Source organism: Brachyhypopomus gauderio, chromosome 6 (assembly GCF_052324685.1).
Source record: "Brachyhypopomus gauderio isolate BG-103 chromosome 6, BGAUD_0.2, whole genome shotgun sequence".
NCBI classification, from domain to species: Eukaryota; Metazoa; Chordata; class Actinopteri; order Gymnotiformes; family Hypopomidae; genus Brachyhypopomus; species Brachyhypopomus gauderio.
The window spans coordinates 31,526,964-31,599,052 of record NC_135216.1 but is presented as its reverse complement, the minus strand read 5'-3'; the positions used below and the strand labels follow the sequence as shown (position 1 = coordinate 31,599,052).

Sequence of the window (72,089 nt, the reverse complement as noted above, 5' to 3'; positions counted from 1 at the left end):
CGCGTTGCTAAAAGAGAGGCAGCATGGAGCAACAGAAGCGGCAGAAAGTGGGTGTGGAGAAGTTACACGCGAAGAAATTGAGGAGTCTCAATGTAGATGCTACAAAATGTGTAAAAATCACAGACATGTTCGCTGCTGTAGCCTCCACGTCCTCTGTAGGTGAAGACAGCATCAGCAGCCAGAGATGCAGGCTTGTTAAAGAAAAACCGAGCGACAGACTGAGAGGGAAAGTGTAGTACATAAGCAGGTAGTAATGTTAGGATAACACCGGGACTTGATTACACGAGAATGATGAGCAATGGCGATTGATTAGTATCAATACTAAATGGTATTTGCATACTTCCCAAATTCTGGCAGCCACGCGTCCTTATTCTGATAAAATAGCAAATGGTCAAGACTGAGAAGTGTTGGATGAGCAGCAAGTGTCCATTTTAAGCTATCATAGCATTTTTAATATTTAGGTTAAAGGTGTGTTGAAATGCTGCATAGAAGTTTGAATTTGTAGCCTCTATGCTGTGGTTCAACATGTTTTAAAAACTCAAACTTAAAATTTTAAAACATATTGAATAGAATTGAGCTGTGTATATATATATATATATATATATATATATATATATATATATAATTGAGCTGAGAAATTCTGAAAATACATATTAGAGATGATTTCAATAAAATCATAAAAGTGATTATGATATAATAATGCTAAGATTGAATCCAATGAATTTAACCTGTAATTTGTTTATTTTTTATTTTTCCAGTTCATACCCCACATACATAAATTACAAGTTGGTTGTGCTCCGCTAATTATGAGGAGCCGGTCTAAACCAAAAATGCCAGGGCCAATTTTTTGTCCCAGTCCAGCCCTGGTTTTGTTACAACTGGTAATACCTCTTTTAATAACTTTGAGGGAACTGAGTCTAGTGTGCAAGTAGTACAATTTAATGATGAAATTATTTTCTCTAATTCTGATTGTGGAAGTGGATGAAAAGCATCAAGCTTTTCTCCCAGTGTAAAATTTTAATCAATATCGACCAAACCAATTGTACTGCTAATACTCTATGGTGCTCTTAATAATATCACTTGCTTGAATCTCCATAATTTCAGTCCACCATGCATTAATGCGTTAAGGCCCGAGACCTTCTTCAACTCGCGTGGAGTACTACTAGAAAGAGCAGAGAGTGAGAGAGATAGACAGAGAGAGAGAGAGAGAGAGAGAGAGAGAGAGAGAGAGAGCCTACACTGAGCAATGTGTCATAGGCCTGACATATGTTTAATATACCTTAATAAAGTGATTTCCCTTCCACTTATTACTAATAGTGGTCAATACATGTATGAATACTGATGGATAGACTTGGCATAATGTATATTGGCCCCTCCCCTCGCATGCCCCTTCCACACTTGGCGTCCCCGTGCTGGGTCTGTGAGCTAACGTGGCAACTTCCAAGTCAGAGACTAAGAGACCAGCTGGCGTCTCCAGTATGGATAAGAGTGAGGTCTTTCTAGGAACATCAGGCACCCAGTGTGGGCTGAAGACGTGGCAGAGGAAAGACAATACAATTCTAAGGCCTCAATGGCCTACTGACATGATTAACACACATAAAGAGCACTAGCGTATACATTTATTATGTGACTATTGTATTTACATATACTAAAGAAAGCATAGTATCAAAGAACATCTGCATCTCTGCTTGGTTTGGAGGCTGCAGTGCGTCCTGCCGGAAAATTCTACAAAGCATTGTAAATGCTGCCAGTAAGATCATCGGTAGCCCTCAGCCCTCCCTCAGAGACATCTACCACTCCTGCCTCAACCTGTAGAGCCATCAGCATCGCTGGAGACCCCTCCCACCCTTGCACTCATCTTTAAGTCTTTTGCCCTCCTGGAAAAGGTACCGGAGCCTTCGGGCCCGCACCACAAGACTGCTGAACAGCTTCGTCCATCAGGCTGTCAGGAAGCTGAACTCTATCCATTATCCATTTCATACTTCTGAACTTTAATGCAATCAAACAGACTGGTTCTTCATATATCTACATGCACATCAGAACTCTACCTCAATCATGCTGCTATTGACTGAATTGCACTGCTATAAAGCTACTCTACCACTATTCTCATCCCTTATAATAATAATACTTATAATTAATAATACTTGCACTACTGCTATTTTGCACAGTGGACATTGTAGTACCTCATTACTATTATTATTATCATTATTTTATGACTATTACTTACTTTTACTTTTTATTCTTTTAATTTAAATGTTATGTGTTAAGTGTAAAGTGAGAAACAGTATCTCGATTATATTATATGTCATGGACATACAGTGTAATTGACAAATAAACCTCCTTAAATTTTTGAATCCTTCAAAATGTTAGATTATCCACTACAAGAGACAACCAACGCAACATGGAACTTAGAGACATGCTGAATATCTGCAGCAGCAACTACAAACAACTCAGCGGTGAGACTCTGCCTCTGTCTTCCTTAAGAAGCAAGGAAGACAGGTGCAGGTCATATCCGCTGACTGTTTGAAGTTCTGGCTTGTGGGCTCCGCCGGAAGTGGCAGATGAAACAGCCCTGGGGCCAGCCCTGACATAATCAACCATTTTCAAATCTAAGTTACCACTACTTTCTCCACAACTCATACTTTAATTCAGGTTGACCAGCACAAATACCTTGATGACACATGTAGACATGACAGACAAAGTTGAACAAGTTTAACGAGATGAGATTGATGGTATGAAAGAGAACTGGTTGAAAAGGTGTACAACAAAGCACAATCCTCTTCATTGGCAGGAAGTCATGAGGTTTCTGAGAATACAAGGGGAGACCAGTGTGACACAGTGAAACAAGCATGAATGTGGGTGATGCCCCAGTAGAGGGGAGAAAGAAAGGCCCCAAGAGGGCCTATTATTAATTCGTATTTATCACCTTTGTAGTGTGGCAACATGGAGAAGAAATGTTGTGTAATACAGACTGAGCAATTAACATGTTGCATGCATCATTCAAAATGTGTATTTGATATATTTTTATATTACATAAAACATTACACAATAATATTACATATTGTATATATTACATATATTTATACATTACACACACAATATAAACACATATATTTAAAAAATCAAACCAATATTCTTGTTACTACCCTTTGCCTTCAAATCAGCATCAATTCTTATAGGTACATTTGCACAAAATCAGGGATTTTGTAAGATTATTGTGAGATGTATGATCAACGAATTATGCCAAACCAGTGCTAATGATCATCAATTTCACAAGTAGGTTGGAACATAGTCATTAAGTGAAACAGATACAGCTGTGTAGGAGGCTTAACACTGGGTCATGAACAGTCAAACTCTTCTACCAGCCTGAGGTTGTGGAAGACTCAGGTTTCATGTTTCATGTCTCAGGTCATACACCATGGCAAGACTGAGCACACCAACAAGACACAAGGTAGTTACACTGCATCAGCAAGGTTTCTCCCAGACAAAGATTTCCAAGCAGACTGGGGTTTCAAGATGTGCTGTTCAAGCTCTTTTGAAGAAGCACAAAGAAATAAGTAACATTGAGGATCGTAAACGCAGTGGTCGGCCAAGGAAACTTAGTGCAGCGGATGTCCAGCTGTACCATCAACTCAGAACTGGCAGAAACCAGTGAGACCCTGGCACACCCATCTACTGTCCAGAAAAGTCTGGTCATAAAGATTATTATTATTATTATTATTATTATTATTATTAGAAGTGGTCTTCATGAAAGAGTTGCAGTCAAAAAGCCATTCCTCTGACAAGGCCAAGCAACTCTGTGTAATGGTGTTAAGAAATTGTTAAATCCTGCATAAATGGGTTGAGTCTTTTATTTTGTAATCGGTCTATACCGTTTTGCATTGTGGGATTTCTTCAGCAGGAAGAGAATTCCATTGGTGCAGGTAGGTGGGATAATCGTGGGTCTGAGATAAGTTATTAAAATCCACATTTGCACTATTTTACATGTCTTAGATTCAATATCAATTTAACACTACAAGCGCTGCGCCTCATTTACATACTTATACCTAGAAGCGCGGAGGGCCATCTGAATGCTTGCACCACCTCCTACTAGCGCTGTGTTGTTTTCACCTACTTAAAGCGCGCCTCGGGCGGTCAAAAGTTTCAGTTTTGCTTCTTGGTTAGTGTAATAATTTGCTTGGTTAGTGTAATAGTTTGCTTGGTTAGTGTAATAGTTTGCTTATTTGTCTGTGTGTTATTCTGTTGGCATATATGTCACTATATTATCATGTTCGTACAACACACCACTAACCCACTGGCCCGCACCCCCACTGTGAAGTGTTCACGTCTTTTGTCTTGCTAATGCAAAAGACTGCGCTGAAGCTTCAACCCCCACATCCACAGAAAGCTTGTTCAATACTCAAAGTACCAAATGTGAAGACCGTAGACTGAGTCAAAGCAAGTTTATTTGTATACTCAATGTTACGCCATTTCAAGTTTTAATGTCTAAAAGTTGTGTATGTTAGTGAATTGCAGGCTATGGTGAACATAACAAATCTACAAATAAATGTCTATAATGTTTTGTGTTAGACAAAGAACAAAAAGCATAAATAGGCAAAATTAATTACAAAAATATCATTATAAAAGGTAGGCTATGTACCTTTGCGTAACGAAACGCAAAATTATTCAAATGATACTTTTGATGGCTTCACGAATATAGTTCCCTCTCTCCTCACGTTCTAACGACCGTGTCACCAGTTGTTTGAGGTTCACAAGCAGCGTTATCACCATTCGGCGATTTACATTTAGCTTATATTGCATAAGTTTCGTTCCCCACCTCAAATTAAGTTCCATTTATGTAATGAATTGTGAACTTGAGAATAAACATCAGTCGCTGTGGTTAATGCGCATGCACTGTTTGAACCGGCCTGCTTTCATCTTTCCTTTGATAGGGAATGGTGTTCAACATATATTTTGTTTCAACATTAGCGGCCACCCAGAACTTAATCCCAAATTTATCGGGTTTATTGGCCATGTACTGAGTGAAACGACAGCGATCAGTTGGGGACAGTTGCTAATCAACAGTTATGTTCTATGACTTTGGAAAGTGAAACACTTTCACTTTCGTTCAACGGACGAATTCCGTTTTATCTTCATACATAATCAGTTTGAACTTTGTGATTAATTTAGTTTTGAAAACTATTGATCTTTATTTAGTTATACCAAATATTAAATGACATACAAATCTTTGCGACACCCGCTGGCAGAAAAGAGAATCACAGTCTTGAAGTGTAGGCGATGACAGCAATTTTACAGAGATGCGAGCAAAATCGATTTAAACTAGCCTATGCAGGGTTTTTTTTGTTTATTAAAAGGACAATTCTGGGAAAAATCATGAAAGTAGGGTTCTTAAATTGGATCCAGTGCAAAGATTTTTTTTTGTGCTGCTGCGGTTAAGTAAACGGTGCTCGGTGCTTCTAGGTATAAGTAGGTCGAACAGAGGCAGACCCATTTCCAACAACCATCACTCCAGTGTTCTAATGGTACATTGTGTTTGCTAACTGTGTAAGGAGGCTATTGGATATTTAGAAAACCCTTGAAAACCCTTGTGCTAGTAGGTTAGCACAGCTGAAAACAGTTTTGCTGATTAGAGAAGCTATAAAACTGACCTTCATTTAAGCTAGTTGAAAATCTGGAGCATTACAATTGTTGGTTCGATTAAACTCACAAAATGGCCAGAAAAAGACAACTTTCAATTGAAACTCGACAGTCTATTCTTGTTCTGAGAAATGAAGGCTATTCCATGTGAGACATTGCCAAGAAACTGAAGATTTCCTACAATGGTGTGTACTACTCCCTTCAGAGGAGAGCACAGACAGGCTCTTACCAGAGTAGAAGGAGAAGTGGAAGGCCCCGCTGCACAACTGAGCAAGAAGACAAGTACATTAGAGTCTCCAGTTTGAGAAATCGACACCTCACAGGTCCTCAACTGGCAGCTTCATTAAATAGTACCCGCAAAACACCAGTGTCAACGTCTACAGTGAAGAGGCGTCTCCAGGATGCTGGCCTTCAGGGCAGAGTGGCAAAGAAAAAGCCATATCTGGCTAATAAAAGAAAAAGATTAATATGGGCAAAAGAACACAGACATTGGACAGAGGAAGATTGGAAAAAAGTGTTATGGACAGATGAATCAAAGTTTGAAGTGTTTGGATCACACAGACGAACATTTGTGAGACACAGAACAACTGAAAAGATGCTGGAAGAGTGCCTGACACCATCTGTCAAACATGGTGGAGGTAATGTGATGGTCTGGGGTTGCTTTGGTGCTGGTAAAGTGGGAGATTTGAACAAGGTAAAAGGGATTTTGAATAAGGAAGGCTATCACTCCATTTTGCAACACCATGCCATACCCTGTGGACAGCGCTTGATTGGAGCCAATTTCATCCTGCAACAAGGCAATGACCCAAAGCACACCTCCAAATTATGCACAAACTATTTAGAGAAGAAGCAGGCAGCTGGTGTTTTATCGGTAATGGAGTGGCCAGTGCAGTCACCAGATCTCAACCCCACTGAGCTGTTGTGGGAGCTGCTTGACCGTATGGTACGAAAAAAGTGCCCATTAACCCAATCAAATTTGTGGGAGCGGCTTCTGGAAGCATGGGGTGAAATTTCTCCAGATTACCTCAGCAAATTAACAGCTAGAATGCCAAAGGTCTGCAATGCTGTAATTGCTGCTAAGGGAGCATTCTTTGACGAAAGCAAAGTTTAAAGTAGAAAATTATTTCAAATAAAAAAAAACATTATTTCTACCTTGTCAATGTCTGGACTATATTTCTATTCATTTTGCGATTAATTTGATAAATAAAAGTATGAGATTTCAGGGCAAAACACAAAATTGTCTAGGTGACCGCAAACTTTTGAACGGTAGTGTATATATATAGTCCACGCAGGGGTTGGACAATGAAACTGAAACACCTGGTTTTAGACCACAATAATTTATCAGTATGGTGTAGGGCCTCCTTTTGTGGCTAATTCAGCATCATTTCGTCTTGGGACATATTCAAGTATATATACAAGTCCATATACAAGTCCTGCACAGTGGTCAGAGAGATGTTAAGCCATTCTTCTTGCAGGATAGTGGCCAGGTCACTGGGTTATAAGCTTCTTTGGGGCTTCTCCATACCGTAACCCTCACGGATGTGGGGAAAACAGTAAAGGTGGACTCATCAGACAACAATACATGTTTCACATTGTACACAGCCCAAGATTTGTGCTCCTTGAACCATTGAAACCAACGTTTGGTACTGGCAAAGTTTGGATTTGGCTATAACAGCCCAGCCATGAATATTGACCCTGTGGAGCTCCCGACGGACAGTTTTGGTGGAAACAGGAGAGTTGAGGTGCACATTTAATTCTGGCATGATTTGGGCAGCTGTGGTTTTATGTTTTTTGGATACAATCTGGGTTAGCAACCGAACATGTACATTTATGGCATTTGGCAGACGCCCTTATCCAGAGCGACTTACATTTTTATCTCATTTTTATACAAATGAGCAATTGAGGGTTAGGGGCACCTCAGTCATGGCCTCAGGTCTGGGAATCGAACCTGCGACCCTCCGGTCACAAGACCAGTTCCCTAACCGCTAGGCCATGACATCCCTTTTAGACTTAGGCTTCCTATTTGTGTCCACAATTAATCCTGTTGAATGTGGTTCGTCCTTCTTGGTGGTGTGCTGACGTTACCTTGGATACCGTAGTACATCATAAAACATACTATCTTGGTCACAGATGCTCCAGCAAGACGTGCACCAACAATTTGTCCTCTTTTGAACTCTGGTATGTCACCAATATTGTTCTGTGCCTTGCAATATTTTGATCAAAACTGTGCTCTTACCCTGCTAATTTAACCTTCGCACTCAGTCTGCTCTTGCTGGGGCAATGTGAAGATTGGCCACCAGGCTTGTCCAATTTAGCCATGAAACCTCCCACACTAAAATGACAGGTGTTTCAGTTTCATTGTACAACCCCTGTATATCATACTTTATATTATCATATATATGATATATAATAGTTATTTAATAAATCACAACAGACCATTCTCTCTCTCTCTCTCTCTCTCTCTCTCTGGCCTGTTATTCTTTTGTTGGTTTGGTGCAAATCGGTTGGACAAATACACTGAATGAATCTATGCGGGGTCTCTGTGGTTTTTCTTTTATTAGCCAAACACCCACCTCCACCTCATCGCCTAGACTGACTTGTAACACACATGAATACATGCAGTCAATACATTCAATAACCAGCCCTGAATAAGACAAAGAGCAGGGTTTAAATACACTGGACTAACAAGAGAAACAACTAGAAACAGGTGGGAATGATAATCATGAGGTGAGGTTACAAATGACATGGGCGTGGCAGGAGAAACACATGGGGAACCAAAACATAGACACGTGGCAAAAAAAACAAAACAGTACACGTGACAGGTGGGGGCATGGTTAGACGTGACACAGAGAATGAAATCCTGCCTGTTTGTTCACCTGTCTGAAGTATTGCGCAATCTACAGACTTTTGTTTTTCACATAACGAAACTCTGCTTCTGCTAAGGCGTTCATTCTGGTGGAGTTCATGAAGATGATTTGGATTTTTCACATAGTCACATTTGACCATTCATGCAATCCTGTATTCCTGCCCTCTAAACGTGATCATTACTCACTACTGTTAGCATGTTGTCCACTATGTAACTATAAGAAGTGACAAATTACACAGATTCCCCAAATAACACATTTTACAGATAGTTACGCTTAATAGTTATAATAGTGGACATATCCCATCCCATGTAGACAGTTTAATAAAATTGATGGAATTATTTATTAAATTAAGAGAATGATTGTTTATTCAATCAAAAGGATGATTTACTATATTTAAGTAAACATTAATTACAGGGTGCAGTGGGTAGGATTGTCACCTCACAACAGATTGTCACCTCACTCGTTGCATGTTCTCCCTGTGTTCGCGTGTGTTTCCTCCAGGTGCTCCGGTTTCCTCCCACAGTCCAAAGACTGCACGTTCAAGTGAATTGGAGATGCTGAAATTGCCCATATATGATGTACTTATTAAGATGTATTAAGTATTTCTATGAATGTATTTTTAAATAACGAGAATTAAATAAATGCTTATTTATTTCACAAGTAGCCACAAAATATTTTAAGCTAGTGCATTATTGTTGTTACGGATCATAAACGCACAGCAACTTGTCATTTCTATTTAATTAAAGTGTAGTCAAGTATGTATATGTATATGTACATATATATAGTATATGTCGAGTATAAAAGAAGGATACATTTTTTTATTCAATTTTTAACAAGTTGTTAGTTGAAGGATTTTGTCTCATGTCTGTATTGTTACTTGCATTTATTTATACATGATTAAAATAAAACAAAGGCTTATTTAGTTAAAATAATAGCATCAGCATAGTAAGCCATGATTGTGAAATATTTACTAATTTGCTATGTGAAGTTGCAAATTAAGAGAGGTTAAACTGAAACAAAAAACTATTTTAATTGTTTAGGCTCACCTGCAGGAGGCAACGTCTACACTGAAGCTTCTCTACGTCCCTTTTCAGGACAGCAGCCTGCATAAAGATTGTTACATTACATTTACATTTGCGGCATTTAGCAGAAACTCTTATCCAGAGCGACTTACAAAGTGCTTTGCTTCTGATCACAGAATAGTCTACATCCTAGGAAATAGTACATATAGGCCAGAATTCAAGACACCATTGAGTCAGACTACTACTAAACTTACAGGACTCAATGTCATTACCTAGTGTTTTGCAAGTTAGACGTTTGCCAAGAAGCACAAATAACCATTGACAGACATACAATTTAAGAACAACGGCAAGTGGTATCAGCTGAGTTAGTGCTCTGGTAAGAACTCAACAAACAGCTGAGTCTTCAGTCTACACTTGAAGATAGCAATAGACTCTGCAGTCCAAGCAGCTAATGGAAGATCGTTCCACCATCTTGGAGCCAGGACGGAGAATAGTGTGGAGCTTTGTCTTCCATGAGACTTTAAGCATGGAGTTTCAAGTCGAGCCAAGCTTGAGGTTCTAAGTGTCCAAGCTTGAGGTTCTAAGTGTTCGCTGTACAGATTGGCTTTTGACCATGGACATCATGTAGGGAGGGGCCAGTCCATTTTTGGCTTTGTAAGCAAGCATCAATGTGCCGCTACTGGAAGCCAGTGAAGAGAGCGTTGCAGAGGAGTCACTTGTGAGAACTTGGGGAGATTGAAGACGAGTCGTGCTGCAGCATTCTGAATTAGTTGTAGAGGTCTGATGATCCGTAGAGGAAGACCTGCAAGTAGGGAATTGCAGTAGTCCAGCTTAGAGATTACTAGAGACTGCACAAGTACTTGAGTAGCTTCCTGTGAAAGAAAGGGTCGTATTCTCCGTATGTTGCAGAGGAGAAATCTGCAGGATCTGGTCAGTTTTGAAACGTGTTGAGGAGGACAACTTGTTGTCCAACCTTACACTATTGTTCTCAAGTTGATCTAGGATTTGCAGCAGAAGGCACCCTGAAACAACTCAGGGCTTCCAAAAAGATCAAAGAGAGGGAGAGCCTAGAGATTAAGGTGGGCTGCAAGACCATCTTGATCACTCTTCTTGGGAAGTTGCTGAAAAAGGCTCCAGTGCAGTACACATTAGTGAGAAGCAGTGGCGTGCACACATAGACATCAGGTGGTGCTAAAGCACCACCAACTCTGCCCTTTATCATCGAAAGTGCCCTTTTGAAACTTCGGGGTTTTTTTAATCATTTTAATGAGGTCGGTTTTAAATGATCTTTTGAAAACCTGCGCTATTAAAAACAATGCCCTGAAATGACCCACCACCTCACACACACCGACCTCTCTCTTCCTTTAACACCAGATGCGCTGCAGCAGCAGTTCAGTTCAGCGAGTGGAAGGAAGCGTCTTCAGCACAGCACACACGCTCACAGATAGACTTCTTCTCCCGTCCCCACCAGCCAGGTCACATACACATCAAGTCAAATCGTACCGTTTGCCCTCTAAGCCCAACGTGAAATCATTTTGTTGTGCAGTAAAATGTCTCATACAGCACCAAACTACTAAGCATTTTTAGCCGACTGGTCACCTGATAAACTAGTCGCTCTAGCCCAAATCAATGAAAGATAACGTGAGGACGACCACATACAAATAATTAAGGTAGAGTTTGCAAATCTATGTGTTAAGCTGAACGTCTTCTGTTGTATAGGTTTTGTTAGGCAACATAAAATAACACATTCATTTGTGAAAGAAGAAACGGGAAGTTCCCCATTACCAGTGAAAAATGCCCATCTGCATTCAGTAGCCTATAACTCCTTCTCGTACTTTTTGGTCTTTTTACTGTCTTAATTGTAGGCCTATATTGATGTACTAATTGCAAAATATATGCAACAATGCCTGCAGTCAGTGGAGGGTAAACAGAAGTTAACTGAATGACATGACGGTGTATAGTTAATATTGGATATGAATTTTAAATTTTATCAGTTCGCTGCGTGACTTTTCTCCATTGAAATCTCACGTTTAGAGAATGTTACAAATAAAATGTCAAATTTCATTCAACATGTGCTTGTAATTTTTTTTATAAATAAGTGTTCCACGTGCGCTAAAAAGTGCCCTTCACCACCCCCCCCCCCCCCACCCCCCCGAGCACTTGCCCCCCAAAATGTCTGTGCATGCCACTGGTGAGAAGCATGCAGTGCCTTGACCCGAGACACATGGCTGTATCTAAGGAGTTGTGCTCAAGGCAGATGAGAAGAGTGTTACATGTAGGCTACTGGTTGAAGCTAAACACATAGATGAGGCAGTGTGTGATGATGTCTTCAGGGAGTTTAGAGAGTTTTGTGATTCAGCTGCTCTTCAGGCTAAATTCAGGGAAATTTGACCCCAAAACAGATCGAGTTGACAACCTGTTGTATGAGACAATGGGGACAAAACCCTTGTTTTCCAAAGTGTGGGATGTTGAAAAGGTCATACTTGTTTTGTCTCATGGACAAGCTAGTGTGGAAAGAGGGTTTTCTATTAACAAAGAATTAATTGTGGAGAACCAGAAGGAGAGGTATTTGGTGGCTCAGACGCTCATTGTTGACCATGTTAGGTCTGTTGGAGGCATAACCAAAGTACAGGTCACAAAGGAGATGCTCCTTTCAGCTGCTGGAGCCAGACAGAAGTACTATAACTACCTGGAAGAAGAGAAGAGAAAGAAAGAACAGCAAGCTGTTGACTTGAAGTGAAAAGCCCTCAAAGACGAGCATGATGATTTGAAAAAGAAGAGGATGGAGGCTGATATTTGTGCCCTTGAGAAATCAGCTGATGAATTTGCTGAGAATGCAGAAAATACAGGAATCACAAAATCCAACAATTTCCGTCACACTGCAAAAGAAAAGAAAGCATCTCTGCTGAAGATTCAAAAGGATATTGATGAGAAGCTTGCAGAAATGAAAAAAAAAACAAATGGTGCGGATTCAAATGGGAGGGTAATCTTCTGTGAAAGCTCACTTTGATTCTTAGAAAATACAAAAAATATTTGACACTGAAATCTGTGTAACGGGACAATTTTATTTACCTTTTTTAAAGATGGTTGCCGGCCAGTTATTTATGTTTATACAAGCTGCAAAATTTACTTTTCCACGCTGGGATTATTTGTTTCGTTTAAAGTCCTGCCGGTGTGTGAGATCTAGTTTCATCAGAGTATTTGACACTGCTGCCATCTGAAATCTGTGTTGCTGGACAATTTTATTTACTTATTTTACTTATTTATTTATACACAGTTGCAGGCCAGTTATTTATGTTCAATTTAGCTACAAAATGAGTTTTCAGGGTTTGAGACATTTTATTCTGTAAAATAAACTGCCAGCATGAATTAAATACATTTTTTCAATTAAACCACGTGGCTTGTCATTCATTTATGATATACTGTGGAATTTCAGCCTGGATTTTTTCTTATTTTTCATGTCTACTGTCACGTTGAGGACCCCGGCCCCTCCCTTTTGGACGTGTGTTAACGTTGTCCATGTGCTTTGTCTGCGTCTGTGGATCTACGTGGTTATGGTTATGTCGTGTGATAATCTGTCTCACCTGTGAATCGTCTCGTAATCACTTGGGGCTAATGTGGTTTGTCTATTTAATGTGCGTTCGCACAGTGTCCTGTGCTCGTCGTTGTATAGAGTCTACACGTTACCAGTGTCTGTGTGGTGTTCTCCGTGCACTATTGCGCAATATTTGTTATTAAAAGTGACATCTGCTTCGCAAAGCAAGGATTCCCGTGTCTCGTCCTTCGCCCTGCCCGCAAGTCACACTACACATATGTTTAGAGAATGTATAGTCATTAATATTTGCCAAATGGGTTTCAATCCTTGTGTTTATAGGTGTTCTATGAACCTCTATATAGATACATGAACTAATGTGCAATTTGAGTCTAACTTCCATGTGTTTAAATATTATATTAAATTGGATGCTGAATCAATATATATTTATATTGAATATATCACCTTATCTTGCAGTTTTTAATGATATACAGTAGGGGTGACCTGCAATAGTCGCTGATTCGACTATAGTCGACTATGAACGTCATAGTCGAATGTACCATTATAACTGCAAAGATGCTGCTAAGAATTAGTTGTTATTTTTAAATGATGTGTGTGCATCAACAATAGGCATCTTCCTTACTACACATAAAAAAATCACACCCTGCATTTGCACAATCCAAATGACTGGAGCTGAACACGCTACAGAATCAGCATCTGCCGAGATTATAATGGCTACTAAAAAACTTCAAAAGTATTTTGAAAAAGATAAAGATGAATCAAATAAAGTAAAGTGCAAGTTATGCCATCAACGTCTTTCATTTCGCACGACAACAACCAACATGGCATACCATTTAAAATGGGTAAGGCGAAAAGTCATGTCGTATCGTCTCGTTGCGTAGGCCTATAAACATTTTTTGTTGTTGTTTGCTTTTTAAACCCCATTACTTGAACCTTTACTTATAATTTTGCTGTTGAGTGGCATTTATAAAAATATTTTCAGGCAGGCATATTTTATTTAAAATATTTTTTACATTTTGCACAGTGCCTGTCTGACAATTCGATATGCGCACTGCGCACTGACGGTTAATGTTCTCTAACGTTTCATTAAAAAATAAACAAGTAAATAAATAAAAGCTGAATAAAGCCAACCTACCATGTTTATTCGTTTATCTGAGTGTTTTAGGTTTTTACTTTGAAGTGGAAAAAAGTCCTGAATGAGAACGGGGTGCTGTAGATAAAAGAAACCCAGATTCGACTATTAGTCGACTAAAGGGAAAATCTGACGAATCAGATTCGACTATGAAAATCCTTAGTTGAATACACCTCTATTATACAGTAACAGCTGGATTGTTTAATGTGTGCAGTAAGAAACCAAGCTGAAAAACAATAACACATTATAAAACCCAACAATGTTATTAATGCTCATAACAGAATTTATTCAAAATAATTAAATTACCTAAAACATAAATGTGATAGACATTTGAAAACATGTGCATCCAAACATTTGAAAACAGAAAACAAACATTTGATGATTTTTTAACAATCAGTGTGCAGTGCATATTTTGCAACCCCAACATTAATTTACTAAATTTATGGAAACTAATTCATTGTCAAATAAAGATTTTTAAGGGAATTATCAAAGATTTGAAAGAATAAACTGAGGTTCGTTCATTGTGACCCTAGTGCCACATAAGGAAATTATAGTTATAGAAACAAAGATCATCCTTAAGATCTCCAGTGATGGACCCATGCAGTCAGGAGACATTTCTGATCCTGAAATCTAAATCCCTGTAAAATAAAACGGTGTTAATGCAGAATATTCAACCAGAATACTTTGAATCAAGATTAATATCAGTGATCCTATTATGATGCTATAAAAGATGATCTCAGAGTCAGTCCTGGAGTCCATGTGTTAAAACTTATGCTGCTTAAACTAGCAAGACTGAAATTTCAGGATCTCCAGGACATCACCCCTCCTTCTTGCCAGCAATTAGCCATCCTTTTATTATGCAAATGCGGAGCACTGAGGCAGCAGGTCAAACACTAATATGGCTAAAAGTACGAGGAGTTTCGCAGGCAAACCGCGCAGACCCCCGCTCTCCTTTCCTTTCCTCCTTTTTATAGCGCGAAGGTAATTATTCCTATGATGAATAGGAATTAATCTTTTGGTTTGAATCTCGCTAAACATTCTAACTGAAATAAATCTTCGCGATAAAGAATAAACGTTGTATTTGTAGTAGGCGTACGTGCTGTGCCCATTTTATGTGTTTCATACGCATTGTATGCTTACTTCATCGCACTAAAGAGGCAGTCATGGCCTAGTGGTTAGGGAACTGGTCTTGTGACCGGAGGGTCATGGGTTCGATTCCCAGACTTGAGGCCATGACTGAGGTGCCCCTGAGCAAGGCCCTTAACCCTCAATTGCTCACTTGTATAAAAATGAGATAAAAATGTAAGTCGCTCTGGATAAAGGCGTCTGCCAAATGCCATAAATGTAAATGTAAAGAATAAACTACAATAATGTGCACGGACACACAAACACAGGTGAGTCTGCACTATGCACTCTGTGTTACACTGCACTCTGTGTTACATGCCAGGACAACACATCACCGTTGATGAGCAGCTCTTTCCAACGAAGGTCCGCTGTCCTTTCCTGCAATACATCGCTACAAAACCTGACAAGTTTGGCATAAAGTTTTGGATTGCTGCTGATTTGAAGACCAAGTATATGTGCAATGCTCTTCCATATTTGGGAAAGGACCCCAGTCGTCCCAAGGGAGAAAGACTGTCAGAGAATGTCGTCATGAAACTCATGGAACCATATCTGGACAAGGGCAGAACCGTCACCACTGACAACTACTTCACATCCCTGTCTCTGGCCAACAGACTGCTTGCATGCAACACAGCTCTGCTTGGGACAATCAACAAGATCAGAAGAGAAATTCTTCCTCAAGCAAAAAACACCAAGGGACGTGAGGAATTCTCCACACATGTGTACACATCAGGAAGTGCCATACTGACAGCGTATGCTCCAAAAAAAAACAAGGCAGTCTGCATTCTCAGCACAATGCACAAACAAGTCACGATCTCCGAAGGCCGCAAAAGGAAACCAAACACGATCACGGACTACAACAGCATGAAGGTATGCGTATATGATGATAAATAATGTCACATTATTGAATTTTTATGTCATATATGTCAGACAAAATGATTATAATGTTTATAATGTAACATAACCTTTTTATGTTTCTTCTTTGCAGTGCGGTGTGGATATCATGGACCAGAAGGTGGGTGGGTATACGGTCCGCGCAGGAACACGCAGGTGGCCTGTTGCAGTGTTCTACAACATGCTGGACTTGGCAGCGATGAATGCACATGTTTTGTATACGACATGCACGAGGTCCACGGAGAGCAGAAGAGACTTTTTACATGCTCTTGCTGAGGAACTTCGGCGTCAATTCTTACAGGAAAAGACAATGGCGAAAAAGCAACAACCTCCACCTGCTCCTGGAAAGACGACGCAGTGCCAGGTGCAGATACACTGCAACAGGAATCACAGCTCGGAGCGGTGTGTTGTGTGCGCCAAGTACACCTGTCGAAAATGTAGAAAGGATGGGCCATGGATATGTAGCAACTGTTCGCTTGCGGGATGCTCAAAGCGCACTTGGCTGTATTTCAAATGAGATTTCTATTTTTCTAATAAAAATAATGTTGTTCTGCATCACACATTTGTTTTACCCTGTCATTGCTAAGGCAAGAATATCTTTATTGTTATTACTGGGTAGGGTGTGTGTGTGTGTGTGTGTGTATAAAACTTTTACAACAACAGTTCTATTAACGGCATTATTTCTGTAAATCGCGTATATACTCAAACTCTAACACAATGTGCAAGTATGTTACATTACAAAAAATATAGGTACACAGATTGACTGGTATCTTACAAGTTTGTAGTGGATTCAAAATGTATATTTGTTTACTCTGCAGCACGATTCTGCCATCGCACTACACGTACCGCCAACGCATTGTTTATTCTTTAGTGTAAGCATAAAAAACGTATGAAACACATACAAAATCACATAACACGTATGCTTACTACAAATGGATTATTTATTCTTCTTGAAGCTGTGATATACAGATGAACTGCCCAGGCTGAATTTCCTTGGAAATGGAGCAGTGGTCAGCGCTTGAAACTCATAAAATGGGCTAGTCAGTGTCTGGTTTGCCTTGTGAAAATCGCACAACACGTATGCCTACTACATGCACATTATTGTAGTTTATTCTTTAGTGCGATGAAGTAAGCATGAAATGTGAATGAAACATATAAAACTGGCTAGTCTGTGTCTGGTTTGCCTTGAGAAAATCGCACAGCACGTACGCCTAATACAAATACAACGCGAGGATTTATTTCAGTTAGAATGTTTAGCGCGATTCAAACCAAAGGATTCATTCCTATTCTGCATAGGAATAATTATATTCGCGCTATAAAGAAAGATAGATTGTAACTTTTGAATTGCTTCTTGGAGCTGTGATATACAGATGCACTGGCCAGGCTGCATTTCCTTGGAAAGGAGAGCGGGGGTCGGCGCTTCAAACACGCACCATGTCATTAGCAAGACAAAGGGCACTAATCTCTTCACAGCGGGGAAGTGGGCTACTCGGAGGCTGATTGTGAAAAAGAAGTTTGAAACATGGAGTGTGATGAATCACCTGCTTTTCTCCCAGTCCTGATGAACGGCCCCATGGAGATGGAGGAGGTGTCATGGATGTCCACAGACCTCGCAGCTCTGTGGTGGTGTCCAGGGTGACAGAGCTACAAAATAGATAGTGATAGTACTGGAATGCTTTAAAAAACACTGTGAAGAAATCACAAGATCCAGACATATCCAATAGTGAATGCTTCCTAGATGTAAATGCAAAATACTCCATTCAATACAATTTCCAAAAGTATTTTTCATAGAACAAACAATACAAATATTTTATAAATGTTTACAATACTTTTAGAAAGAACAGGACATGTTTCTGCACAATGTGTGATTTGTGATTACTCAAATGCTGGGAGATTTTGATATCACAAATTTGATTCCTCTCAGACTACAGGATTGAAATATCAATGGTGGGTATACTCCAGGGTGATTGGGTGTGAGGAGGTATTAGAACTCACCGCTGCACAGTTTTTGTTCTGCAGTAGGCAAAGGTGAATGGAGCAGTGAATGAAGACCTTGTTATAGGCCACGTTGTTAAAGGCGAACATCTCGAAGGAGAATCGGGCAGTTGTGGAGACTCCGCTCTGAAGGACTCGCACTGTTTTATCTTTGGGATTAGGACATCTGAAAAATATTGAGAATATTTGATCTTAAAATCTGTAAACTAACACAAAATGGTGGACTAAAAGACACACACATAAGACTTTATCCAATAAACATAACTATACCAAAACAGTTGAACCAGCATTAGGTCAGTCCTAACATTTATAGCTCACTGGCAGAAGATGTTAATGTTCTGGGGTGTGTTTCCTGATAATGGTCAAGTTTGATAATGATCTTAGTGATTTATGAACCAATTAAGAACAAAATAACATTAAGAATGCCAGTTTCTATCTTTCTACACCTCCTCAACATTATTGTCGGTTGGGCCACAGAGTCTCATCCACATCACAATGGATCTTCTTTTGCAATGCAGTGTGGAAATAATCTAGGGTAATGTCTAGGCCTGTGTTGAAAAAATCGATTTTCCGATTCAGAATCGATTCGCATATGATGATCTGATTATCGATTCGTACGTCCAAAGATCGATTTTTTTGTGAACTTTTACCCCCGCCTCGTCACTGAATTCACGCAGGCGTGCTCGGTCTAACTAACTGTAAAACAACATGGCGACGGACAGCGACGGTAACGACGATAGTCAAATCGGCAATCTAAAAACAGAAGGACAGTTTATCCAGTGTCAGTGACTATTTACATTTAGTCCATGTCACTGACAGTTTACCCAGTGTTTTTACAGTTTAAAAAAGTTTAAAATGCTCTTGTAACGTTGGGCGCAAGGCGATGGACGAGACAGAATCCTTTGCACTTTCCAAATCGTTACGTTTATTACATTTACCGAAGCGCAGACAGCGCACATAAAACACGTTTACATAGAACATGTGTGACTCAAACAACGACGAGCACGGGACGCTGCGCGAACGCACATTAAATGGACAAACCCCACGTGATGACGAGACGAGCCACAGGTGAGGATTATCACAAGACGCACCCGCACCCGCGTAGATACGCAGACGAGTAGACGCAGACAACGTTAACACACGCCCAACAGGGAGGGGTCGGGGACCGTAACGTGACAGTTCTGTTATTATATTCTTACTTTAAAGAAAAATACACGTTTACATTTTATACTTTCAGTTTATTAAGTGTGAGCACTTTTAAAATAAAAATGCATTTGGTAGCAACAGCTTTTGGGTGACTTCTTAATTATTTCAATCATAATAATAATGCACTGGTTAGTGTCCCAGTAGGAGTCCACTGTTGCAGATATAGACACCTCAAAGATGTCCTCTGTTTATTGTCCTGGATTACCTTTCTTGAAGGTAGATTTATGATTACCCTTTTCACCAGTCTTCCAGCCATCAGTAACTACCAACTACCAGTAACTATTTGCTGATTAATATTGATATAATACTAGTTTTAACATGTTGCTTCTGTACATAGTCAGGAAACAGCTCAAATAAATACATTTTTAATAACACTAAACCCTGAATTGGATCGAATCGAATCGGATCGAATCGATTAAATCGGATTAAATCGAAATAAATCGATTCTTAATCTTCAGAATCGGAATCGGATCGATTCTTGGAATTTGAATCGATACCCAGCCCTAGTAATGTCTTATCCTGCCTGTGCAGGCTTCTGCTGTGATGTACTCAAAAAACATCTATGGCACTTAGCAGTGTCATCTGTCTGTATATACTTGCCAGTTTATTTTATTTATTTATTTATTTAACAGGGACAGTGCACATTAATAAATATTTCAGTTTCAACATCAATGTAAATGTGCCGGAGTTAGCCAAAAAGCTAATTGAAGGTTCATACTGTAAGATGCACCTATTTTAGATAGATAGCACCTATACTATTGTAGAGACGTGGTTGACTATTGGTTGATCTAAAGCTTCACATGCCTCCCTTCAATATCATTAGGATCCTTTATTGACATGACAAAAGTAATTGATAATGTAGGAAACCTCAGACCGTTTGCGTGATTATGCCAAGTGTTTGGTGTTTGGTCATAATGAGAAATTGCTTTCATGATGTGCACAAATGACTATATTGTCATTCCAAGCTCCGCCCTCCTCCCTCCTCCCTCCTCCCTTGTCCTGCCTTGTTTCCCCATTTCCATAGTTTCCTTCGTCTGCCACGCCCATGCCCTCGGTGTTCTCCAGCTGTGTCTTGTTCATGTTCCCTTATCTCAGTGTATTTAGTTTCCCCAGTCACGTGCTTCCTTGTTGGTGATTGTCGTAAGTTCTCTCTATTCCCTGCTCTCTTCCTCCCGTGTCCTGATTCCACGTATTCTCCTGTGATTTCGCTATTGTGTATATTTGTTTTCCCTTTAGCTCTCGCCCCTTGTTCCTCTTACGATAGTTCCGTGTGCTTTCTGTAACTTGTGTATTTGTTCTCAGAGTTCCTGTCGTATTATATTTGGATTTCCCCACGTAGCTTTCTTCCTTTCCCTCGCTACTTGTCGGTGTGTGTTTCCCTTATAGCCTACTCGTGCCCTGGTGTGTTCGTTCTTCAGCCACGTGGTCACTTACTGTGTTTTGTTATTCATTGTGCCAGTTAGGTTGTTCATTCGTACTCATTACTCTCCTTGATTTACGTGGTCTATTTTGCTTAGTTCGTCTTTCTACTGTGTTTGTTTTATATGTACTCTGTTCATTACATTTCATTATATCTCTCATGTATATACTGATTCCTGTTGGTTTAGTTTAGTGTATTGTACTGACTACTTAGTTGTGTCTAGTCATTGTGTTTCCCTGTGTTTCGTGTTGCCCCCGTACTTGGTGTTTAGTATTCTAGTTTATTTAAATAAATCTTCCTTTTCTGCACTTGCGTCATCCCGTCCTCAGTTAATACGTTACGTATATGATGTGGAGTAATGTTGAGAAATTCAGTTCAGATCTGCAAAATGCACCAAAGCAACCAAGTAAAACTGTAATACACCACAAAATAATAATTATAAAAAATATATATATTAGGAAAACGAACACATTTAAACTTCTTGTATAAAAAGACATTAAAAACATGTCCTTTCACATATCAAGCCTTCATAAATCAACCATGAAACTGCAGCACAAACTGAATGTATCCAAAACTCAGAATACTGGAATAAATACATTAAAAATAATAAAGCAAATGTCCCATACTGTTTACTGATGAGGTCCCAGCGGACACCATAGTTGCGATCATTCACAGGGGTGGCCCAACATGAATCAATCATTGTAGCAATCTGACGACTGTCCACCCCCTGGACATACACTCCCACATAGACCCGCTGGTCCACCTTAACTTCTGCACTGCCATTGTAAGGGAGGGTGAAACCAGGATCCTGATAGGGAATCATCCTGACCTGGTACATCCCCAAAACACCTGGAAGGTTCTTGTATATTGTACTGTAGAAGAGTACAACCACAGATCAATTAGTAACTGGCAAACTTGATATCCTGTCATTCTGTACAAAAATGAAACCATAGAAATGTAATAACTGTTCTGTCAATACAACTACATCATCACACGCATGTTTATGCTTATTTTATAAAACTTAAACACTGTTCAACAGTGTCAGGGCTCAATTAAACACTTGTGTGCCTCACCTCTGTAGAGGGGTGAATGATGGGTCCATCGTAAGTGTCTGAGTGAGTGCATAAACACAGGAGAATTGCAGTTGTAGCATGTTCTGTCTGTTAATGGTGCTTTCTGTTGAGTTGAATGTCATCTGGATAGAGTTCTCATAGATGAAGTGAGTACCATTTGCCTGTGGATATTGATAAAAGTTACATTTAGTCAGGAAAAATAAGTTAGTAAATGTAATAAATATGCATTTCTTTACACAACATATATGACAAATGAACTAAGATTCAGTGGGTTTTGCATTAATGACCTCTGACTGGTTGGATTAATTAGGGTCCTATATATGATGTTTACTTATTTAACTTCAGACTGCATAACTAGTGTTTAATGTACCGTGAGATTTGTGCCACAGATGTGATCATCATTATCAAAATGGAACACCAGTCTGCCATTCTGGACTGTTCCTCTGCAGCTGGGGTCACTCAGGTGTAAAGTGTGGACAGAGAAACCAGCTTCAAAGAGCTGACAGCGTGACAGAGACATGGTGCCTGAGCTGCCATCACACACTTCAACAGCGTCTAGAACAGAGAGGGGAGGTGAAGTAATGGAGCGTGAGAAGTCATGTTCTTCAAATGGTGTCAAAGAAAATACTTTGAGCATGTTCCCACATCATTGTGTTAAAATGTGCTTTCACCATAAGTCTCTGGGTTTGGTCTTGGGTCATCCTGATTACAGAAGCAGCCATGGATGCCCTCCATCTCCCCACACCACTCATCCTCAGTGCAGTTCACCTCCTCACAGTGGTCCACCAGTGCTATAAAGAGGAATACATTAAAATGTTAATCCAATAACCAGTAAAAAAAAAACAAGAACATGCACTGACAATATTCAATATTTTCTCAGTGGAAATGTTTGTAGTTTACCATTAATAGTAGTGGTGGATGTGGTGGTGGGCATTTGGGTGGAGGACATTTGGCTGTAGCAGCCACGCTGCCCATTCCTGACTGCACACTCCTCAGAGGGAGAGCAGGAGGTGGAGACGCAGCTCAGCTCATTGGGAGCAGAACACTCACAGTGCTGGGAACATTCTGGAGTCCAGAACTGCTCACCTAGCTGCAAAAAAAGACACTGCAATTAGTTCCATCAAAGATCTATCAAAGCACACGAATGAGCTTTTAGTATAAATTTATGATTGTACCACAACTGCACAACATTCATTGCAAAATATAAGAACGTACATGAAAGTAGAGTCCATCATAGAGGCAGCCACACTGGTCCACTGATACACAGAGACCTCCACTCCTCATGAAGCCTTCATCACAGAAACAGCCCTCTGAACACGTCCTCTCACACACAGCGTCAGTGCTGCTGGCACAGGTGTGCCCACAGTCTGTGCCACACAGCTCATAGTGACTGTTCACAGGACAATCCATGCCTGACAAAGTAAGACAAAGAATTAGGACGTGCAATGTACTATATCTCAAATGATGAGAATGATGAGAACACTTGTGTGAATGGATGCACGCTGGCGCGTTTGGCTGCCTCGTTTGGCTGCCTCTACTATTACCTACCGTGTTTTTACCGAATTTTCATGTATTGCTGTGTATTGTTGTTGCATTATTTTTCTTTTATTTTACTTTTATTTAGCACAATGCCTAGTGTGACGTATATACCCACTTTTAAATATACAGTTCAAGAACTTCTTCGGCTACGCTTTCGGGCCCAGTCATTAGAACTACCATCGGCTCTGTCTCTCCATCGGGATATTTCCTGTCTCCCACACTGTAAATATGTCCACCGTGGATCTCTCCGCAGTTTTACATTTGACGACAGCAAGCCGATACGATCTCTCTGGACTTCTTTACCACGACCAGTAAGTGGCCGCTGTGCCCGGACTATTAACTGGGATGTGTTGGCTGCCTTGGCTAGGTCGGCTAACAGCGTCCACAGCGTTAACCACTTCAACATCGCAATGCTGAATATCTGCTCTCTCTCTGATAAGAGCCCTCTGGTCTCTGATCTACTTACGGACCGTAACTTCGACTTTCTCTGTTTAACGGAGATGTGGCAGCAACCTGGTGTGTTTTATCAGTTAAATCAGTGCATTCCTTCCGAGTTTGTGTTCACCAGTGAAGTCCACGTCACAGGGCAAGGGGGCGGTATCGCTTTTCTCTATAATGAGAAGTGGAGAGTGTCCAGACTGACTGTAACTCATCAGCCATCATTCGAATCTGCTACAATCCAAATTAATGGACCTACTCCAACCATCTTAGCCACAATCTATCGTCCACCTAAGTTCAATGCTGCCTTTTTAAACGACTTTTCAGCATTTTTAACATCAATCTGCTCTATGACACAGAACCTAATAGTCCTGGGAGACTTTAATATCGACATGGATAATAAAGGTAATACAATTACCAAGGACTTTTTGTCATGCATTGACACATTTGGCCTGCTACAGCTTGTGGATTTTCCAACACACTGCAAAGGGCATACTCTTGATCTCATCTGCTGCTCTGGGATCACTGCTTTGAACTGTGCAGCTACGGAACTTTCCATCTCTGACCACCATCTGATCTCATTCACTGCAGCACTACCTGCTGTGAAAACTAGTCCTCGATTTATTTCATTTCACAACATAAAGAACATTGATCAGACTCTGTTATCGTCTGAAGTGAGTTCTTTACAATGGAACTCAGGATCTCTCTCCCCTGAAACTCTCTTATCCCAGTATAAAACGGAGTTACACAACCTTTTGGATAAATACGCCTCACTAAAACAAGGACAGTTTCATTTGCTCGTAGTGCGCCATGGTACACCACCGAATTGCGCCACCTGAAATCCAGGGGACGACAGCTCGAGCGCCTGTTCAAGAAAAATGGACTTACAGCACACAAGGAAATGTACCACAGCCACCTAATGCATTACAAGGAAGCTATTTCTGCTGCAAAATCTGTTTATTATCGGACATTGTTTACGGCTTCTGAGGGCAATACCCGCGCCCTTTTTCGTTCTGTAAACAATATGCTGCAATCACCGGTCACATCACCTGCTCAATTGCATTTTGTTGAACTATGCGATATGTTTATGACATTTTTTGACTCAAAAATCCAAAACATCCATCAACAGATAACCTCTCGCCACTCAGTTAATGCTACCCATAAGTGCATTCCTGATCCATTGCTATGCTCTTCTTCTTCTTTATCTACCTTTACTCTTCCTACAACTATTGAAATAGCCCATCTTATTAAAAAAGCTAAGTCTACAACCAGCATTCTCGATCCCCTTCCAACAAATCTTATCAAAGCCTGCTCATCCTCTCTATGTGCACCTATTACTGCTATTATTCAGTCTTCTCTTTCTACTGGTTCTGTCCCTGCCTCTCTTAAATTGGCCATGATTACACCTATACTTAAGAAACCTGGATTAGATCAGACTGATTTTAATAATTTCCGGCCAATCTCAAGTTTACCATTTATCTAAAAAATTCTAGAGAACATTGTCTATACTCAGATTCATATTTACATTAGCAAAAATAACTTATATGAGACCTTTCAATCTGGTTTTCGTCCTCTCCACAGCACAGAAACTGCTCTCCTTAAAGTAACTAACGATCTTCTAGTGGCAGCTGATTCAGGTCGGCTCACGATTCTCATCCTCTTAGATCCCAAGTCTGCGTTTGACACCATCTCTCACCCAATACTACTTGATCGCCTAAAATCCATTGGGCTCACCGATACAGTGCTTAAGTGGTTCTTTTTCTACATTAGTGATCGCTCCCAGTTCATCCGCCTCAAGAATTACCAGTTGTCTCTATCCAAAGTCACTTGTGGCATTCCGCAGGGCTCTGTTCTCGGACCTCTCCTATTCATAATCCATCTTCTCCCAATTGGCCAAACATTTAGGAAATTAAAAATATATTTTCATTGTTATGCTGACGACACCCAGCTTTACCTCTCCACCAAACCCAATGATACTCTCCCGCCCTCCTCTCTGGTAAACTGTTTAGACCAAGCAAAAGAATGGTTCTCTGAGAATGTTCTACAATTAAACGCCAATAAAACTGAAATTCTCCTAGTAGGAACTAAGAGCATTCTTGAAAAAAGTCAGTCTTTCACTTTGAATTTTGATCATTGCGCTGTCTCTCCGTCTCTCTTGTTTTTGATAGCCATCTCTCCTTCAAAACACACATCTCCAATATTACACGTTCAGCCTACTTCCATCTTAGGAACATTAACAGACTGCGTCCGTTTCTCAGTCAATCCTGTACAGTTATTCTGGTCCATGCATTAGTAACATCAAGACTAGACTATTGTAATTATATTCTCTTTGACCTACCTCAGAAATATCTACATAAACTCCAGTTAGTTCAAAATTCAGCAGCTAGGATTATCTCCAGGTTTCCTATAACTGAACATATCACCCCTGCCCTTAAAGAGCTCCACTGGCTCCCTGTTAACTACCGGATCCAGTATAAAATCCTACTAACTACATTTAAAGCTCTACATGGACTTTCTCCCTCTTATATCTCTGATCTCGTTAAAACATACAGTCCTGCTAGTACCCTCTGATCCTCGTCAGCCGGCCAGCTCACTCTCCCTCGAGTCCGATTGTCTACTGTGGGAGCTAGAGCTTTTAGCTACTTTGCCCCGTTTCTTTGGAATACCCTTCCTACTCAAATCCGCAATATTGACTGTCTATCTACCTTCAAATCTCGGCTTAAAACCCACCTATTCACATTAGCATACTCCTGACTCCTCATTTTCATTTCTCCCTGTATGTCTTATATTTTATCTGGCTGAAATTATTTGAATATATGTAGACCTGTTTGTCTGATTTTAATTTATTAACTGTTGTAAGGTGTCCTTGAGTGCCATGAAAGGCGCCATCATGAAATAAAATTAATAACATTATTATTATTATTTTTATTATATATTATCTCTCTACTGAGCAATAGTAAATGTATTTCCATTATATGAGTATAACCTCTCCCATACTGTGAGGACAACTAACCATTTGAAATGGGTTTGTTTCAATGACTTACGGCAGGTTGTGCTCTGCCTCCAGGGATTGACCGTTGCATTGGCAGAATGGCAGGCACTGACATAGGTCTGGATGGAACGGCACAGTACATCGTTACTGTACCCAGACAGGCAAACATCAAATACGCAGTCATGGAAGTAGGCTTTAGGGTCCACGTAGGCTTGGCAAAAGCTGAAGGGACCCTGTCTGTCCCTGATGATCTCACACTGAGTTTGTGCCCTAGTTTGGTCTGGGCATGATGAGCATGAGTCTCCACACCCATCACTGCACACTGTGTCATTCTCGATTCTCCAGCTGGCTCCAAACTGGGAAGCTGAAGTCTCCAGTGCACCTGAGCTTGTGAGGAAGTCGTCACTCTTCTGACCGTTGTAGTTACCACACAGACCACACGTGGTTCCGCTGTAATTTCCTGGGACAGTGATCCGCGCCACCCAAGAGCCATCGTAACTCACACTAAGGCCAAAGTCAGTTGCAATGAAAGTGCTCATTCCACTGGAGTAAATGGACACTCGGCCAGAGTCGAGCAAGACAGGAAGGTTCCTGGTCTCATTATCAACCTGATGAAGACAAAAGTGGATCTTGTCTGTAAAACATTCCCCCATGCATAACAGGGCCGTCACCACATAACTGCATTAAAAATATCTCCCTTTGGCAATTTCTTATTTCTTATTTAAGGTACAATCGTTCAAGCTACCACCTATAATTCCTCCTTACCTTGACAGCACCATGCATGTTACGTGACATGTGTACCATGTATCCTGAGACAATGACATAAACGTCAACAGTGATGGAAACTGGGAGTCCATTCCATGGTTCATTTCTAGCTGAGACCTGGAAATACGGTAGTCCTTGAGTATCATTGCATACAGTTGCCAGAGTGTATCGACAAGTGCCCTGGAAGTCAAAATTGCGACCATCAAAAGAGGTGTAGTGGGGGTCCCCTGAAGCAGAGCATGTGGCATGGGGCTGTAGCAGTGGAGTAGCAGTTGTTTCTGGAGTGGTTGTTGTTTCTGGAGTGGTAGTGGTAGTTGTTTCTGGAATGGTTGTTGTTTCTGGAGTGGTAGTTGTTGACTCTGTAGTGGGCGTCGTACTGGTAGCTGTTGACTCTGTAGTGGGCATCGTACTGGTAGTTGTTGACAGGGTAGTGGGCGTCGTACTGGTAGCTGTTGACTTTGTAGTGGGCGTCGTACTGGTAGTTGTTGACAGGGTAGTGGGCGTCGTACTGGTAGCTGTTGACAGGGTAGTGGGCGTCGTACTGGTAGCTGTTGACTTTGTAGTGGGCGTCGTACTGGTAGTTGTTGACAGGGTAGTGGGCGTCGTACTGGTAGTTGTTGACAGGGTAGTGGGCGTCGTACTGGTAGTTGTTGACTCTAGTAAAAATTTATGAGATTGACTTGCGGGGCTACAAGGACTGCAAATCTTAGCATGCATGTATAGGTCCTAAGGTGTAGCTACAGCTAATCTCTGGAATACAATTAGTAGAAGTGGTCAACTTTACGTAATTTTGATTTTATGTAGATGTATTTCTTTTATTTCCTGTCCATATTGATACGGTGGCAGATGTCTTGCAACAGCAGTCATCCAGATATCCTGTGCTAAACGATTATGATTCACAAAGGGAGTACCCGTATACCATGCCTTGTGCTTCCCTCCCCTTTGGTGCACTGACATTCATTTGCCTCTCTGTCTCCCCTTGGTGGAGCTTCTGTTGGCAGCTACAGCTTCTTTGTCCTTATCAGAGTACACACTACAGTAATGTTCACCAGGGGCACAGATGGCACTGGGGACGGGGGGGACATGTCCCCCCCAGATTTATATTGACCCCATCCGAAATCTAGCATCTAGATTTCGTGTCCCCCATTAATATTGAGGTCATCAACAAGCGGACCGCAGTCCGGATCCGAACCAGAATGCAGTCCTGTCCGGACCCAATCTCATTCCTGTTTAACTGCAAACGCCAACCCCCCGCTCAACAAATTACGTTCGCCACCCCCCCCGCTCAACACATTAAATTACGTTTGCCAGGTCGGAGCTATCTGCCAAATTTGGCGTGCGGAAAAATATAGTTGATTACCCCTGATCTACAAGCATAAACGTATATATTGTACAGATTGGTCCCCCTCACTTCAGAATTTCCATCTGTGCCCCTGATGTTCAACTATGTCCCTCTTTGTAGCTTTTAGCCTCTCAGATTTCTCCTTAACATATAAGGTAAAAGGCACTTGCAAAAAACAAATTTGTTAAATGTTTTCATGGAACTGCTGAACAAATGTCTCCTCAGTATTGCATTTTTTTAAACACGTTATAGATCTGTTTCCACATTTCAAATATTGGATTTATAAAAGTCGGGCAGGCAATGATTTGGACGATTTAAAAAGCATCCAACATTTACTCAACGGAAATGTTTGTAGTTTACCATTAATAGTATTGGTGGACATGGTGGTGGGCATTTGGTTGGAGGACATTTGGCTGTAGCAACCACGCTGCCCATTCCTGACTGCACACTCCTCAGAGGGAGAGCAGGAGGTGGAGACGCAGCTCAGCTCATTGGTAGCAGTACACTCACAGTGCTGGGAACATTCTGGAGTCCAGAACTGCTCACCTAGCTGCAAGAAAAAGACACTGCAATTAGTTCCATCAAAGCACACAAATGATCGTTTAGAATAAATTTATGATTGTACCTCAACTGCACAACATTCATTACAAAATATAAGAACGTACACGAAAGTAGAGTCCATCATAGAGGCAGCCACACTGGTCCACTGATACACAGAGACCTCCACTCCTCATGAAGCCTTCATCACAGAAACAGCCCTCTGAACATGTCCTATCACATACAGCATCAGTGCTGCTGGCACAGGTGTGCCCACAGTCTGTGCCACACAGCTCATAGTGACTGTTCACAGGACAATCCATGCCTGACAAAGTAAGACAAAGAAGTAGGTCGTGCAACGTGATATATCTCTCTACTGAGCAATAGTAGATGTATTTCCATTATATGAGTATAACCTCTCCTATACTGTGAGGACAACTAACCATTTGAAATGGGTTTGTTTCAAATGACTTACGGCAGGTGGAGTTCTGTCTCCAGGGATTGACCGTTGCATTGGCAGAATGGCAGGCACTGACATAGGTCTGGATAGAACGGCACAGTACATCGTTACTGTAGCCAGACAGGCAAACATCAAATACGCAGTCATTGAAGTAGGCTTTAGGGTCCACGTAGGCTTGGCAGAAGCTGAAGGGACCCTGTCTGTCCCTGATGATCTCACACTGAGTTTGTGCCCTAGTTTGGTCTGGGCATGATGAGCATGAATCTCCACACCCATCACTGCACACTGTGTCATTCTCGACTCTCCAGCTGGCTCCAAACTGGGAAGCTGAAGTCTCCAGTGCACCTGAGCTTGTGAGGAAGTCGTCACTCGTCTGACCGTTGTAGTTACCACACAGACCACACGTGGTTCCGCTGTAATTTCCTGGGACAGTGATCTGCGCCACCCAAGAGCCGTCGTAACTCACACTAAGGCCAAAGTCAGTTGCAATGAAAGTGCTCATTCCACTGGAGTAAATGGACACTCGGCCAGAGTCGAGCAGGACAGGAAGGTTCCTGGTCTCATTATCAACCTGATGAAGACAAAAGTAGATATGGTCTGTAAAACATTCCCACATGCATAACAGGGCCGTCACCACATAACTGTAACGTGGTGAGTACAGAGACGTACACACCGCGTAAGAAACAGAGAAGGGAGGACCCAAGTGCCGGTTAGTAAAAAAATGCAGAGCGTAAAAAACGAGCGATAACGCGCGCGCACACACACCTGAGCAATAAACAATACTAGAGAAAATTAAACACGACGCGCAAAACCAAAAAGGAAACTAAACCGTGCGAGCACGGTAGAAATACAAACAGAAAACAACACGGAATTATCAACGTGTAAGCAGACAAGATAATGTCGTGGAATAATACGGTAAAAACTATAAACAGAAAACACGTGGAATCCTCAACACGTGAAAAACGAAACTAAGGACGTCAGGGAAAGACTGACAGCAGGCAAACGCCGCAACATAAAGACAACCTTCCCAAAACAATAAACAATGGATAGGAAGAGAAAACAGATTGGGGAAAACTTGAGAGGGGCCAGATAGCGGCGCAGGAGGTAGATACTCGAATAAGTAACAGCGGAACGAGAGAGAGAGAGAGCGGTGGCGAGACACCTTGAAACGTAACAATATCACAGAGAGAGAGACGGGCTGAAAGCGCAACGGCAAGAGACCAAAACGATTCAGCAGTGATTCGTCTCCACAAGCTTCCTTAAGAAGCCTATAAAACAGCTGAGACGAATCACTGCTGATTATGCCGATTTAGTCTGGGACTGACTCGGGTGCCCCGTGCGGAGGTAGAGGGCGTGGCATCTGAGCCAGCCCTGACAATAACTGCATTAAAAATATCTCCCTTTGGCAATTTCTTATTTCGGTTCCAATCTTTCAAGCTACCACCTATAATTCCTCCTTACCTTGACAGCACCATGCATGTTACGTGACATGTGTACCATGTATCCTGAGACAATGACATAAATGTCAACAGTGATGGAAACTGGGAGTCCATTCCATGGTTCATTTCTTGCTGAGACATGGAAATACGGTAGTCCTTGAGTATCATTGCATACAGTTGCCAGAATGTATCGACAAGTGCCCTGGAAGTCAAATTTGTGCCCATCAAAAGAGGAGTAGTGGGGGTCCCCTGAAGCAGAGCATGTGGCACTGGGCTGTGACAGCTTCTCGGAGGGGTCCAGGTTTGCTAAAGACAGAAAAGGAGAAAACTTTAAACAGGTGAATGTGAAGGGCATTTTTTACTGTTTAGTTGCTAAAGATGCTTGGGGAAGTAACTGGCTGGCTGGCAAACTCTGCAAAGAACAAAACCCCCCTGTGGTGACTGGAGGAGTCGCATCCGAGCCAGCCCTGACAGTCTCCTCAGTATTGCATTTTCAAAACACATTATAGACCTGTTTCCACATTTCAAATATTTGATTCATAAAAAAACAGGCAGGTAATTGTTTGGACGATTTACAAAGCATCACACATTTACTCAGCGGAAATATCTGTAGTTTACCATTAACAGAAGTGGTGGACACGGTGGTGGGCTCTATAATTGCTGTTGTTTCTGGAGTGGTAGTGATAGTTGTTTCTGGAGTGGTATTTGTTTCTGGAGTGGTAGTTGGTGTTTCTGGGGTGGTAGGTGGTGTACTGGTACCAAAATCTGTAAATTCCCACATTCTCAGATTAATCTAATTACTTCTTTGATATAGTAGTCTTTATTTGAAGAAAAACTAAGGTGATTGTGTTAAGGTAAAATATTTACCGGTACAGTATGCTGAAAAACAGATGGTTGGGGCAACAAACTGATAAACGTAATAACCTCCCGGACAAGCCTTCACTTGTATGGAGGATTCGTGAAAACAGCAGCTGCCGTTCCAGCTCGCGCACACTTGCCGTGTGACCGCTCCGTCTTGAATTTGAGGATGAGAACCGTTGAGCCACAGAGGGATATATGTGCCACACTTTCCCTCAGTAACACATGAATCTGACATCTGGACATCTGCTCCATTATAGAGAAGCCGATACCAGCCATTCCAGTTGGTAAAGGTGTCACACCATGGACTCTGGCCCCATGGGAAATAAACTTGGTAATGGTTTGTGTTGTTCGTGGCTCTCCAGGGTTCATCCAACTCATTGTAGGTCTCACAGGGGTCGACTCTCGGGAACTCAACAGTTACTGTTATAAAAACATAACACCTTGGGAGGTTAAAAAGGTTGTATGTTTCTTGAACAGTATGTACCTTTTTAAGAGTAGTTGTATTTTATTTTAGTGTAATAGCAATCACACCACACTTTGATTATACCTGATTGATGGGTATCCACCCACACACAAAGCATGTCATGGAAACAGTCTCAACTGAACATTATCTACTGTCAGAAAGACAAACTGATCTAGACCTAGCTGTGTTTTTATAATATAGTTTGATAGAAACTATTGGTCATGGCTAAATGTAGAATTTGTTTGCTCACTCGATAAGAGGGCAGACTGTCACTTAATAGTTGGATTCTATAAAACCAAATATGCAGCAGATTGTCAAAGATTGTTATCAAAGTACTGACAAATGTTTCCAGTGTGTCCTGATATGTAGTCTACATTAACACACAAACTGCTTCATTAGAAAATCTACCTGGACCTAAACTCACTAGTCATGCGTATGTACACATAACTGGACCTAAACACATCAGATGGAATTAGCTCTATATGACACGTGTACATAAGCATGACTAGTGAGTTCAACAGTTCAACATTCCCCTCTAATCAATTCCTCACTGAACTGACCAGTGGCGCCCCCAGCTGGTTACAGATGTAGAGAAAGCTGGGTGAAAGGTGTTTCTACTAGTGTAGTGTTTCTAATACATTGGCTTTCCTAATGCTGTGGTGTTTCTAATACAGTGGTGTTTCTAATACACCACTGTATTAGAAACATAGAAACATAGTTCCTATTACTATGGTGTTTCCAATACTGTTGTGTAAATTAAGTAAATACTAATTTCAAAATCTCAAGAGAAAATGTAAAGCTGTTATCTGAGTTTGCTAAAGGATAGCCACAAGCTACTTGTCTTTTGCTGTAACATAAGTGTTTACTGAGGTAACTAGTAAGGTAAATATTAAGGTCATTTTTATGTATTTGTAAAATGACATAATCCAAGGACATACGAAGTGTGAGTGGTTTACCGTTAGTGGCATTAGCAGTGACCACAGGGGTGAATGCTGGTGTGGTAAATGGCATATTTGTTGGGATTGTTGTAATGTCACCTGTAATCAAAATATTTTGAAATCAATTTTTGTGATGAAATGTGTTAACATTTTTACTGTACAAGAATGTATAAAAACACTACAAAAATGAAGAGAGAAAATTACAGTGCAGCAACAAAACTCCTTAATACTATATTTTAGCTCAACAGTACATGTATATATTACAAAAACATTTGTAGAGAAACACATTAATTGGCATTGCAGATTAATTTATTTTCAGATATTAATGTAAGGCAGGGATGTCAAAGTCAAATACACCGAGGGCCAAAAAACCAAATTTGCTACAAGCCGAGGGCCGGACTGGTTCAATGTTTATTAACACTAGAAGCGCCGCGCCTCATTTACATACTTATACCTAGAAGCGCGGAGGGCCGGTCATCTGACCGATTTCACCACCTCCTACTAGCGCCGTGTTGTTTTCACCTACTTAAAGCGCGCCTAGGGCGGTCAAAAGACCGCTGAGTCTTTACACAGGGGAGCTGGTACTGACACATAATTAACGCTAGATGGCGTTTTGCACAAAAGGAAGAATGAGCCGCCCAAACAAAATATTCGTAATGGTGACATTTGCACGTAACGTCAATATGTTAACAAATTAATGTGACTAAACCTTTTAGAATCAGTGCCTTGTGACCTTGTTCTCAGTAGCTTTCCCATTGTCAGTTTTGTTTAGTTTCATATTGCATTTCCTGGTTTGTGCGAAAACGTAAATGCAAAATATAGTTTCAGTTTTGTTTCTTGGTTAGTGTAATAGTTTGCTTGGTTAGTGTAATAGTTTGCTTATTTGTCTGTGTGTTATTCTGTTGGCATATATGTCACTATATTATCATGTTCGTTCGCCACACCACTAACCCACTGGCCCGCACCCCCACTGTGAAGCGTTCACGTCTTTTGTCTTGCTAATGAAACAGACTGCGCTGCAGCCTTCCACCCCCACATCCACAAAAAGCTTGTTCGATACTCAGAGTAGCAAAGTGAAGCCCGTAGACCGAGCTAAAGCAAGTTTGTTTGTATACTCAATGTTACGCCATTTCAAGTTTTAATGTCTAAAAGTTGTGTATGTTAGTGAATTGTAGGCTATGGTGAACATAACAAATCTACAAATAAATGTCTATAATGTTTTGTGTTAGACAAAGAACAAAAAGCATAAATAGGCAAAATAATTACAAAAATATCATTATAAAAGGTAGGCTATGTACCTTTGCGTAACAAAACGCAAAATTATTAAAATGATACGGATGGCTTCACGAATATAGTTGCCTCTGTCCTCTCTAATGTTCACTTTTTTATCTTGCCGTATTGTGTTGCCGTTTCAAATGAGGTGTTTGATCGGTGAATAGCCGATGTGTGATCCCACGTCCTAACGACCGTGTTATCACCGAGCGTTATCACCATTCTGTGATTTACATGTATCGTATATTGCATAAGTTTCGTTCCCCACCTCAAATTAAGTTCCATTTATGTAGTGAATTGTGAACTTGAGAATAAACCTCCGCCGCTGTGGTTAATGTTCATGCACTGTTTGAACAATATTTATTAATTACAGCCAGGTTTTGGAGGTTGTAGAACACAGCTACAGGCCAACAACGGGTGCATCCCGTCTCTCTTTAGCGTATATTGCATAAGTTTCGTTCACCACCTCAAATTAAGTTCCATTTATGTAGTGAATTGTGAACTTGAGAATAAACCTCCACCGCTGTGGTTAATGTTCATGCACTGTTTGAACAATATTTATTAATTACAGCCAGGTTTTGGAGGTTGTAGAACACAGCTACAGGCCAACAACGGGTGCATCCCGTCTCTCTTTAGCGTATATTGCATAAGTTTCGTTCCCCACCTCAAATTAAGTTACATTTATGTAGTGAATTGTGAACTTGAGAATAAACCTCCACCGCTGTGGTTAATGTTCATGCACTGTTTGAACAATATTTATTAATTACAGCCAGGTTTTGGAGGTTGTAGAACACAGCTACAGGCCAACAACGGGTGCATCCCATCTCTCTTTAGCGTATATTAAATAAGTTTCGTTCCCCACCTCAAATTAAGTTACATTTATGTAGTGAATTGTGAACTTGAGAATAAACCTCCACCGCTGTGGTTAATGTTCATGCACTGTTTGAACAATATTTATTAATTACAGCCAGGTTTTGGAGGTTGTAGAACACAGCTACAGGCCAACAACGGGTGCATCCCGTCTCTCTTTAGCGTATATTGCATAAGTTTCGTTCCCCACCTCAAATTAAGTTACATTTATGTAGTGAATTGTGAACTTGAGAATAAACCTCCACCGCTGTGGTTAATGTTCATGCACTGTTTGAACAATATTTATTAATTACAGCCAGGTTTTGGAGGTTGTAGAACACAGCTACAGGCCAACAACGGGTGCATCCCATCTCTCTTTAGCGTATATTAAATAAGTTTCGTTCCCCACCTCAAATTAAGTTACATTTATGTAGTGAATTGTGAACTTGAGAATAAACCTCCACCGCTGTGGTTAATGTTCATGCACTGTTTGAACAATATTTATTAATTACAGCCAGGTTTTGGAGGTTGTAGAACACAGCTACAGGCCAACAACGGGTGCATCCCGTCTCTCTTTAGCGTATATTGCATAAGTTTCGTTCACCACCTCAAATTAAGTTCCCTTTGTTTTGATTTGTGTGTCAGCTTCACACAACTCAACATTCAAAACACAGCTTAGGTGCAGTCTTTGCACATTTGCCACAGACCAGTCGCTTACATGTCTGGCAGATGTCATACGTTTTGTTCCCTGAACATCTGCCGACTTGGCATTGTTTTCTTTTTGAGGGCGGGCAAGGAGCTTCAGGTAAAATTCGCTTTTGTGCCACTGCCCTAGCCGCTTTCGCCATTTTCTGCTGTGCACACAGCTCCTTTACCAACTCGAGAATAAACCTTCGTCTGCTCAGGTTAACGTTCATGCACTGTTTGAACAATATATGTGCATTTATTGCAGCCAGGTCTAGGAGGTTGTAGAAAACCGCGACAGGCCAACGACGGGTGCCTCCCTTCACCGAATACAGTCGTGCCATTTGATCCATAACATCAACGCCACATTTAGTCGTGTTGTAATATGAAACAGTTTCAGGCAGTTTCTTTGCGCCATTATCAATTGAAACTGTCTGATGCATTGAGCTCAGGATGCATACATTTTTTTTAGGTTTTGCCTGGTAAATCGTTAGAGTTATTTTTCCAGCCCGCAACACCTTGGTGGAAAATCTTTCAGACTGTGCCTGTGTACATGGGGGCATCTCACGTCTCATTTTATTCATCGTACCAACAATAGTGGTTTTGTTCGCCAAAAGGGTGTTTGCAAGTGCCAATGAAGTGAAGAAATTGTCAGTCGTTACATTTCTTCCTTTACCCGTGAAAGGCTCCATCAAACGCAACACAATATTTTCAGACAACCGTTGACCAGCCGGCCTGCTTTCATCTTTTCCTAGATAGGGAATGGCGTTCAACATATATTTTGTTTCAACATCAGCGGCCACCCAGAACTTAATCCCAAATTTATCGGGTTTATTGGCCATGTACTGAGTGAAACGACAGCGAGCTTTAGTTGGGAACAGTTGCTCATCAACAGTTATGTTCTCACCGGGCGTGTAAGAAGCAATACTGTTTTTCACAAATTTATCAAATATCTCCGAGATCATAGCAAATTTATCAGTCGCAAGGAGTCGCGGAGGAGTCACGCAAACTATGTTGCTGTTCAAACGCCAAAACCGAGCTTTCAAGCAAACTGTGTTGCTGTTCGATCGCCCAAGCAGAGTTTTCACTCAAACTGTGTAGCCGCGTCCCGACGAATTTAGGCTATAGCTCACGTTGCCTCATGAATGCTATTGTGAATAAAGTGTTCATAACAGCACCGCCCATGCCATCATCTCAGTTTCGCTCGCAAAGGTATGCATTTACATACGTAACTTGCATTCTGCTTAATTCTTTTGTAATGCCAGTGTGTCAAAAGCAGCCATACATAATGTATGTATCTAACAGCTAGCCCTGGCGAAGAGGGATTATACCCGAGAGATCATTTATTTGAGATATTGACTTGATAAGTAGGCTAATTACCATTTGCAGAATTCCTGCAAACTACTAAAGCATTTATTAGGCAAAGCAAGACGCTCTCACGGTTTGAAAACCATTGATGTAAACTTATATATAGTATATATTAAGTAATATTAATAAATAAAGTATATATTTTAAGACTTTGGAAAGTGAAACACTTTCACTTTCGTTCAACGGACGAATTCCGTTTTGTCTTTACACAATAATCAGTTTGAACTTTGAATAATTTAGTTTTGAAAACTATTGATCTTTATTTAGTTATACTAAATATTAAATGACATACGAATCTTTGCGACACCCGCTGGCAGAAAAGAGAATCACAGTCTTGAAGTGTAGGCGACGACGACAATATTACAGAGATACGAGCGAAATCGATTGAAACTAGCATGTGCAGGGTTTCTTTTAACAATGTAAAAATACTAGTTTATTAAAAGGACAATTCTGGGAAAAGTCATGAAAGGAGGGTTCTGAAATTGGATCCAGTGCAAAGATATTATTTTTTGTGCTGCTGCGGTCAAGTGACCGGTGCTCGGCGCTTCTAGGTATAATTAGGTCGACCAGAGGCGGCGCTTCTAGTAGACGTCACAGCGGTCAAATGACCGGAGCTTTGGCGCTTCTAGTGTTAAAACATATTGAAATGACTGCACATAGCCTATTGAACCACAACCTAAAACAGTGTATATTATTTAATGCTTAAATGAATAAAGCAATATTTTCTTATGGATCTGTCAGTAATTTCAAGTGAAAACATTTTTCAACAAGCAAACAGATAAAAACAAGCTTCCTTCAAAGAAAACATGTCCTGTACATTAAATGAATAAAGTAATAAAGGTTTGAAAAGTGCTGAAATTTAGGCTAAAGTACTTGAAAATGCTTGAAATTGTAACGACTTCGTTTCACAACAAATATTTGACTGAACAGTTCTCAAATACGAGCCTCTTGTAATTCCAGGACGAAACATGAGAGAACGTGAAGACGTTAAGATTGGGCGTTTTGAAAATAAACAACCATTAAATAATGTGAATAAAAAAGCGAATTATTTCGAATCATTTCGACTATATGTATAAATATTTAACTTAATTAAGTTTAACTGGTGCGCGCAGTTACAAAATTCGAGAGGTGCACGACCTTGCGAATCGACAGCGTGCGACGCCCTCGCGCACGGGCGGAGCCACTGCGATTACGTCATTTTCGCCGCGCGGGAGAAGCGTAATGCTGCAGGCGGAGCCCCGGTGGGCGTGGGCAAAGGGCGGAGCATGTGTCAATCATTTTCGAATGCAGCCAATCAGATACTAGACTTTCGTTGCCAATCAATTTTTATTAAGCCAATTATCAGCCAGAAGACTAGTATTGTTTTGATATATAATCAAATGACGATGGAGTGTTGGAGTTATTGGACAGAGTTGATCAAATCAGAGTTAATCCAACTCAATGACTCCCGCAAAGATGTAATTAAACTCTGCCCACGAATTTCTCATGGCGAAAGATGTACACGGTGAGCATATGATAGCTAGCTAGCTCTCCATAACGATTAAAAGCAATGCTTGATTATATAAAAAAATACTGGTCTTCAAACTTTATTTGGATTATGTCACGGGTTTTGCGTTGGTGCACTTTATTCATTAACTCCTACATTTTCAATGAGACTGTGTGATCGCGTCCTTCTTTTACTTGCGCTCCATTGCTGGTCACATCTGAACTTCTACAAGTTCAGAATTTCTACAAAAAAAAACATTAAAGTGCCGTTCCAGCAAAATAAGTGAGAAGTATTTTAAACTTTGATTTAAAAATGTCTAAAGTCATGGCTCTTCTAATGTTTTTATTCAGCTACTTTTGTGTAAGAGCGGCATATACTTCTGTCTAAAGAGCTTCTCCGTGCAGTTTCCGCCTTCTTTTGGCAGATCTGTTAAGATGATTGGCTGCAGTAAAAAATGATTGACAGCTAACTCTGGCTGATAATTGGCTTAATAAAAATTTATTGACAACGAAAGTCTAGTATCTGATTGGCTGCATTCGAAAATGATTGACACATGCTCCGCCCTTTACCCACGCCCACCGGGGCTCCGGCCTGCAGCATTACATATATGCCGCGCGGACCCTCGCCGCTTGTGTACGCTGCAGTGACTTCGCGGGCTACCGTTGCATTGTGGGGAATGTAGTGTTTGTGCATACAAAACACCATCGGGCGGCTGTGGCCTGCGGGCCGGTTCTAATAGTAATTAAATATCATCCAGGGGGCCATAGATCATCAATTCGCGGGCCGGATCTGGATTGTCTGGTTAACAACGGACCGGAGTTACGACCGACTTTTTTTTTTTAATTTCACGTGGTGTGCGGAGGGGCAGTGGCAGCACAGTGGAGTGTTGTGTATGATAAGCTGAGGCAGCGCAGTCTCCACCACAGTCCATCTCGGCAACGCGATCGCTCTTTCTCACGCTGTACGCACGCACGAGAACATTGTTGGTTTTATCTATACTGAATTTACGATCAAAGCGTATCTAAATCTAGGGTCACGCTTAACGACGAAAACTGCTTTACGACGGACCTTTGGTCTCTAACCCCATCGTTAAACGGGGACTCACTGTACATTTAACTGAACTGATCAGTTTCTGAATGGTGCCTGTAGCATTTCATGTGCGACAGTTTTGGCTTTCAGCCGGTGTTGTGTCGAATTCCGACTCCCTTCGTTTATCCGCGCATAAAGACGCTACAGATTATATTGTCGATTTATGTTTCTATGCACACTTAGGAGCTAGACTTTAATTATCCATCACAGCAAATGGCATGGCATTATCTATGTCCAAAGCCACACTGGCTCAAGGGTGTTAATTATTATAAATAAAATACACACTGGCTATACCGAAGTTCACCTCTAACCACGACTTCGCAGTATTACAGCAGTATTTTGTCTAAATATCTAGTTAGGATAAAACTAGAATGCTCAATGAACTAAGTTATAGTCACTGTAACTCCCTAATATCATCTGTAGCGTCTTTATGCATGTGCAAACAAAGGGACTTGGAATTTGGCACAACGCATGTTGGTTTGAAATAATTTCTCCATCCTGCCTGCTGCTTGCATGTGCAAAATGAAATTGAGCACTTTCTTCTTTGATTTACAACCTTGACCTACCACCTGATTCACTTTCTGCTCCACCCCCTGACGGGTGAAGAAAAACCTACAGAAAAGCCGCACCACAGTATAAGCTGCATCGTTCAAATCGTAGGGAAAAAAGTAGCAGCTTATAGTCCGGAAAATACGGTAGTCTAAATGTGTGAGCAGCATTTAACAGCCTAGCAGCATTTAACTAATGCCAATGCAACAGCAACAATTATATCACTGCTGTGTGTACTGTAGAACAGCCTATCAGTCAAATAATGTTTGCTCACTAGTACTCTTTAACACTGGTGTGCAGGATATCGTGAGCAGAAACTCAACACTGCTCAAGGGGACATGACGGCTAATCCGCTAATCCCAGTGTTGCATGTGTGATTCATCGGTGAAAGACTGAACACCTGCAAGGGGTTTCTAATACTGTGGCGTCTCTAATACAGTGGTGTTAGTTTATAATACAGTAATGTTTGTAATACAGTAGCGTCCCTAATACAGTGGTGTTCCTAATACAGAGGGGTTCCTACTTAAGTATACTATTATCAAATCACACCAAGGGAAAACAATGAAAGCTATTATCTCATTTTCTAAAATGACTTCACCAAACTATTGGTCTTTTTGATCAAACATAAGACTTTACTGATATTATCCAAAAGTTATCAATTTATTTATTTTTATGTCTTTGTAATCTGAAAATAATTCAAGGAAATGAGATCTGTGAGCAATTTACCGTTCATGGTACTGGGAGTGAACCCAGTAGTGTATGTTGGCATGGGAGCTGGCGTTCCTGCTGTGGTTGTTGTAATGTCACCTGTAATGAAAACTTTTTCAAATGAATTTCTTTGAGAAAAATAAAACTGATGCAGTCAGTATTCCGTGTGTATGTCATGCACCTCTCTCTCCCTCCCCTTCTCTCTTTCTTTATCACTAATCATCCTTCAATCGTTACTTCTGTAAACTACTAAATAAAGCCACACTCATAGTACATACAGCTGCAGGTTTAAGATGTTAAACACATGGAGGATAGTGAACATTACAATTCAAATGTAAGATACAAATACAAATACGTTTCATGTGTACGGTCATTTTTAAATTAAATGAATTTCCTCCTATATCCACAGTTTTGTTCACATTAATATGTACTGTAGATGGGCACAGATACAGACACTGGACTGCTGTGTTTATGGTGCATATAGTTCACCGAACTACATGTAAATGGAGTCACTCTCTACTTACAAATGTCTCTACCTTCATCAATATCAACACCAGAAAAGCAACAGAGATTAATAACATTGTTCAAAAATGATGCATTTTAAGTAAACTTAAATAACATGTTTGTAATTGTTTATTGTTTACTTTATAAAAATTATGTCGGGTTCAGTTGAGGAAGTGAATATGTGAGCGGTTTACCAGTAGGGGGAGTGGTGACCACTGAGGTTGGTTCTGTAGTGCCTCTTGGTTCAGAATTGTTAGCTGGTGAAATCGTGTTAACATCTGTAATGAAAGCAGTTTAATATAGAAAAATGTATTATATATCAGAATATAATATATATAATACAATCTTACTGTGTTACACATACCATCAACACATTTGTTTGTTTTTTTGCATAGCCACCAATGATATGTCTTAGCATTTGAAGACTTTTTGCATGAGTCTTTAAACAGTGTTTTAAAACACATTGCTATAACACAACAGCTATACACTTTGGATCTGCCCACAGCTGGATATGATAAATATTACAGCTCATTATTTGCAAAACCTTTGATACATTTGTCATAGAAAAAATAAAAACAGAAAAAAGGAATTCTGACTCCCACCTGAACCACAGCTCACATTCACATTGTGGTAGATGGTGGAGAAAGCAAACTACTTACCAATACAGTAGGCTGAATTACAGGTGACTGGGCTCACAAGCTCGTATACATAGTAGTTTCCAGGACAAGCTTTCACTTGGATTGGGAAAGATTTGTAAAAACAGCAGTCACCGTTCCCGCTGCCACACACTTGCTGAACGACCACTCCGTATTCGAGTTGGGGGCGAGAACCGTTGAGCCAGAGAGGGATGTCTGTGCCACACATGCCCTGGTTAACACAGGAGTCTGGCATCTGGATATCATTTCCATCATAGTGCAGACGGTACCAGCCATTCCAGCCGGTATATTTGTCACACCAAGACCACCACCACCACCAGGAGTAGTAGTAGTAGTTGTTATGTTCTGCGTTGTTTATGGATCTCCACGGCTGGTCCAACACATTGTAGTTATAACAGGGGTCATTGCTTGGGTAAGTAAAGCTCACTGGTGGGAACACACAAAACAAAGGGGCCTTACAAGCATGTCTGGATGTTGCAGTTGTAGTTATTTTTAGTACTGCTTTCTCTGGAAATGTTTTTTTATATTGTTTACATTACATATATATTAAAAAATGTAGAATACTGCTACATCTATTACTATAGTACACTGCAGTTACTGGAATCTTCTTAAGATTTATTTGACATAAGTAAATGTATTACTGTACCTGCACAATATGAGGGCATTGGAATCGATATATCTGGCTTGACAAGTTTGTAGATATAGTAATTTCCTGGACAGGCTTTCACTTGGATTGGGTTAGACCTGGAATGGTTGTTGCACTGGCCATTAGAGTAGCCGTAGATTTCTCTGGTCACAATTCCATCCTCTAGTCGTGGATGAGATCCACCAAGTACAAGTGCAGTGTAGCCACCACATGTCATGTAGCTCACACACCACTCAGACAAATGAGCGCTCTTCCCCTGGAGGAACAGCCGATACCAGCCCTCCCACTCAACTAGGGTGTCATCATGACCACGGTAGTAACTGTATAGTTCGATTTCGTTCCTCCAGTAGTCATCAATGACATCATAGTAGTGGCAAGGGTCAATTGTGACATCATCTTCACTGGATGCTGTAGAAGAACAACCATGTTAAGTTGTGTAACAGACTACAGCTCATTAAAAATCATTAGGTGTCCAAAAGGGTAAAATTGTATTTGCCACTCCTCCTATTTTCTCCTCTTCCTGTATGAAGTGACAGAACTCGCGCTTCTCAAAGTCCGTTCCTTAAGGTGTGGTTAAGTGCAGGTGTGGCTATGTGCAGGTGTGGCTATGTGCAGATGTGACTATGTGCAGGTGAATCTGTAATACGCTTTTGTTGCTGCCTCAGCTCTAACCCAACACTCAACTCCTTGGCTTCTTTCTCGCCTCTCTCCTCAGACAAGATACATCAACTTCTGATTCCAGCAATCCTACTACATGCCCACTGGATCCTATTCCTTCCACTCTTTTTCAGAATTTGTCAAGAGATCTCCTTCCATCTCAGCAATCATCTACAACTCCTTAGTTTCAGGTCATGTACCTACCATGTTCAAGATGTCAAGGGTGGTACCAATCCTGAAAAAAGCAACACTTGACACCTCTGACATGAACAACTACAGACCGGTATCACTTCTTTCTTTTCTATTAAAAACTCTGGAATGAGCAGTCTATGACCACTTATCTCTCTTCCTCACCCAGAACCAACTCCATGATCCTAATCAGTCTGGCTTCAAACAGGCACACTCAACAGAAACTGCCCCAAAGCAGTGACCGAGAAGCTCCATGCTGCCAAGGCTAACAAGCTATCATCAGTTTTAATTAGTGCTGTCAATTCCAGGTGCCGCGATTAAAATTCCTCACCAGGATTTTGCTCAAGCTTGCTAGATATTCTAATTAGCAGTCCAGGTAAAATTAGTGGAATCAACACAATCCAGGAAGCCTGAGCAAAATCCTGGTGAGGACTTTTAATCGCGGCACCTGGAATTGACAGCACTAGTTTTAATTCTTCTAAATCTTTCTGCAGCCTTTGACACAGTCAACCACAACATCATCCTCTCTGTTCTTTCTAGCCTCGGTGTGACTGGCTCTGCTTGGAAATGGTTTCAGTCATATCTTGAAGACCGTTCCTATCAGGTAACATGGAGAGGATCCACATCCAATCCATGTAAACTTTCCACTGGAGTCCCCCAAGGCTCAGTCCTAGGCCATCTTCTCTTCTCTTTATATACCCGTTCCCTTGGTGATGTTATTTTGTCTCATGATTTCTCTTATCATTGCTATGCTGATGACACCCAGCTAATTCTTTCCTTCCTTCATTCTGACACCCAGGTTTCTAGGCGTTTCTCTGCATGCTTGGCAGATATTGCTTCATGGATGACTGCTCACCACTTGAAGCTCAACCCTAGCAAAACTGAGCTTCTGTACATTCCAGGAACCCCAAACCCACACAACGACCTCAGTTTCCTCAGAAAACACCTTGTTAACACCATCAGAATGTGCTCGGAGTCTGGGTGTAACGTTGGACTACAAGTTGTCCTTCTCAACATGTTTCAAAACTGACCAGATTTCTCCTCTGCAACATACGGAGAATACAACCCTTCCTTTCATAGGAAGCTACTCAAGTGCTTGTACAGTCTCTAGTCATCTCAAAGCTGCACTACTGCAATTCTCTACTTGCAGGTCTTCCTCTATGGGTCATTAGACCTCTGCAACTAATTCAGAATGCTGCAGTATGACTGGTCTTCAATCTCCCCAAGTTCTCACATGTGACTCCTCTGCTACGCTCTTTTCACTGGCTTCCAGTAGTGGCACGCATCAGATATAAAAACTTGATGCTTGCTTACAAAGCCAGAAATGGACTAGCCCCTCTTGATGTCCATTGTCAAAAGCCAGTCTGTACAGTGTGGACTCAAAACCTCAAGCTTGGCTCGACTCGAAACGCTATGCTTAAAGTCTCATGGAAGACAAAGCTCCAAACTATTCTCCATCCTGGCTACAATATGGTGGAATGATCTTCCATTAGCTGTTCGGACTGCAGAGTCTATTGCTATCTTCATGCGTAGACTGAAGACTCACCTGTTTGTTGAGTTCTTAACAGCACTAACTCTGCACTTGCTGCTGTTCTTAGATTGTATGTCTGTGTCTATTTGTGCTTCTTTGCAAACATTTAACTTGCTAAAAACTAGGTAATGATATTGACTCCTGTAGTTTAGTAGTAGTCTGACACAATGGTATCTTGAATTCTGGCCTATCTGTACTATTACCTAGGATGAATTCTGTGATCGCTCTGGATAAGAGCGTCTGCTAAATGCCGTAAATGTAGATGTAAAATGTAAATATATTTTTATTCCTTTTCTTATTTGTCTCCCTTTTGGGTTCTTCTTTTCCTATCCCTTTAAATGTATACCATCCCCATCCCACAATCCCAACCATATCACCCCAATCCAACAATCACAATCATATCACCCCAATCCCACAATCCTCATAATATCACCCCAATCCCACAATCCCCATCATATCATAACCATAAGAGGACCATAAGAGGACACACTTAATATTAGTGGTGTCAATTCCAGGTTCAGAGATTAAAAGTCCTCACCAGGATTTTGCTCAAGCTTGCTAAATTTTCTAATTAGCAATCCAGGTAAAATTAGTGGAATCAACACAATCCAGGAAGCCTGAGCAAAATCCTGGAGGACTGAAAATCCTGGAGGAGGGAGAGGGTGGGTCGGCTGACCTACCCCACGGCACGCCCCCCGAGGGCTTCCACAGAAGCCGGTAGCGTGCCCACCAGGAGGGCCACAGGAGCATCCGCCAGCCGGGCGCCGTTTACATGTTAGTCTGTACCTGTGTTTCGTGAGTATTCCCGTATGTCTGCCTAATCCCCTTTCCCGCTCGTGCCTCTGTGTGTGAACGTTCCTGTCTGTGTGTTCGTTAACATGCCTGTATGTTTGTCTAACGTGTTTTATGTGTGTCTAACGTGTTTTCCCTGGTCTTCCCAGGTAGGGTGTTCTAAGCTGTTCGTGGCGGACTCTCCACCGAGGGCGGTCATCTCCCAGACGCAGGACTGAGCGCTTCGGATCCGCCCATCGATGTGGGTTCGGGGCACTTGGTCCTGTTGGCACCCCGGGACGGGTAGTGCCCTTGGTGGGGGAGTCTGTCACGTTACGGTCCCCGACCCCTCCCTTTTGGGCGTGTGTTTACGTCGTCTGCATCCACACAGTAGGAGGGGCTAATCGTAACAAACTTGTTTTTATCTTATGAAGGATCGTTTAAAAACTATTGAAATTTTTGCAGAAAAAGAGTGTGCAGTGCTCTGGGGCCTTTACGACTGCCACTTTCGTCCATGTTAAGGTAATTTGTAGACAGTGACAGTAGTACTTTTAAAATAACATGTCTAACTGTGCGTTTACACCGGAAGCGACGAGAGCGACACGGCGACCGGAAGTCATTCATTTTTAATGAGAGTGAGTGACACCCAGCGACGCGACGCGACCGTGAGTGGCGCGAAGTGAGCGAATCGAGCGACGCGAACAAGTTGAGCTCGGCTCAACTTTATGCAAATGTGGTGGAAATTTGGTGATTTCCATTTAGGTCAGGCTTTCTTAGTATATATTAAACACATTAGGGATAGGTGTTAGAGATCTTTTACATATACGTGTGTTGATCATGGCACTGAAGCCATTCTGGTGACTTCAGTAGGCCTCAGATGTCTGTGCGTGTGTTCTCTGGCCTCAGCTGAGGCCTAATCTGATGTTCCTCTGGTGTTCCTAAACTGACCTCGCTGGAGATGCCAACTCTCTACTTGGAAGGGACTACGGCGACACTCAGGCTGTCATGACATCACGAGGATGCTGAGCATGGAGGGGGCATGCATCACATGCATCTGTCAAATCAGTGTTATTCATTCTATGTATTGTCCAATCACTTTTGGTTGATCACCTCGTGGGCACCGTGTGTATTGATGATTACACATATAAAAGATGAGAGTTCGGAATGGGGAATTAGCTCTCTCTTGCAGACGCCTTGTGCGTTTGTAACAGGGATCTCTTGGAGAAGGGTCTCTGAGCTCTCTCTGTGACAGACACCTGGCGTGTTTGTAACGGAGATCTCAGGGTTAATCCATGCCTTGTTAAAATAAATCATTCTACTTTATTATCTAACCCAACTGCTTCTGACTTTTATTGTGCTCACCATTTAAGGGTTTCAGAATTTCTAACACAGCAGTGATGCGCGGTGGCGACTACCAATCAGAAAGTATGTTTGCACCCTCCTCCGAAACCGCACCTCTGACTTTGGTTCCTACTGATTAATTGTTCCGATTGCAAAATGGAGGAGAGATTGATAGTGGATGTCTCTGGATGTCCCGCACTTTACGATGTGTCCCTGTTTATTTACAGTACAAAATGTTTATTTTTGGAGGGAATACTGTTCATTTGTTAAAAAACATCTGCAATAAATTAGCGTCTACCCTATTATTGGTTATGATTTTTTTATTCCTGTTTGATCTTCGGGTCTGGGGTAAAAAGTAAAAAAATTACATAAACATTTTAGGTTTATATACTATATGTGTTTTATACACACACTATGTTTTATACACGCACTCCTTTATAATCGTGTGTCCTGTCATCAATATATTAAAATAAATAAATACTGTGTCCTGCTTTAAAAACGTGATTTGCATATCTGTCACGTGCTGCATGCCGGCGTGATGTTGGACCCCATGCGACGCGATGCTGGCGACTCGGCGACGGAGAGCGATTTTATCGCTTTCGGTGTAAACACACAGTAAGTTCGAAAATGTGAACATGAAACCAACCTAACCACAGTTACAAGGAAGAGAAAGACATCAGGCATGTTGGATGACAGAGATCCTAAATAACAGCTGACCTGATCTGAGTGTTGAAATGCTTATTAGTTTTATATTATTATTATGGCACCTAGAAAAAGTTATTGGTGCTTGATGTTTTCCTTTTAGGACCTACTGTATGGAGTTTTGTCTGAAGCCCAGCATGTGAACCAATCTTGTTGCCATGGTAACCACAAATTGTTTACCCTTTTAGTTTGTTATAACATTTGTATTCTATAAAACTGGGTCGCAACTTAATGACAATGAGAATATGTGGGTCCCGGGCCGAGACCAGTTGAGAACCCCTGCTCTAGCCCTCCTCTATGGCATGACCTCCGACCGGCCCAACATCCCCCAGAACACTCCGGTGTTCAGTGCCGTTGTTTATATTTGTTGCTACTCGCCTCTGGTGCTTGTTGCATGTTCAATAAATGCAGCATTATTCCACATTTGGATCTCTGCCTGGTTCATACGTTACAACCCCTTACTGCCCTGATGTTCAACCGTGGGCACAGATCCCTCAGCACCACTGAACCCAAAATCTGGACCTCTTGGTCTCAGTCCCTCTGCAACTGCTTAACACTTATTTAAGTGTCTTATTTCAAATCCAAATTACTTATTGTAAAGTTTTCCTTATGACAATCATTGCAAGGTTCATAAGAAGCAGGACTGTCGGGTTGATGAAAGGCACTATTTAAATAAACCATTTTTAATAGAAGAAAATGCTTTTTGCAAAGTAAGTATAGGGTTATTTTGTATCCAAATCATTAAACAAAATGACAAGATCTGGAAGCACAACATTAAGTACCAAAATCTACAAACATATGAAAACATAAATAATCAGATTTAAATGACGCCAGTTTCTGATGTTCAATTAATGCTGCAATTTTAACAGTGAGTATACTTATTTTCTTTTTATACATTTTCCTTTAGTATTATCAGCTTAAAATATACATGTGTTGAGCAAGGAGACTCTGTGTCACTACAGGTGTGTGCACCCACAGGACCCAACACCAACTTACGCAGGGCCTCTTTAGATTCTGCATTGGAGGGTTCAAGAACTGCAGATGTGGTGTTGATGTCTGAAGAGAGAACAGAGGAGAAAAGCTGAAAAGCCAAAGAAAAGCTAAAGATTTAGAAGACATGAACAGCTCATGTTGCTTTAACTACACTGGCTTCTTTCACTTAGGGCAGATTTTAAATGATATTGGTTATTGTTGATAAAAACCAGTGTAAATACCTGAACAATAAGCCATGTTGCAAAACATTGGACGGACAATCTCGTACACATAGTAATTTCCTGGACATGCTTTAACACGAATTGGGTTGGACTTGTAGAAGCAGCAGTCAGTTCCTGCATTAGCACAGACCTGGCGGGTGACCACTCCATCCTCTACCTGAGGATGAGGACCATTGAGCCACAGAGTGTAGTAAGAACCACATCTGTAGACATCAACACAGCTCTCTGCCATACGGATGTCCATCCCATTGTACAGCAGGCGATACCAGCCATTCCAGTTGAACTCGACATCACAAACTTCCAACCCAGGTGCAGTATTGGCTCTCCAAGGTTGGTCCAGGGAGGTGTAGTCATTGCAGGGGTCTTGAGATGTTTGAGTATTGAAAGCAACTATCATGGACATTCAAAAAGTAAAAAATAATAATACTTAATTTCTTTTACACTGCCAAACCTTCCAATAAAAAAGCAACATCAAGCACTATTATAAAAGATTATTATAAATATCTGGTTAAAGATGAACTGTCATGGATATACAATATAAATTACGGTGTAGTCATTGCAGGGGTCATAAGACGTATGAGTGTTGAAAGCAACTGTCATGGACATTTAAAGAGTAAAAACTGAATTACTACTTAATTTCTTGTATTTACCCTGACAAGCATTCCGATTTTTTTTTATGTAACAAAAAACACAGTTGTAAAATATTATAAAATTATAAATATCTATTGTAAATATTGTGTAGCAAAAATAAGGTGCATGTAGTTGTTTGCAAGATCATATGATGGGCTGGTTAATTTATCAGTAAAAAAAAAAAAACGAATGGAATCTTGTTAGGTGTAAATGGACATTAATTTGAAAAAAGTTGGAAAAAAACATCATACCTGTAGTGTATGTAATACACCTGTAGTGTATGTAATATGCCTGTAGTTTATGTAAGAAATCTGTAGTGTATGTAATATACCTGTAGTGTATGTTGGCAGAGGAATTGACACATCTGGTTTGACCAGTTTGTAGACGTAGTAATGTCCTGGACAGGCTTTCACCTGGATTGGTTTGGATGTGTAATAACTACACTGGTTATTATCCCACCCATATCCCCAGTACCACCAATAATACCCCCAGGACAACCAGTAGTAGTAGGTATTGGACCCATATATTTCTCTGGTCACAATTCCATCCTCAATAAGGGGATGTGAACCACCAAGTATCAGTGGGGTGTATCCACCAGATGACATTGGTCCCACACACCACTCAGAAATCTTTGCATCTGCTCCCTGTAGATACAGCCGATACCAGCCATCCCATTCAACACTGGTGTCATCATGACTGCTGAAGTAATTGGAGAATCCGTAACTATAGTAGCCATAACCATAGTAACTGTATGTGGTTCTCCAGACGTCATCAAGTACATTGTAGTTGTAACAGGGGTCAACAGTAGAACCGGTAGGACTGGGTGCTGTTGAAACATTAATCAGGATTTAGAATTTAGAAATAATTTAGGATTGTTTATTGTGACTTTGGTCATAATATTACTACATATGTAAATGCAGGGTATGTATAACCATTGTTTTAATGAATACATGAGGATGTGTGTACGGATATTACAATGTGAAGAGGACTGATTTAAAAACAAAATCTGGAAATATTTATAAAGATCAGCTAACTTACACATTCTATAGAAGAATCAGAATATCAATGCATGCCAATAGATGGGCTTTGAATATAGATTGGGTAGACGGGATAAATGTATGGAAAATACTATAGAACGGAACAGTAAGGGAAGTTAAGTTAATGTGCCAGTAAGGGTAATGATCAAGGCAGATCTTTTTCAGTGGATTATATTGCTTTTCAGCAAACACTCTGACCTGTATTTAAGATTTATATTTTATATTCCTTATATGCCATTTATATGTGTATGTGCCTGACTGCACAATATGTAAGTCTTTGCCTATTTTATAGAGATAATCCAAAAAATCAATACATTTTAGAAACCGCAAAACAAAACAATCAATGAATAATATACATATGTTCATCTGTGTATGTTTCATAAATAATCCAGACAAGTAATACATTTGTTACAGACTGCAACATTTTTTTTACAGTAGCGTACATGTGGTTGTGTTTAGTTCACTTGAATTGGATATGGCTGCAGAGACAGGATTTGGAGTTATGGTGCTGGTGTCTGAAAAAAAGACGAAAATATAGATGACAAAATTACAAAGCCTGTAGAACCAGAAACTGTGTAAATCCAAAAAACACATCATAACACACATCACACACATCATAACACACATCACACACATCATAACACACATCATAACACACATCATAACACACACCACACACATCACACACATCATAACACACATCATAACACACATCATAACACACATCACAACACACATCATAACACACATCACAACACACATCACAACACACATCACACACATCATAACACACATCATAACACACATCATAACACACATCATAACACACATCACACACATCATACACATCATAACACACATCATAACACACATCATACACACATCACACACATCATCATACCACACATCATACACATCATAACACACATCATACACATCATAACACACATCACACACATCACACACATCATAACACACATCATAACACACATCATAACACACATCACACACATCATAACACACATCATAACACATATCATACCGGTACAGTAAACATGTGTCTCTTTACCCAAGTATAACCACTCAAATGAACAATAAACATACCTGTACAGTAGGCCATGTTGCAGGTCATTGGACGGACAATCTCGTACACATAGAAATTTCCAGGACATGCTTTAACACGAATTGGGTTGGACTTGTAGAGGCAGCAGTCAGATCCTGCATTTCCACAAACCTGGCGGGTGACCACTCCAACCTCTACCTGAGGATGAGGACCATTGAGCCACAGAGTGTAGTAAGAACCACATCTGTTAACATCAACACAGCTCTCTGCCATACGGACGTCCATCCCATTGTACAACAGGCGGTACCAGCCGTTCCAGTTGAAGTTTACATCACAAATGCTCAACCCAGGTGCAGTATTGGCTCTCCAGGGTTGGTCCAGGGAGACGTAGTTGTTGCAGGGGTCATGAGATGGGCTGCCTAAGGCAACTGTCATGGATGAACAAAAAAAATTATATATAATGGCAAGCCGTTCAGGAAATGTTAAATATATAGAATGACTGCTAAGTCTGAATATATGGAATGAAACCTGAGAATATGCAACGAAAGTCTGAATATATGGAATGAAACCTAACGTCTTTGACGCACTCGTGCCATTTTGTGCTTTTAGTATGTGATGCTGGGTATGGCGGCAGGATGTGCATTATGAGTGAGGCATCTTGTAATTCAGGGAAAATTTCTCCCTAGTACTGTTGGCTGTAGTAGTAGTGTATGTAGTATACCTGTAGTGTATGTAAAACACCTGTAGTGTAATGCACCTGTAGTGTATGTAATAGACCTGTAGTGTATGTAATATACCTGTAGTGTATGTAAGACACCTGTAGTGTATGTAATATACCTGTAGTGTATGTGAGACACCTGTAGTGTAATGCACCTGCAGTGTATGTAATATACCTGTAGTGTATGTAATATACCTGTAGTGTATGTAATATACCTGTAGTGTATGTAATATACCAGTAGTGTATGTAATATATCTGTAGTGTATGTAATATACCTGTAGTGTATGTAATATACCTATAGTGTATGTAATATACCTGTAGTGTATGTCGGCAGAGGAATTGACACATCTGGCTTGACCAGTTTGTAGACGTAGTAATGTCCTGGACAGGCTTTCACCTGGATGGGGTTGGACATGTAGTAATTGCACTGGCTTCCATACCACTCATATCCCCAGTAGTACTCCCAGTACCACCCGTAGTAGTAGGTATTGGACCCATAGATTTCTCTGGTCACAATTCCGTCCTCAATAAGGGGATGTGAACCACCAAGTATCAGTGGGGTGTATCCACCAGATGACATTGAGCCCACACACCACTCAGAAATCTTTGCATCTGCTCCTTGTAGATACAGCCGATACCAGCCATCCCATTCAATAGTGGTGTCGTCATGACTACTGTAGTATCCAGACAGGCCAAAAGTGTAGTAGCCATTTCCATAGTAACTGTATGTATTTCTCCAGGTGTTATCAAGAACATTGTAGTTGTAGCAGGGGTCAAATGTGGAGCTGACTGGACTGGTTGCTGCATAAATAGTCATCACATTCAACTTAAAATCCAAATTTTACCTTTTATTTTGATAATGGTAATATAACTACGTGTATGTCTTACCTGCCTATACAGTTGTCTATTAAACCATGATTTTAAGTGTATACATAAAAAATACATGGTGTGTTGTTACAATGTAAAAAATTGACTGTTGATTAATTTATTATAGATGGCTGTCACGTTACGGTCCCCCAAACCCGTCAGCAAAAGCAAGGATTCCGTGTCTCGTCCTTCACCCTGCCGCGCGTCACAATGGCAAAATAAATAGCAACTTACTCGTAGTTGTGTTGAGATCAGCTTGAGTGGACACATTTGTAGCCACATGAATTGGAGTAATGGTTCTAGCATCTGAAAAAAAATAGGTGAATACAGAATTTATGATTACAGAATTTTATATTGGTCTCCTTACCAATATAAAATCATTTAAAATAAACAAATAAGCAATAAACCTCAAACCTGTACAGTAAACATGTGTCTCCTTACCAATATAAAATCATTTAAAATAAACAAATAAGCAATAAACCTCAAACCTGTTGTGACAGAAATTATGTCATTTTTGATTAGGTCATGTCATTTATAAGAGATCATTATGAACCTTATGATATAGTAATGTCATTTTGATTAAGCAGAAGGACTACAATAATGAAGTAGTGTGTTTCAGTGTAATCATGTATTTATGTTTAGTTCATATTATGCATATGTGTGCTATACTGTGACCCAGGTCAGGGGAAGTGCAAAGGGTAAGAGCAATTTGTTAACTTTATTAACCTAGGGAAGTCCATATTAGGAGATACACATATGAGAGACAATGTAGCCTGCTGGGCACCTATGTTTTGGAACATGCTGTTCTTAACCTGCTTGCTAGAATTGCTCAATTGTGTTTAGGATTGTAAGCAGGGGGACTGCCCCCTTGCTTTCAGAGTTGTCATGCTTAGATGAGACTCTCATGTTTGTGTCTGTCTTGTGTCTGTCTTTTGTCCTTTTTAATATTTTATATATTTTAATAAATTAATCATTTAACCATGTCTAAGTCCTCATCCATTTTCAGAAAATTTCCATAACACTGTACAGCAGGGGTGTCAATCCGCGGGCCACATCAGCATAATCGTTGCCCACGGAGGGCCACATGTAACTTATAAATGTAACTACTCCTTAATTTTACCTCTGAATTTATTACTTATTCAAGTTACAAATAAAAGTAAGACATATATAGGCAAACAAACGACCTTCAGGTGAGACGGATCACGGGCTCCGCCCACCTGAGGGATGCACACAACGTCACAAAACAACAACAACAGCTGCTGTGGACGGAGGCGACCGGTAGGGGGCCGTCTCACCGTGACAATAACATAAAGCCTTTTAATATGTTAGGTTATGGAACCCACATTACTCCATCAATCAATGATCAAACTATCCAAGTGAATAAAGAAAAATGTATCAAATATATCACATTTATTTTGTTCAAAACTTGAAATATCAAATAACTGTGAAAATAGCAATTGTGCTTCAAAAATGCTCCTTCTGAAAAAGACTGAAGCTCAGCGATTTCTTCAGCCACAACAAAGCAGCTTTTACTGCCACATTGTTTGTTGTTGTGAACACATTCTGTTGTGATCGCAGTTTGCTTTTTAATTCTTTAACAATTCGTTGTTTTTCTTGATGCCTAATTTTGGCATACTTAGCTCCGTGTTTGGTTGCAAAATGCCGATGTGTATTGTACTCTTTGACACCTGCCCACGCTTCATACCCGTTTTTCTCCTTGAAGCACAAGCATCGCTTTCCCATCTTTGTTGAAACACCCTTCTATCTGCATCAATGTTTCTCTTCCTGGACATTTTGGGATCATTATTTGTATATCTCAATTACACTTATTGGGAAAATCACATCGATATGTGTAACGTACTGATCAAGTAGACAAGGATCCAAGTGCGGAGAATAGCCGCTTTTATTGAAACAATGATCACAGAGCAATCGAACAGGTGAGTTACTCCGTTCAGGGTGTGTTGTGCAGGAATATTGCAAACGTAGTCAGGACAGTCCAGGGTCACGCCGGTGAGACAGAAGCCAGGAGGTACAGAGGGACTAGGCAGGGAACGAGGTCTAGGAGGAGAGCAGAGGTCGGTACACAGGAAGGCAGTAACACGGAAAGAACGCTTGGTACGTGGCATGGCAACAATACTTCGCAACCCGGAAGAGAGAGGAGGAATGAATGAATGAATGAATGAATGTTCGATTTTTATAGTGCCTTTCTGAATTCCCAAGGCGCTTTACAATGTAACACAGGTACAAGTCACAGACAACCAATCACACACACACCCGCGAGAAGCGGCAGCCAATTGCGCACAGCGTACTCTCTACCGGAAGCCACAGCCCCCTGGGGGACTGAATGGGGTGCAGGAAGGGGAGAGAGGACAGACCCTAGTGGCAGAGCACCATCCACCACTGGGCATACAAGCAAACATACACAGCAAACACACACACTAAGACACTACATTTTTATTGAACATAGAGACACAGACACACACTCAGGGAGAATTTGTCAGGGACTGCCAATTTACCTAACCGTTTTTGGACTATGGGAGGAAACCGGAGATCCCGGAGGAAACCCACGTAAACACAGGGAGAACATGGAAACTCCACTCAGATAGGGACTTGAGCCCAAGACCCCAGTGCTGAGGCAAACGTGCTAACCACCAAGCCACCGTGTTGCTTAAATATTCCTGACAATATGGAAACACTGCAATGTCGAGATGCTGTCACATCTCGGATAACATAATTGTGGGAAATGTAGTTTTTGCTCACTTTTACACTTTTTTTGGGCAATTTGGCTTTTTAAGCTCTCGCGGGCCACATAAAATGATGCGGCGGGCCTTGAATTTGACACCTTTGCTTGTACAGTAAACATGTGTCTCCTTACCAATGTTGGGAACGTTACTTTAAAAAAGTAATTAGTTATAGTTACTCACTACTTGTTCAAAAAAGTAACTGAGTTAGTAACTGAATTACTCTATAATAAAAGTAACTCGTTACCAGGGAAAGTAACTATTTGCATTATAGTAAAAAAAAAAAAAAGTTATATGCCAATGAATAAGGATTTTTTGAAAAAGCAGTTTTCAGTTAGTTGAAATGAGTAGATGAGAAAAGTGTTTAACTTTTTATATTTATTGCACATCCCAGGGGTGATAGAGGGAAAAATTCCTGAGCCTGAACTTTTTCTGAGCGCGGGGTGTGTGTGTGTGTATGGAGTGTTAGTGTACCATATTTAGAATATTTAATAATTAATATTTAAATCAATTAATAATAAATAAGTCAGGTAATCATTATAGTGAAATAAAAAACAAATTTCTATTAATATTCTGAGAAAATGCTGTATGCATGATTAATTATTTCTTCATTACTGTTAGTAAATTATAGGATACCAGACAACTCAAAGAAATTATGCAAATAAAGTTTAAAAGAATTACAAGTATTATGATTATAGTTAGTTTTTATATATAAAATTTAATAAATTTAATAAACATTTTGTGTTGGTTTATTAGGACATACATTTTGTGCTTTTGTTCATGTATTACACCTTATGCCGTAAGGCGGCCAGGATGAACCAGATCGTCTGACTACCTGTACCGGCTCAAAAAAACACTCTTATATTTCTGATAAAAATTTAACTTAAAATCAGAATAAAGATAAAATACTGAATTTATCTTGTATCTACCTCTGAAGCTCTTCTGATGTCTGAAATACAGGCGGTCCCCGGGTTACGACGTTGATCCGTCATAAATCGATTTTCGGTGTAAATCGGAACATACGTATATACTGTACGTAAATAACGTACTATACGCAGTTATCCTATCCTAAAGCTAGCCTTTTGGCAAATACCTTTATCCATAGCTGCGTTTAACTAATCCTGACGCCGCGCACAACAAACACCATGTTCCTTTTACGACGCAGAACCACTTAGGTCCAAACGAGGCTTTATACAGTAAATGGGAGATGTGTAGTAACCACGAAAAATCGTAACTTGGGAACCTCGTAAGGATCGTAAGGATCATATTTCGGCATCAAAACAGATAGCATGCGCGCGCGTGTGGTTTATCATTATGATTTGACGGATTTCCCTCCCCCTCAAATTTTTTTTTCTCGTGGACGTGTCGGTACGCCGGAATTCCGGCGTGGCGCCTGAAAACTATCAGGCCTGACATCCACAGACCAGTGCAGGATAAAATCCTTAAAAATCCCAAATCTTTGTAAAAAAAAAAAAAGCAAAAGTTAACAGTTACACTATATAAAGTGCATTTACATCTATCAAATTAAATAAAATTCTCTCAAACTGAGACGACTGGTTTGTTCACAAGAGAAGTAAACTTAACAATAAAACCTCTATTCTTAATTAAATAAATCAAATACCCAGTCTGGTAGACATTCAGGAACTTCAAGTATTTTCTTAAATAATGTTTATATCGCCACCTTGAAAATGATCATTTTTCTTCGGCTTACTCCTGACTCGCCATTTCGGCCTATTTTCCGTTTGGTGTGTCACTGGTGCGCTTCGGCGCGTGTGTAAAAACACTGGCTCTGATTGGCTACCATAACGCTGCCTTAGCCAATCGCTTACTGACATGTTAAGTTAAACAGGTGTTACACCGAGAACTGTGACCTCTCGAGATCTGTTACTCCTCACTAGCCTGGGCAGTGGTTCGCTCGCATTACTGTTAGTATATCAATATATAGTAACGCACCGCTTTTAATGACCAGTAACGTCAACGGCGTTGTAACGACAGGAAAAGTAATTAACTATATGATCCCGTTACTGACAAAATGACGCCGTTACCTAACGCCGTTATTTTTAACGGCGTTATTCGCAACACTGCTCCTTACCCATATAAGATCATTTAAAATAAACAAATAAGCAATAAACCTCAAACCCGTAGAGTAAACATATGTCTCATTACCCATGTAGAACCACTCAAATGAACAATAAACATACCTGTACAGTAAGCCATGTTGCAGGTCATCGGCCGGACAATCTCGTACACATAGAACTTGCCTGGACATGCTTTAACACGAACTGGGTTGGACTTGTAGAAGCAGCAGTCATATCCTGCATTAGCACAGACCTGGCGGGTGACCACTCCATCCTCTACCTGAGGATGAGGACCATTGAGCCACAGAGTGTAGTAAGTTCCACATCTGGAAACATCAACACAGCTCTCTGCCATACGGATGTCCATCCCATTGTACAGCAGGCGGTACCAGCCGTTCCAGTTGAAGTTGACATCACAAACTCCCAACCCAGGTGCAGTATTGGCTCTCCAGGGTTGGTCCAGGGAGGTGTAGTCATTGCAGGGGTCATAAGATGTATGACTGTTGAAAGCAACTATCATGGACATTCAAAGAGTAAAAATAATAATACTTAATTTCTTCTACAATGTCAAACCTTCCAATAGAAAAGCAACATCAAGCACTATTATAAAAGATTAGTATAAATATCTGGTTAAAGATAAACTGGTTAAAGCAACTGTCATGGATAAACAAAAAGTAATGAAAATGAATAAATAATCTTTTTGCTATGTAAAATTTTTTTTATTTTATGATTTTCAGAATGGTTTATGTAGTATGCTTGCCAATTTACATTATACAAGTAAAAGTGTTCAAAACAAAATAGTAAAAAAAAATACTTACCTGTAGTGTATGTAATATACCTGTAGTGTATGTAATACACCTGTAGTGTATGTAAAATACTAGTGTATGCAATATACCTGTAGAGTATGTTGGCAGAGGAACTGATAGATCTGGCTTGACCAGTTTGTAGACGTAGTAATGTCCTGGACAGGCTTTCACCTGGATGGGGTTGGACGTGTAGTAATTGCAATAGGGACCACACTGCCCGTACAACCAGTAGTAGTAGGTATTGGTCCCATAGATGTTTCTGGTCACAATTCTGTCCTCAATAAGGGGATGTGAACCACCAAGTATCAGTGAGGTGTATCCACCAGATGACATGTAGTCCACATACCACTCAGAAATCTGTGCATCTGCTCCCTGTAGATACAGCCGATACCAGCCATCCCATTCAACAGTGGTGTCGTCATGACTACAGTAGTAATTGGAGTGTCCGTAACTATAGTAGCCATAACCATAGTAACTGTATGTGGTTCTCCAGATGTCATCAATAACATTGTAGTTGTAACAGGGGTCAAAAGAAGAGCTGGGTGTACTGGTTACTGTAGAAACAACAGTTAATGACAGAAGAGTTAGATTTTCTGATTACATAAAATTTCCATAATATAACTACATGTGAATATATATATATATATATATATATATATATATATATATATATATATATATATATATATATATATATATATATAAAACTGTAGAGCATGTTTAGTTGTAGAACATCTCATACACAGTAGGTATTCAAAGTGCTTTTTGCAGGCATAAAAGAGAAAAATAATCATGTTTATTACAACGATTTGCCAAAATAATTTGAAAATATGGGTACCAATTTGTGTAAACCAATAAAGATTTGCCTATATAACATCATGTGATACCAGTTTTATTATTTACATACATCAGCATGTTTAAGAGCCACACTGCTTAAAGCAGCCAAACAACAACTGAGAAGAGTGAGATTTATTAAAGGGGAAACTCAGGGTCGTGCAGGCAGGCGGTGGTCAAATCCAATAAAGAGCTAGAGACTTTAACATAACCGACATGCAAAGACCAGGCATGAAAATGGGTCAGGGGTTAAAAAGGTGAGAAGACCGGGGGGCGGGGCATGTGACGTCATGGGGATACGGCGACGGGGCGTTGACATGGGTATACTGCGACCGGGGGGGTTTGTGGGTGGCTGCTGGTGTACGGGGATACAGCGACAGGTGATCCCAAATATTACGGAGCTCGTAAGGCGACGTTAGTATCTCGTTCCCACGCGTTAATAAGTCGTGGCCACGCGTTATTTATTTATTTTTTACATTATGTCACCTTACGGGCTCCGTAAAATATAGTAAAATCCATTAAAAAAATTTTTTTTGACTGTCATGTCAATGGATTCAATGTAAACGCAATCCGTAAACGCAAGAAGTCGCTTTCGCCATTCCGGATGGCTCAGTCAAAACCATTACGTCTTAATGAACCAATACATACATCAGCGGCGAAAATTATTGTAAAAATACCAGGTTTACGTGTTTTTATTTTCTAACATGAGCTAAAACACAGGGTAGACTCAAACGACAAGAGTTTACAACTTCATCTTCAATCTTTTCAGCCCTGGTGCGAATGTGATCCTCACACGTCCCTGGATTCACCAGTTACAACTACAGACACACTAGAAAAAAATCTTATTTTTTATTTTATGTCACCGTTAACTACACGGGGTTGACGCGAACTTAAATAGGTAGATAGATGGGCCTATTATCACAAGAGCTTGTGGTTAGATCTGACAGTGTTCAACGCTGTAGCGAACGGCAGTAACTTTGTTTTACCGCAAAATATGAAAACGATTGAAACCATTAATAACCCAAATAAATCCACCCAATTAAAAATGTACGATCTGGTAAATGTAGTGGTAAATGTACGCTCTGGTAAATGTAGTGGTAAATGTACGCTCTTCTGACATGTCCGCGGTGTAGCACTAGGTCCTGCTTCTCGTCCCGCTTAGCAGTAAATGAATAACATGAATGAAGAACGTTCGTATGATTGAAACGCTATTTGGCCTCTATGAAGGTTCTGGGCGGAATCTGCTGGCCACTGTCATTGAAATAGCCAATTTCGGAAGTGCTCTGTTTGCTAATTAAGTCAATATGGTAATTAAAATATAATCTCCCAACCCCCCCCAACAAAAAACTCATCGGATCTACACGATTCACGTAGGTCACCCTTTTCAACTTCAAAACGGCGAATTTCGCCGAAAGGTGACAGATTTTCATGCCTGAAAGTCATGATTAACTGTACTTATATAAAGACATTCAACAAATACCAGCACATACTTGATAAAACACAGGGCATAAATGAGGGGCTGGCTTACAAATAGACAGAGGGTGAGAGAGGTGTGGCAGGGGAACATATGAAAAACCTAAACACTAGCACTTAAAGATGTGAGTGTCAGATGGGGGCATTGTCAAGTGCCCCCCCCCCCCCCCCCCCCAACAAACATAATAAACACACACGAAACCAAAAGCCAAAAAACCAAACCAGAAAATCAATTAACCAAACAAGAGGAAAAACCAGGAGCGGAGAAACAGGTCCAGATAAACTGTGAACTGTCAGCACGGCTCTTCCCCAGTCCGGCACCGCGAATCCCCCATCACCGAGCAGACTATGCAGCAGGACCCTGTCTGTATGTATATGCTCTGCGCGGCTCGAGAGACGGAGGACGAAGAGATGGCAGAAAGCTTCCGCCAATCCGCGGTACGCATATGGGAGCAAAAGCACCCTCCCGCGTCCCTAGAGCTGCCACCCATTGCTGAGGGCAGCAGCGTATTGGAGGAGAGGAGAGCACCGCTCCTGGTCTACCCCGAGGAAGAGGAGACCAGTGAGCCCCTAGTGGTGGGTGTGGGCACCTATGCCCTCACCCCTCCCGAATACGAGTTCGGGAGTGAGGACTCTGGAGAAGAGGAGAGTGTCCCCCCCCCCCCCCCCCCCCCCCCCCCGTGCTCTGACGAGAAGAGTGAGGTCAGCTGCCCTTCCCCCGCGTCAGCGGGTCCCCAGAGGTGGGCCGAGGAGGAGGAGACCAGCCTCTATCACCGTGATCGTTTACATTCCTCCGACCGCAGATGCAGCCACAGCATGTGAGAAGTTCCATTCGGTCACAGCAAGGCTGCAGACACAGCATCCTGAGGTTTTTATGATCATCTCTTGAGACTTTAATCATGCCACTTTGGACTCTGTTGTGCAATCGTGGATTGCACAACAAAGAAAAACAGGACCATTGATTTACTGTATGCTAGTATCAGGGATGCATACATAGCCAATCCCCTCCCCCCCACTAGGCAAGTCTGACCACAACCTAGTCCACCTACAGCCAGAGTACACACCCCTGGTTCAAAGGCAGCCTGCACCAACCACCACCATCAGGAAGTGGTTCCCTGGAATGGAAGAAGCCCTCAGAGACTGCTTTGATATCACGGACTGGGATGTGCTGCTTAGCCCACACTGTGAGGACATAAAGGGGATGACACACTGTCTGATGGACTATCTCAACTTCTGTGTAGACGTGGTTTCCCCCATGAAGACTGTACAATGTTACCCTAACAATAAGCCATGGGTAACACAGGAAGTCAAAGCTGTCCTCAACAGGAAGAAGGCCGCATTCTGGAGCAGGGACAGGGGGGCGATGAAAGCAGCACAGCAGGAGGTGAAACACTGTGTGAGGGAAGCTAAGGACAGCTACAGGAGAAAGGTGGAGCTTAAGCTTGAAGAGAACAACATGAGGGAGGTCTGGAAAGGTGTTAAGACCATCACTGGCCACAACACAAAGACCAGAGCCATAGGAGGGACTGTTGAGAAGGCTAACGAGATGAATAACTTCTTCAACCGGTTCAACCAGTCCATGTCTCCCCCACTCTCTCCCTCACTCCAGCCATATCTCCCTCTTCCCTCAACACACCTTTCATCATTTACTACAGCAGCCTCCTCCTCCTCCACCCCCATCTCATCACAGAGCCCCCCACACATCACTGCAGACCAGGTCAGGGGTCAACTGAAGAAACTTCACTCTAGAAAAGCAGCAAGCCCGGACAAGGCGTGTCCACGTCTACTAAAGACCTGCGCTGTGGACTGGGTGAACCACTTCAACGTGTCTTCAACCTCAGCTTACAACTGGGGAGAGTGCCTATTCTCTGAAGGACTCCATTGTATTGTTCCAGTGCCCAAAAAGAACCGGCCCAGTGAGCTGAACGACTTCCGACCAGTGGCACTCATCACATCTGATGAAGACTTTTAAGCGGCTCTTCCTCTGTCTCCTCAAACCACGTGCAACATGCCCATGACTGTCTACAGTTTGCGTACCGGGCAGGTGTTGGTGTAGAAGATGCCATCCTCTACCTACTACACCGAGCCCACTCACACCTGGATAAGGGAAAAGGCACTGTGATGATGCTCTTCTTGGATTTCTTGAGTGCCTTCAACACCATCCAGCCCCTTATGCTTCAGGACACACTGAACAGGATGTGAGTGGACCCCTGCCTGGTCATGTGAATTTAAAGCTACATTACTGACAGCCCACAGTACATCAGGCTGAAGGACATCTATCTGTCTATCTTCTCTTCGTCAGTCATTCTGTTGCACTTCATTTCATTCTGCATTCTTTTTACATCAGTTTATGATGACTATTCTGGTTGATTTGTTATCTCATTAAATCTGCTTGTGTTATGTTTCCTCATTTCTACATTTTCTCATTCTTTCCTTAATAATGAACAGTGATAATTTGTAAATGTGCTCATCTTTAAACTCTCTGAGCATGTCATACTTCGGAATTTAAGACACCTGTACCACAACGTTGTGGTATTTGCTTTCAAGGAATACTGTAATGTTGTAAAATAATGTATATATTTTGTATATATATACAATAAAGTTTTAGAGGCTTTTTAGAAACTCATTCAGTCTTAACAAAAGAGAAACTTAAGATTATCATCTGTTCATCATATTTAGCCTCAATAGAGAAAAGACATATATCCATTTTTGTTATGCAAAAACAAACAGAAACAAAGTGTTATTTTGTTTGTTGTAAGTGTAATCCAAATAATCAATCAACTTATTGAAGGCTACAAAACTAAAGTTTATAAGAACTTACTTGAGGTTGTGTGTTGTGTTGCTCTGGACACGTTTGTAGACACAGGAATAATGTTACTGGCATCTGATGAAGGAAAATGTAAAATCAGAGATGACATGACAAACAATGTAGATCTCTAGAACTGTTTAAAACAAAGACGTGTAAAATACCTGTACAGTAGGCCATGTTGCAGGTCATTGGACGGACAATCTCATACACATAGAAATTTGCTGGACATGCTTTAACACGAATTGGGTTGGACTTGTAGAAGCAGCAGTCATATCCTGCATTAGCACAGACCTGGCGGGTGACCACTCCATCCTCTACCTGAGGATGAGGACCATGGAGCCACAGAGGGTAGTAAGAACCACATCTGTAGACATCAACACAGGTCTCTGCCATACGGATGTCCATCCCATTGTACAACAGGCGGTACCAGCCGTTCCAGTTGAAGTTGACATCACAAACTCCCAACCCAGGTGCAGTATTGGCTCTCCAGGGTTGGTCCAGGGAGGTGTAGTCATTGCAGGGGTCATAAGATGTATGACTGTTGAAAGCAACTATGATGGACATTTAAAGAGTAAAAAATAAATGAATACTTAATTTCTTCTATTCACACTGCCAAACCTTCCCATAATAAAAAAAAAACAACAAGCACAGTTATAAAAATTATTATAAATATCTGGTTAAATATGAACTGGTTAAAGCAACTGTCATGGATAAACAAAAAGTAATCAAAATTAATAAATACATTTTTTGCTATGTAAAAATGTATTTATTGTTAAGGCTGAGTATTTAAGATCGTATAAAATCTTATGACTTTCAGAATGCTTTATGCCATGTATGCTTACCATTTTGTACTAACAGAAGATATACAAGTAAAAGTGTCTGAAACAAAAAAGTAAAATATATATATATATATATATATATACCTGATATATACCTGTAGTGTATGTAATACACCTGTAGTGTATGAAATATACCTGTAGTGTATGTAATATATCTGTAGTGTATATAGTATACCTGTAGTGTATGTAGTATACCTGTAGTGTATGTAATATACCTGTAGTGTATGTAAGACACCTGTAGTGTATGTAATATACCTATAGTGTATGTCGGCAGAGGAATTGACACATCTGGCTTGACCAGTTTGTAGACGTAGTAATGTCCTGGACAGGCTTTCACCTGGATGGGGTTGGACTTGTAGTAATTGCACTGGCTTCCATACCACCAGTAATAGTATGTATAAGACCCATAGATCTCTCGATTCACAATTCCGTCCTCAATAAGGGGATGTGAACCACCAAGTATCAGTGGGGTGTATCCACCAGATGTCATTGGTCCCACACACCACTCAGAAATCTGTGCATCTGCTCCCTGTAGATACAGCCGATACCAGCCATCCCATTCAACAGTGGTGTCGTCATGACTGCTGAAGTAATTGGAGTATCCGTAACTATAGTAGTCATAATAGTAGCCATAGTAACTGTATGTGGCTCTCCAGATGTCATCAAGTGCATTGTAGTTGTAACAGGGGTCAAAAGTAGAGCTGGTTGGACTGGATGCTGTAACACATTTGGATACAGGTCAGTAAAGTGGTTCACTCACAGTAAACTGTTAGGGATGTAAAAATTTCTCAAAGTGTTCATAATCTTCATGTTATCTTCAAATCCTCTCTTTCCTTTGAATGTGAAATCAGCTCACATCAGACTTCTCCCAACTCCAGAACATTTGCATAACATCTCCCATCTCTGTTGTTGAAGAGATGTTCAAGGAAACAACACCCCAACACTGAAAATCGATTCAGACAAGAGGGAACTTACTTGTTATCATACTTGAGGGTTCAAGAACTGGAGATGTATTGATATCTAAAGAAGGACAGAAGAAGGAAAGTGAAATTGAAAAGTAAAGATATGATAAAATATTTACAGATCTAGATCAGCTTGCATCTCTTTAGTGATCAGTTACACATGTGTCCTGTAGACTTTCTCGATTGATCTGACATGGTCTTGCACCCTCTAGTCTCTGAGTGCTTCTCCACACCCGTTAGATCCTCTGGCTCCCAAACAGTCCTCAAGCTCAGACTGGTCATGTGGTAAACTGATCTTCTTTCTCCCGTTACAAGCACAACTTAATTCCTTTTCATCTAAAACTTTCAGTATGATCTTGGATTTATTGAGCTGTAAGCATTGCAAACCAACCTTGGGTCTGAGAAATGTATCATATAAGAGATGTTTTATTATTGTTATTGTTATATAAATACGTTCAAATTAATCCATGTTGCAGAACATTGGACCGACAAATTCTACACAATAACAACACTGCATAAATGCTGATTCATGCTTTGATCAGCTCCCATCTTGACTACAGTAATGCCATTCTCTTTGGTCTCCCAATTAAACTCATGAAAAGTGCTAACATGAAATGTTTTACAATTGTTTTGTAGAAACCTCAACAGTCAGTAGACTCCTTCTGTGTCCAATCTAAATTATCCCTTAAAAAATAAAGTTACTCCTTCAAAGCTATATGTGCATTTGGTCCTTTATACCAGTCTGTATGTCTACATCCCTGTACCAGTCTGTACGGCTGCATCCCTGTACCGGCCTGTACGGCTGCATCCCTGTACCGGCCTGTACGGCTGCATCCCTGTACCGGCCTGTACGTCTACATCCCTGTACCGGCCTGTACGTCTACATCCCTGTACCAGTCTGTACGTCTACACCCATGTACCAGTCTGTACGTCTACATCCCTGTACCAGTCTGTACATCTACATCCCTGTAGCAGCCTGTAAACTGAAGCCCCTTTAACTACAGATGTGGTGGCCATGCTGTATTAATCACTGTAATCTATTATGGGTCAACCTTTCACCGCACCACAGCTCGACATGACGAACACGTCATGCGCCATGTGGCTGAAGTTGGCTAAGCTGTCATCAAAACCTAACACAGTCTGTTGTCAGCATTGAGACTATTTGTCCTTTTTCATCTTTGAAATCTTTCTTTTTCAAAGTATCACACTGTTTATAACAAAATTAGTATGTGGATGATTAAAGCAGAATTTTATAATTTACTAAGATATATTTTTTAACTTTTTGTAGATTACATGTATTGCTTCAAGTACAAATTTGTCTGTGTTGTACATGTAATCCAGAAAATCTATATCTAACATGCAAAATAAACTTTAGACACAACATACTGAAGGTCGTGTTGAGTTCTGTTCCACTGGATTCAGTTGTAGTCACAGGTGTAAAGAGTCCTGTTTCATTGGATTCAGTTGTAGTCACAGGTGTGATGAGTCCTGTTTCATTGGATTCAGTTGTAGTCACAGGTGTGTTGAGTTCTGTTCCACTGGATTCAGTTGTAGTCACAGGTGTGATGAGTCCTGTTTCATTGGATTCAGTTGTAGTCACAGGTGTGATGAGTCCTGTTTCATTGGATTCAGTTGTAGTCACAGGTGTGATGAGTCCTGTTCCATTGGATTCAGTTGTAGACAAAGATGTGAAGCTGTTGGCATCTGCAGAAACAAAATGGAGATGACATGAAAAATGTGCAGAACGCTACAAATGTGAAGGAAATATATGTAAAATGAATGTGGTCACATTAATGTAGCTGTGTAAATACCTGTACAGTATGCCATATTGCAGAATATTGGACGGACAATCTCGTACACATAGTAATTGCCTGGACATGCTTTAACACGAATTGGGTTGGACTTGTAGAAGCAGCAGTCAGATCCTCCATTTCCACAAACCTGGCGGGTGACCACTCCATCCTCTATCTGAGGATGAGGACCATTGAGCCACAGAGAGTAGAAAGAACCACATCTGTTAACATCAACACAGCTCTCTGCCATACGGATGTCCATGCCATTGTACAGCAGGCGGTACCAGCCGTTCCAGTTGAAGTTGACATCACAAACTCCCAACCCAGGTGAGGTATTGGCTCTCCAGGGTTGGTCCAGGGAGACGTAGTTGTTGCAGGGGTCTGTCAAAGAAAAAAAATATATAAATGAATTAATTTTTCCTTTGTCCTGACAGGTCACACAGCACTGTACTGATCACTGATCATTTTCACATGTCTGGTGGAATTTAGTAGCAGATTTTGTGGTGTGTAATGTGCACCAATTTCACCAGAAAGCTGCATGTTTGTTAAGGGCAACACAGTACAGCTACATAATCTACATAAAGGTGTTCAGGGTAATGAACGGTTGTGGTGACGAATGGTGTTCAGGGTAATGTACGGTTGGGTAATGTACGGTTGTGGTGAGGATGGTGTTCAGGGTAATGTACGGTTGTGGTGAGGATGGTGTTCAGGGTAATGTACAGTTGTGGTGAGGATGGTGTTCAGGGTAATGTACAGTTGTGGTGAGGATGGTGTTCAGGGTAATGTACAGTTGTGGTGAGGATGGTGTTCAGGGTAATGTACGGTTGTGATGAGGAGGGTCTGCCACCCAAACCATATCCTTCATTCAATAAGATCATTGATCAGTGAACAGTGTATGATATAATATATGATATAAAGACTATATGCTAATAAGAGGTGGTTTCTGAGTAAATGTGAACAGTTGTCTAAATTTGCAGCAGGATACCAAGAATATACATATATGTTCACATAAAATTATTGTTTTAGGACAGTGTTTTTCCCTGATGATCAAATATATGTACATATTAGTAAAACTTACTCAAGGTGAAATACAAGTCAAAGAAGTGAGGAGTGTGAGTGTAATACGAGGGAAACGGAACAGGATGGCGAGTCACGAGTAGCTTACAGACGTTTATTCTTACAGATATTAGCACTTAGCACTAACAGATATGTTACACAATGAACACTTATTAGGACGAAATCAGACGACTGACAAGGACGTAAATCAACACACACACTTACATACATAAACAAGACACAAGAGCGACACATAACATTAACAAGACAAGCGACAGGTGACATGACTCATAGATACGAACTAATACAGGCGAACACACACACATGCACGTAAACACACACAGACGCACCAGAGGGAGGAGTGACAGTGAGCAGTTTACCTGTAGTGTTAGGGGCTGTAATGTTGTTCACATCTGCAATGAAATTAGTTTTAAAATAGTAGTTTTAGGATACATATACAAAAGGGATGAAGTGTATTGCAATAGTGCCTCAGCACTGGTACTGCATCTCACATGCATATTTTATATCATAATCTCCCCAAACATAACCTATTCTCAATATTAAACCCGGTGATGACAATTATATTTTACATTCCATTGTAGTTATGATGCATAGATGTGTAGTTATGGAGCAGATATTATTACACCAATCACTTCACAATTGTCAACTGCTAAAATGAGAAAACTTGGAGAGAGTAAAACCACAGTGTGATGTCTACTGGGTTTGTTAGAGGCTCCCAAGAAAGAGTTTTAAAATGAATGGAGATAAATGGTGGTGTAACGTGGCTCGCGCCACGGAGCGAGGGGACGGACACAAACGCTGTGAAGAGCGAGATTTATTGCAGGACATTCCATATTCGTCGTCACTAAAGCAGTCAGGGGTCATAACGGGGGGGCAGGCCGAATAACACAGATACACGGGCATAACGAAAACAAGGCAAACACGAGCAAGGCAGGGAAACACAAAGAACACGAACCACAGGCGAACGGCAATCCAAACTGGTACAAACACCAACATCCAAACATCCAAAAACGACCGACAAGGGACAAGGGACACTCAGGGATTATATATACACAGAACACCAAACATGGATCAGGTGCAAACAATGACGACAGGGGCGTGGTAACAAACGAGGAATCAGAGACAACGAGCTGGGCGGGATAAACAGGCAGCGAATAACAAAACCACAAGGAACAGAGACGTTGGAGTGACAGCGGGGAGAGGGGGCGTAGCCATACGTGACAGGTGGTGAATGGAGTTAAATATCTATAAACAAAAAAAAAATAGTTTATGATCACTTGTCCAGGATAATGTAATGTATGTATTACACAGAGATTACATAAAACCTGTACATTTCCTGTTTCTATGGCAAAAGGGTATTAAGCAGTAGTACACTACATTTATGTTAGTCTAGAAATCCATCAGCACTCAGTATCAGAAATATCAGCATTCATAAGTTAATCTGAATTCAAAGACATGGCCATTTAGTGCTTAGCCCACAGTCCTTACAAAATACAATACGCTACAGAAATGTTTTTGATTGTTTTTTGTTTCCACCATTGTGGGAAGATGTTTCAAGCAAACTTTCAGGTCATATTTTCCCCCTCAAAGTGCTTATAGTTTTAAGATGTAAAGATTGTTTTAAAGTACTGTATGGTAGCTTTGTACTTTCTTTAAACATGTCTCTACCATGTGGGTGGACACAATGAACATTCATCACAGTGAGTATGAAACAGCTTCAATAACCATCACTGTTTTTCTGAGAGGGCAAACAAACATAATGACTCCCAGCAACCACTATGGCTTCACTGGACCATTTGAGAAACTCTGGTTGGACTAAACACTGACAGTAGTTAACATTAGACCTGATTATGGGTTTTCCTGCTATCTTGTTGCATTCATAATCATAAAGCATCGCTTTTGGAATTTGCAAACAGACCTATATTCAAGAACGTCAAAATTGACCATGATTCTCAAAACTCTATATTCTGAGATATGTACTGGATTTTAATCCCTCCTAGAGGAAGCAGCTGTTCAAAACCAATCTATAGACACCAAACATAGAATTATTCTAATAAGGAAAAGGATAAAGTATACAGGATTGTCAGATCATGGAGCCCAGCAGCATTCAGTAGTTTCTGGAACATAAGCAGCTAATCATACACTGTGCTATCAGGACTGCTTCTGTGTCTTAGTTGTTGCATTCTTTTTGTTTCCTACTGGAGGGAAATGCCTTAACTTTGAATATTCACAGGCAAGACAGCTAGTCCCTCCCTTCTCTCTACTGTCGTGGATCAATAATTATATTTCATAACCTAGTAAGAAAAATTATTTGATGGAGAAGCTGAAGAAAAAGGGAGTTGGACAAAACGTAAACAATGCTACCAGTTAACTGCGGATTTCAGCGGAGGCATCAACCGCAAGGGAATCCAAGAATTAACTATTTAAGTACATTGTGTAAAGACACACCTG

The 72,089-nt window shown here is 40.8% G+C and overlaps 2 protein-coding genes across 2 annotated transcripts in view; both read right to left on the bottom strand.

Moving 5' to 3' along the window:
• Window positions 1–14,625: 14,625 nt before the first annotated feature.
• Window positions 14,626–60,184, bottom strand: LOC143516405 (uncharacterized). Its single transcript, XM_077007954.1, has 33 exons — window positions 59,941–60,184; window positions 59,169–59,558; window positions 54,461–54,532; window positions 53,675–54,160; window positions 52,683–53,069; window positions 52,022–52,093; window positions 50,873–51,367; window positions 49,912–50,301; window positions 49,694–49,753; window positions 43,507–43,914; window positions 42,864–43,286; window positions 42,399–42,482; window positions 41,719–41,811; window positions 33,714–33,794; window positions 32,301–32,714; window positions 32,052–32,198; window positions 31,456–31,739; window positions 30,010–30,565; window positions 29,663–29,859; window positions 29,358–29,547; window positions 28,567–28,672; window positions 28,014–28,311; window positions 27,656–27,835; window positions 26,943–27,498; window positions 23,137–23,333; window positions 22,822–23,011; window positions 22,593–22,712; window positions 22,292–22,476; window positions 21,922–22,082; window positions 21,475–21,720; window positions 18,223–18,388; window positions 17,769–17,871; window positions 14,626–14,849 (listed from the first exon to the last, which is right to left on the bottom strand). The coding sequence occupies exons 1-33, from the start codon at window positions 60,182–60,184 to the stop codon at window positions 14,842–14,844; spliced, it is 7,989 nt and encodes a 2,662-aa protein (XP_076864069.1). The 3' UTR covers window positions 14,626–14,841.
• An 8,548-nt stretch (window positions 60,185–68,732) lies between these two features.
• Window positions 68,733–72,089, bottom strand: part of LOC143516404 (uromodulin-like) — an 8,487-nt gene continuing 5,130 nt past the window's right edge. The window contains exons 2-4 of the mRNA XM_077007953.1: window positions 69,998–70,030; window positions 68,834–68,942; window positions 68,733–68,736 (exon numbers count right to left, since the gene is read on the bottom strand). Of these exons, the coding sequence (XP_076864068.1) occupies window positions 68,733–68,736; window positions 68,834–68,942; window positions 69,998–70,030 (146 nt within the window). The remainder of the gene's footprint in view (window positions 68,737–68,833; window positions 68,943–69,997; window positions 70,031–72,089) is intronic.

Excerpts from the sequence above, each read along its gene's own strand:
- LOC143516405 (XM_077007954.1), bottom strand. The coding sequence starts at position 60,184 with ATGTCATCTGGTGGATACACCTCACTGATACTTGGTGGTTCACATCCC. Across the intron at positions 30,566-31,455 it reads ACATGCATGGTGCTGTCAAG|GTTGATAATGAGACCAGGAA; the intron begins GTAAGGAGGAAT and ends TGTCTTCATCAG. Across the intron at positions 18,389-21,474 it reads TGGGACCTCATCAGTAAACA|ATGTCCTAATCCCAAAGATA; the intron begins GTATGGGACATT and ends AATATTTTTCAG.